The 63,767-nt window shown below is 39.3% G+C and overlaps 4 protein-coding genes across 5 annotated transcripts; 2 read left to right on the top strand and 2 right to left on the bottom strand.

The window, feature by feature from the left end:
* Nucleotides 1-4,307: 4,307 nt before the first annotated feature.
* On the bottom strand, nucleotides 4,308-9,851 carry MRPL30 (mitochondrial ribosomal protein L30). Its single transcript, XM_062601592.1, has 5 exons — nucleotides 9,700-9,851; nucleotides 9,133-9,213; nucleotides 8,427-8,573; nucleotides 7,503-7,576; nucleotides 4,308-7,415 (listed from the first exon to the last, which is right to left on the bottom strand). Exons 1-5 carry the CDS (start codon nucleotides 9,733-9,735, stop codon nucleotides 7,283-7,285), a joined length of 471 nt encoding a protein of 156 aa, XP_062457576.1. The 5' UTR covers nucleotides 9,736-9,851; the 3' UTR covers nucleotides 4,308-7,282.
* An 85-nt stretch (nucleotides 9,852-9,936) lies between these two features.
* Nucleotides 9,937-14,191, top strand: MITD1 (microtubule interacting and trafficking domain containing 1). 2 transcript variants are annotated; one of them, XR_009958342.1, is made up of 8 exons: nucleotides 9,937-10,114; nucleotides 10,238-10,339; nucleotides 10,468-10,604; nucleotides 10,694-10,780; nucleotides 11,465-11,580; nucleotides 11,963-12,023; nucleotides 12,111-12,257; nucleotides 13,223-14,191. XR_009958342.1 is itself a non-coding variant. In XM_062575075.1 (7 exons), the coding sequence occupies exons 1-7, from the start codon at nucleotides 9,961-9,963 to the stop codon at nucleotides 12,204-12,206; spliced, it is 753 nt and encodes a 250-aa protein (XP_062431059.1). In that variant the 5' UTR covers nucleotides 9,937-9,960; the 3' UTR covers nucleotides 12,207-14,191. The 2 variants fall into 2 exon arrangements, 1 of the variants encoding a protein (XP_062431059.1); XM_062575075.1 differs by having other exon boundaries at nucleotides 12,111-14,191.
* A 1,643-nt stretch (nucleotides 14,192-15,834) lies between these two features.
* Nucleotides 15,835-17,259, bottom strand: LIPT1 (lipoyltransferase 1). The gene has a single exon (XM_062575062.1). The coding sequence runs from the start codon at nucleotides 17,051-17,053 to the stop codon at nucleotides 15,920-15,922; it is 1,134 nt and encodes a 377-aa protein (XP_062431046.1). The 5' UTR covers nucleotides 17,054-17,259; the 3' UTR covers nucleotides 15,835-15,919.
* A 7,056-nt stretch (nucleotides 17,260-24,315) lies between these two features.
* On the top strand, nucleotides 24,316-58,097 carry TSGA10 (testis specific 10). Its single transcript, XM_062578312.1, is given in 19 exon segments — nucleotides 24,316-24,399; nucleotides 29,963-30,048; nucleotides 30,050-30,093; nucleotides 30,096-30,246; nucleotides 30,818-30,998; nucleotides 32,249-32,422; nucleotides 32,600-32,677; nucleotides 35,196-35,347; nucleotides 36,231-36,346; nucleotides 39,853-40,007; nucleotides 41,265-41,320; nucleotides 41,555-41,723; nucleotides 43,950-44,060; nucleotides 44,639-44,824; nucleotides 46,575-46,784; nucleotides 48,585-48,787; nucleotides 49,134-49,238; nucleotides 56,126-56,260; nucleotides 58,073-58,097. Coding segments are annotated over 19 exon segments (2,421 nt in total).
* The last annotated feature ends 5,670 nt before the right edge of the window (nucleotides 58,098-63,767 follow it).

The raw sequence follows: 63,767 nt of genomic DNA, 5'->3' as shown, positions 1-63,767 counted from the left end.
ATGCTGAAATGGTGCAATTTATGTAAGATTCCTGGATTGGTCCTGTTTGTAGTCTTCTGTGGGTCTCCATGTCTGCCGATATGAGAAGTAGAACTTCTGCAAAAAGTTCTGAGGAGGTTAAAAACAAAACCAGTAAAAAAACCTTTGCAGTGTATATTTCAACTTGTTCCCTCTCACAGCAATAGCCACTGCTTTCCTTCTTTCTGTGCTCTGTTGGATTGACAAAATAGGACTCTATGTATGTCTTTTGGATTGCTTAAGTGCTAAGCTATAAAATGGAGCTTTGCTACCTTGGTGTCATAAGTAAATTTCTTAAAGACGAACCCTTACTAGAGGAAATAAATAATTGCCAAAGTGAAAGATGAGATTCATGTATCATGAATAGCACAGTTTACTGATGAAGCTATACTACCTAGAAATTACATGGGAAAAAGAAAAGCAGTTCCACTTGGTCCTGGCCAATTTAATTCCATATCCAGTACTGAGAGGCCTAGGATTTTGCTATGTGTACTTTTAAAACAGGAGTGCAAGGGTAACCCGCTCAGAATATTTAGGAAGCACGATTAGGCTTCTGTGTCTGTGTGAGATACAGAAAGGGCCTAAAAGCACGTTTTACACTGCCTTATCATTGTTTTGTATCAGAATGGTCCTCTCTGACCTCCTTTACCTTTCAGGTCTCTCTCTTTTGCTGAGAGAATCTCTATTAAATTTGTTTCAAAACTCTGAAATACTGGCTTACTGGAGTGGAAAAGAGGCTTGCCTTTTAAAAGGAGGAATTCCTTAATTCAGAATGCTACTAGCTACTGAAGGTAAAGAAGAGCTAACAGTCATATTGATCACCACAGCCTCCACTCACTATTTAAACATTTCCAGGCAGAGTTGCTCAATTTTTACTCTCTGATTCAGGGAGAATCACCATTTCACTGTTTCTCTGGTACATCAAAAGCTCGGCGAAGCTGGAGAGGACATGCACTTCTGACAAAAACACAAGCAAATGGAAACCCAGCGGAAAGTCGAGCCCCAGCTCTAGGGTTAAAAAACAGCTAAACGCAGAGCAGTTTAAAAATAGCCCAATCCTTGCTCATCTTTGCAGCACAATGCTAAAAACAGTGTGTTATTCATTGCTGCTGCTTCCTCTGCTTTGACTTTAATTGAAAATACTTCAGCAGCTGTGTGATATAGCATTAACTTTCTTTCCAATGGGAAACAGGGCCAGGCCTTGGCACGGGCATGCTTTGATTGACGCTTCTGCAGATGAGCCTACACTCGCTCCCACGCTGAGAAGCTAATCTCCAAATTCCTGCCAATTAATACCAAATCTGCTTCTGGAAAATGTCAGCACCTGGCTCCATGGTTGTTATCTCAGTACTTGCATCAGACATTTGCAGCTTATAAGCAAGTCTCTGCCTGACAGATCTCTCACTCCTGGAAACCACACTTACCTGATTCAGCTTCTTCCCCCTTCTTCCCACTCTTTCTTTCAGTTTTTTCCACTCTTGATGATGATCAGCAAGACAAGCGAGTCCTCTGATAGGTGCGTGTTCCCATTACCTTCGAGCGATGCCCACAGTAACACCTGTGCCAGCCCTCGCCTTTCGCGCGCTTGCCCAGAGCAAGCGGCCCAAAGGCACCAGCGGCGATGGAAGGAGCATCGGTCTGCATGGTGGAGCACCAGAGGGCTGGCAGGAGCTAACGGCCCTCACTTCCCGGGCTCGGTGTGAAGGCAACACAAGAGACTGAGTCTCAGGAAGCATCTGTACATCACTTTCACTGCAGGACCACATCCTGACTGGTTTTCCATAACGTTCCTGAAAGACGAAGGGAAGAAAAAGGAAGACGAGATTTATCTAACATTGGAGGCTGCCGAACATCTCGTCTGACAGCAAGTAAATGGGGAATTTAGAACGTAAACTGTTATGTGGGCGCTTTCAAGTCCGCCCAAAGCCAACGCCTGCTCCATTCAGACACAGCGGCAGCGTAGCTTGGGGATCACCTCCTCAGTGACAAGCAAGAGCTTGGTGTCTTGGCTACAAAGAGCACCAAGAAAAGTTGTAGCTGGTTCTTCAGCCTCGGCAGCCAGCCTAGAGCCTTCAGCCTGCGGCAGCACAAAGCCCTCTCGGCCACATCTAAGCGGCAACCTACTTCGTGTCACACGCATCCTCTAGGCACCGTAATGCAGACCTGCCATTCCCTGCCAGCTGTCCGAATGTAGGCTTGGGAGGGGAAACGTTTTCCAGGTCCTGCGAGGCTCCATGCATACACACAGTGCCGGCTTCTGCAAAACGTATGTCATTCAAACTCTAACATCTGTGCAAGGCTCCAGAAAACATGGGAGGAAAGCTACCTGCCTGCCTCAATTCCTGGGGTGCAGCAAAAGCAAACTAGTATGCCCCTCAGCATTTTCTCTCAGCAGTAGTAGAGTAGTGGCACAGGTCATTTGGAGATTTTAGGCCTCATCTGGAGTACTGTGTCCAGTTCTGGGCTCCCCAGGACAAGAGAGACATGGAGCTACTGGAGAGAGTCCAGCGTAGGACTACAAATTTGATCAGAGGGCTGGAGCAGATGCCCTGTGAGGAACAGCTGCAAGAGCTGGGCCTGTTTAGCCTGGGGAAGAGAAGACTGAGGAGGAGATCTGATCAATGTTTACAAGTATCTCAAGGGAGGGTGTCAAGGGGGTGTCGCCAGACTTTTCAGTGGTGCAGGGACAAGAGGCAACAGGCACAAACTGAAGTACAAGAAGTTCTAGCTGAAAAGGAAAAACTTCTTTCCTGTAAGAGTGATGGAGCACTGGACCAGGTTGCCCAGAGAGGTTGTGGAGTCTCCATCCTTGGAGATATTCAAAACCCACCTGGATGCAACCCTGTCTAACATTCTCTAGGTGACCCTGCTTGAGCAGGGGTTGGACTAGGTGATCTCCAGAGGTGCCTTCCAACCTCACCAATTTTATGATTCTGTGTGAGATTACTGGTTTATGAATCATCTTCAGAGATAGTTTGAACTTTTGGTGCTTATTTATTTCGGTTCTATATGAGCCATTTCTGTTCCACATTACTTCCTCTCAGAGCGGACAACTGGGTTTCAGTTGCCCTTAAAACTTTTTTGCGATCTTGAACATCAAGCTCTATACTGGGGCTGCTGTAACTTTTTGCAGCTGGCTCTTCATGTGAGGTACCAGCCGCATCAGAGAAAATCGTAAATTGAATCATTCAATGACACGACACAGGATGAATTCCTCAGCTTAAGGGAAAGGGCTGCTCAAACAGAGAGAAATGGTATTTCACCCTCACAAAATTCACCATGGGGGGGATACATGTCAGCACGGACTAGCAGTGACAGGGAGCGTGTCCAGCGCTGTCCTTACTGACTGCTTGACAGGTGTGCTCCACACGCCATAATCATTTGGGTTTGCGCGTTCATCCGAGGTGTTGACTTTCAATACTCTCTGCAAATCCAAATCCTTAGCAGCTGCAGCTCTCTAGCACACTCCTGTTCCCGGGTCTTGGCCTTCACAGGCTTTATTATATCGCAAGCTCCCTCCTGGTCAGCACTGCTTTGCTTCCAGCAGTGACGGGGGCTGGTTATTTTTTGGTCAGGCTCTTCCTAGCTCTGAACTCATAGCAAACATTTTTTTAACTCCAATTCAAAGGGCTTTAATTTTTAAGAAAGTAGCAGTATTCATGCTGCAGAGTAGAAACCTTGTGGTGCTCGGGCAGACGCGTGGCAAGCTGGTTCCTAGCCCCACGTAGGAAGCGCACTGAGTCAGCTGCCCGCAGCCAAAAACCAAAAATCCTACCTGGGTACATCAAGTTACGAGTTGCCTTGGAGATGCTCTAAGAAATATTCAAGAAAATCAAAGAGAAAATGCAAGGTCGGAGAGCCAGAGGGATATGCAATGCCTCTCATCGAGCCTGTTCCTCTCTCCCGAGAGGATTTCCCTCATGATCTAACATGCATCATTATTTCCGTGAGCACTGATTACGGTTGGCGCCTTTGTTAGAGTAGGGTCCTTCAGCCCAACTGCAGTACAGATACGTGTGAGGTTCCTAGCGCAGTCAGATAGGAAGGAATATACACAAAAGGAAACAGTTGCACTACCTACCAAAGGTGCTACATTAGCCTAACACAAGCAAGGGGATGAGGATTGCCAAGTCTGGTATAAAGAACGAAATTACGATTTCATTGCAATGTTAAAACACAAAAGGAACACCTCAGGGAGGAAAAGAGCTGGAAATGCTAATATCATGGCCAAAAATAGCAAGGAAGAAAGAGAGGAGCTACAAAATAAAGGAATAAACTTAAGCTGTGAATTGTGTTTGGTCTTTTATTTACTGAAGAATTATCATCTTTATTTATGTGTTTCTTTCATTTTCATTTCAGGTGGGATTTCAGCCTATAATGCAGGAGTTAAGAATGTCCACAGCTATAACAGAATGGATATTGGCACAACAAAGAATGATTATGCCAATGATGTGGTCACAAGAGCCCAATTTTGTGAGAAAAATGGATACCAAGAAAGATACTCGAGTATTGATTCGATTTGAGTCACTGCTTGGATACTTTGCTTTCAAAAAAATACTCTGGATTCTCCCCCAAAAAAACATTGAGATGCGGGGAGGGAATGAAGCCAAAAACAAGCACAAGCTTTCAATGATTTTCTCAGCTGAGACTTAAAAAATCACTTTAAAAGATAGTATCACTAATAATCCAAACTCTAACTTATTGTTTGCCATTTATTTTTCATCTCACTTTGTGAGAAAATTCAAGCAGAGCTATCATTTGTGTTTTCAGTTTCTCAAGCAGGAGATTAATGCTGCAAGAAAGAGTCATAACATTGCTTAACAAGTCCTCTCTTAGATTCTATCTATAAATACATGTGTTTAGTAGTGGTACAAAATTTTTAATATATTCACTTATTAGGCCTGTATTTTGGTAATGCTGAAGTAGCTGATTATTTGCAATAAATATTTTACAAGTTTATTCTTCAAAGAGTGCCTTGTATTATATCATCATTTACTTTAATCACTATTAACTCTGGAAACGTGACCCTAAAGTAGCTGTTTCCCATGACAAGAGAGAAAATACTAAATTACTCTTTAAAAATAATTCAATTAATATACTTCATTTTAGCCTTTATGGTTGCAAACAACCTGTTCAAAATCAAGTTGTTGTAATGAATACTTTTACTGAAGGTATATATTCATGTAGATTCAAGATTTGGGATAGGAATATCTACAAATCCATCATGTTTTCAAAAATCACATGAAGTTTACAAAATCTGATGCAAGTTCATGCATAATAAACATTCTTTTAACATATCATATTTTAAAGCATTTTGGGAGACAGCCTCTGATCCCTTGGGCTGATTTAGCTATATAGTTTTCATTTTTCATGAAAACTGCCACCTTGTCAATGATAGACAGTAGTAGATGTCTCTTGTAGCTAAATTTTACCCAGAAATACAGACACCATCTAAAGCACTTTCCATTCTCTGTACTTAGGAGGCAACAATTAACTCTAACCAGATAGTTTAATCACATATTTTAAATTTTGCATAGTACCAAGCAAGCATCCTCCTAATTTTTTGTTCATTAATTACACTTTTCAGTTCACACTGCAGTACTTTGGTAGCTTGTGGCATCCATAGGGTTTAAGATCCTTTATTTGTACATGTACTGCCTATGACCAAACTGGCAGCGCTCCCTCTGTTGGAGATTCACCAGGCTGCAGCGACAGTGAAACAAACCCTAAAAAATCCTGGCTTGGGCATCGCATGCAGCCACTCCTGGTACAATTTTGCATTTGCTGTCCCTCAGCACCCACTTACATAATTTCCTTGGTCCTAGTACTTGTGCCATCTCCTTTAAACACGCCCAGTACCTTGGATGCACTCCACAGTTCCTTCAGAAGAGCTGAACCTTCAGATTTACTAAGCAACTCCCATTGAGAGCATGACACCACAAATGCCACACAACAGACAGTGCAGAGTTGTAACACACTGCAGTGCAAGATGCTATGCAAGTATCTGGGTAGTAGTGGAAAACAACATTCAACTGCCTCATTTTTATCTTGCAACTCTATATCCTTTCAGCTGGAGTCAGTATTTTCTATGTCCTTCCAAATACAGCCTGCAATACATTGAGAAATTGAGATTTTTCAGCTCAACTTTGCACTTCTGCCTTTGGCCTGTCTGTAGGACCCACTAAACTCTTCAATATCAGTACTCTTCTCTTCTCCTGCACAGAGTACCTCTAACATTTTATGTCCCTCTGCTGATATGTCTATTTCTGTGAACTCCTACTAGTGTTTACTCCCTGCGAGCAAGCAGACAGGATAAACTTGCATTTCCAGCCTGTATCCCTCTGATCTTCTCACAACATACAGTCATTAAGATCAACTCCTCTACAATTTGTCTAGTGTGGGAGAGGCTCACAGCTTGGTAAACTACAGACTTTACACTCACTGGAATGAAAACTACTTTATCATTTGATAACAGCAGCAGCTTTCTGATTTTGACCACAATTGTTAAATTGTAAATAGAGATATTCTCAAAATCACTGCACACTACTATTCAAGATCCTTCAGTGGAAAGCAGTACTTTCTAAGTTCAGGGCTCATAATTACTAACTTAAAACAAACAAACAATGCTTCAGGGTCTCCATATTTCTGAAGTCCACAATGTAAGCACAGAAAGAGCATTAACTTTCACATAGACTAAAGATCTTAGGCTATCATTACCTGTAGAACCAAGAAATATGTATACAGTAAGAGAACACATTTCCCAAAAGACAAATTATATAACCTACCAAGATTTGAATCTCAGCTTCTGTTGCTGCCAAATGGAGTTCAGATAGAGCCTCTTAGGCTATGAAGGAGACAAGATGACTGTTGACTCCATGACTGCCTCCATCGATGATCCTCTCAGTTGGATGGCCAGTCAATTCTTTTGGAATTGGTAAACAGAGTGCTCTTCAATCTTTTCTTAGAGCAGAAAAGGTGAAATCATGCACCTTCATTCTAAACCTTTACTGTTAACTGAGGAATGCACTAACCAGGAAAAAAAAGCCTATCATTCATTTAATTTTCCAGGAAAACATTAGCAACACTAAATTTTATATTTGTATGCAAGTAATTTTTCTACAATCTTTTTGAGCATCAGGGTCACCATTGCCATTTTTAACAGTCAGGCTAAGAATTAAGGTAACAGTTCATATATACAATTCAGGAGTTCTAATTTAGGAGTTAAATTATTTATTTTATAAAATATAAGTCCAGCCAGTAAACCTCATGACTTAATTTCTTTCTGTTCCACAGGTTTCAGACGCTGTTTAATTACAAGCTCTCCTTTGCTCGTGAGAAAGGTGTCTGACATTTCTTCTTCAGTTGGCAACCCATGAGGTAGCTTCAGTGGCTGTATTCTATAGGCAAAAAAAAGTTTGTTTAGTAAAGTTCTATGACAAAACAGTTATATTAAATGTTCTGAGTTAAACAGTCAGTCAACAAACCTTATCAAATGTTTAACAACTTTTAGTTTGGAATTCACAGAAGGGATGTTTTTGTGCAGTCTTGGCTGATGTGCCTATAAAAAAAAGATAGACTAGGTTTTCAAAAGGTATTTCCAAAAATCAAATGTCTGTTCACTGAACTTGTCACACTAGCAGTAAAAGAATAAACCATGTATGTAAATGTAAGATTTACAGAAGTAGCAGTAATGTATCAAGAACATACCTAACAATATGAAATCAAAACTTGATCAAACTCCCAATTCCAATAAAAGGCAAATTCAGCTCTATGTCCACTATGTTATGAATATACTCAGATTTCTTCCAAACATTAAAAATAGTTGTCAAAAGCATCTGTATAGTAGTAAATAATAAGTAGTAAATATAGTAGTTTAGGGATGAGACTGCTTACTTAGATTGAATAAGTGCACTATTTTTCTTCATAATACACTGATAAGAATCTTTGCACTAAGTGAATAATGGTTTGCACAAACTCTTACAGTTTGTCCTAAAATTCATCATACCTTTTGGATTTGTAAGCCCTTTCATTAATAAACAAGGCCTACTTGCCTACTTGCAATATATAACATGTCCCTCAGAGAAAACTGAACTTAAAATACTTGCAAATCTCTTATTATTTCAGCAGAATTCTCAAAGTAAAGTTCTCTTCATGCAGAAGCATCACACAGTGATATTCTGAATTCCTACTAAATGGTAATTTGCCATTAATGTTCCTTTCCACTCCTAAACCAATGATCAGTTTCTTAGTTATACTTAGAGCAGCACTAAAACAAACCAAGTTTTGTGCTTCCAAAACTGAAGTTAAAAAGATTTTACACACACACACACATATACATAAAGTTTTGCCCTATGTTTCTACTTTATTGATGTACGTAAGTAGTATGAACGAAAAAAAACAAACCATACTTTATCTAGTCCAAGATCATGTATTATCTTCTTTTCCCAGTATGGGCGGCCAACTACGCTTTTTATTCTAGTAACAATGTGGATTTTGTGTGGCTGCTCAGGGTCACCTCCGTACTTTTCATGATCTCCAGGTCGTGGCTGAAATACCTAGATTAAGAAGTTCACAAAACCACAGGTTTGTTCTTTAAATATCTGAATTGTTATTATATCTAACAAAATAACTCTCAAAAAAGTCTTTCGTAAAGATCTTATGTTTTAATTACTTTCTTTTCAGAAGACCAAAGCACTGAAAAGTGACCTCAAATTTAGCCTTTATAATATTAGGGTCACATATGTATTTTTAACAGTTTGCAGATGAATATCTTAACTCTTAGGTTAGGCGAAACAACCGCACAAGGTATGTAAATGATGCTCTATATCACTGCAGCATTTAATCCACATACACCTAGTACAAGCACCTCTGTTTAACCTGTGAATTATAATTTTTTTGCATGTGCTTTAAGAATAGTTTTAGAAAAACAGGCAATTAAAACTAAGCAATTTTTGCAGATAAGTAAGTTAAATTGTACAGGTAAGCAAAGTATTCAGTCTTCTTGGCTTTAGGAAGGTAATTATGGATGTTTGTAGAAAGCTGTCACACCAGAGAAAGCACGGAATTAAGAAGTCAAATACTGATTTTCAGTTTCTCAACTACTGTAGCACATACCGAGTCTGGAATTCTTGATCTGGTAAACAGAGGACGAAACCATACTGGGCAAGGTAGCCTGTCCACACTTTTCCTCAGTAGCTACAAAAAAAAAAAAAAAAGTCCAGAATGTACTCTAGAGTTCTTAGCATTTACAAAGAGATTAGACAAACACTCAAATCGAGGCCGGGGGAGTATAAATTCTGTGTTTATTGTACTTTGTGGTGGTTGAAGTGGGGGTGGGGGAAAGGGAGGGGGAGGGTTGTGGACCCCAGGCGCCCGCAGCTCCTCGGCCTTCCTAACGGCCGCACTCTCACGCCTCGCTGTCTCCTCAGCAGAGGCCCCGCCGCCCCGGGCGACGCCCCTGAAGTTTGACCCCTCACACGACCCGTAACCCCCCTCCCCCCCACGACGCCTGCAGGGAGACGGTTAGGGAGGGGCACCGGGGCCCCTCCCCTCCGCCGGTGCAGCTTCGTGGCGGCCTCCCGCAGCCGCAGGCGGAGCGCGTACGGCGAGACACACAGCCCCGAGCCACCTAACGCCCGAGCCGCAACCCCCAGCTCGAGCCATCGCCTCCCCAGCACCTACCCGGCCCAGGCCGCCTCGCCCCGACGCCACCGCCATCCTCGCGCGCGGGCTCCCGGCGGGGCGCAAGCACCGCAGCGCTTCAGTTCCGCGCCGGGGGAAGGAGAAAGGCGAGGCACCGCGCGGCGCTTCGGTTTCTATTTCCCCAGCGGCGGGTGAGGCGGCGCGCATGCGCAGGCGGGCGGCCGGCGCGCAGCGCCCCCGCGTGGCGCCGACGCTGCCGTTGGCGCTGCCGTTGGCGCTGCCGTTGGTGCCGCGGCGCCCATGTCGCGGGCCGGGGGCGATGCCGCCGCCGCGCTGGAGCGCGCCGGGGCGGAAACAGTGAGGCGGGCGGTGGAGCTGGACCTGGCCTCCCGCTTCCAGGAGTCGCTGGTGTGCTACCAGGAGGGCATCGACCTGCTGCTGCAGGTGGTGAAAGGTACCACGCGGGGCTGGGGGAAGGCAGAACGTGCGGGTTTCGCCTGGAGGGTGAACGCTGGGAAGAGCTCAGTTCTCTGCGTTTCTCCCCGGGAGAGTTTGCCTAAATGTTTGTGTCTCACAGCTACGAAAGATGAGGTGAAAAAGCATCATTACCGGCAGAAAATATCGGAGTACATGACCCGAGCTGAAGATATTAAAAAATATGTTGAAAAAGAGAAGCAAGGTATGCAGCTGTGATTTACCTGTTTGGATGTATATACCTGTGTGTACATAAATACTTTATGAGCAAGATGGTTGACATAGGAGTTACATGGTGATGTTTACTGAAAAAGAGACTTCTTTTTTTTTTAGATGGCAAATACCATAAGCAAATTAAGATAGATGAAAATGCAACAGGTTTCAGCTATGAAAAACTTTTCCAAGAGTACCTTAATGAGATTGTTACTGAAGTTTGGGTGGAAGACCCTTACATTAGGCATGTTCATCAGGTAAGTAGATACATGATGTAACTTACAGATAAATTTTGTTATTGCTAGCAAAATTCCAATATTTACTGCGTAAAATGTAACTTTTACAGTTGTATAACTTCCTACGGTTCTGTGAGATGCTAGTTAAAGGGCCCTGCAAAGTGAAAACAATTCACCTCCTCACTTCCTATGATGAAGTAAGTGTCTCATTTTGTTTTCTATTTCTCCAGGCCCAGGAGATACTGTGCACATATATGTATGTGTACAAGCATACACACACACACATATATATATAGACATTTTTGTATAATTTTAAATTCTTACATACTACTATTTGCTAGACTGAGGCGCTGATGTCTTCAGAAGGAAACAAAATTAAGAGAAAAAATAGATAACTGAACATAAATCATTTAATAAATCTAGGTGGTTTTGCTAACTCTAACAGATCCTTTTTAAGAAGGATGCTAAATGGAAAAATATTTTTGTGAAAGTGTTGTGAAAAATATCATCAAAACCATCACATCTATAGAGACATATTTATTCTCCCAGCACCTGTATATGGTTGTCATTTTAGAGGCTTTGATGAGCTAAAACCTTTCTAATGTCACTGCATTTCTTTTGACTCAAATAGTAACATGTATCTACTTCAGGGGAACTGGGAGTAAGCTCTTCCTCCACATCCCTTACTAAGTCTGCTTGTAATCTGCTGTTTATCCTATCCACAGAAACATCAATCTGCCCTTGTCCAAGTGAGTCTTTTGGGGTTTAAATTATTATTAAAACTGTTTCATTGGTGAGTTAAGAAAGAGGTGACCGCGTGTAGTATGTATGGTGAAAATAGTAGTTTTGGTGAAAAAAATTAATTATTTTTACTTTAACAGGGCAATGGAAAGGCTCAACAGATAAGTGGCTTGGAAGAAATAAAACAGTCATTGAGGAACCATGGAGTAACACTGAACATCTCTTTTTCATCTTCAATTCATGATCGAGAAATTAGGTGGGTGATAAATCAGTGAATGACAATTATTTAAAATCAAACAATATATTGTTTGATTAAAATCAAACAAAATATTGTTGACAATATTTTGTACTGGAGACAATTTGTAATCACAGTTGTAGTTTAAAAAGCGGAAGGCAATGACCCTCACTGAGTAAAGTCAGCTAGTCATCATGCTATGTGTTCTAACTGTGAACATAATATTGGGTGTCTATTTTAGAATAGTGTGTTGCATGTTTCATACAGATAACAGTTACAGGAGGAAGTAACTGTGATTAAAACAGGGAACTTGTTTGCCTTGTAGGTATAACTATTTTTTTATTAAACATATTTGTGATTTTCAGATTTGCAAAGGTGAGCTAATGTGCATTTTTTTAAATAGATTCGACAGTGGATGGATGATCAAGATTGGAAGGGGACTTGATTATTTTAAGAAACCACAGGTAAGAATACTTTGACCTCTTTAGATCACTTATTCTGTAAAATACCTCATTCTGTGTTATTTGTATTAATTCTGATAATCTCTATAGGGTCGTTTCAGCATTGGATACTGTGACTTTGATTTGCGGCCTTGTCATGAAACCACAGTGGACGTCTTTCATACAAAACATACAAAGAAAACATGATCACTGCTTTTAATGAGTGTTCTTAACAGTACAAAGATGTAAGACTGTAAGGTACTACTTGAATCCAGCTCTCCACCATCAGAAGCAACTCCATAATACCTACTTAGTCTAGCACTGGTATTTTTAAGAATATTTGAGCCTTTTCCAGTCTGAGGAATTACAGTTGTACAATTCCCAGTGTACATAGTTCTTCCATAATCGTAACAAATATAATCCATGTCTAAATTTGAGCTTACAGGGAAGCAGTTTTGTAACAGACCTTTAAAACAGTCTCTCAAAGGCCTTTTTTTAATTATGATTTCTATTTTTACTATTAATTTTGTTTCAATTATGCAAATTTAGGGGTTTATTTCTTCTTTTCTTTAATTGCCCACCTCATAAACATATGAGGCTGAGCTGTAACTTCACCTCCTCTCTCTTCAGCCGCCTTTTTCTTTAATTCCTGTATTCTAGTCATGACTATAGTTCTCCTGTGCTTTGGTTGATCCTGTAATATTGGATTTCACACACTACCGGGAATCCCAACTCTGACATTCTATTGTCAGAATTTTGCATACAGATATTGTAGTGTTCAGTATACAACCACTTTAGAATCTTTTTGTGCGTCTCCACATGACAGACTTTCAGCTGAAAAGAGTACAAACAATACACTGACTGTACTGTTTTTCCCTCTTGTTCCTGTATGTTTGTTCCATGCTGCACTGTCATCTACCTTATTTCCATCCTTCACTTCAGACATGGAGAGATTGTATCATCCTCTCCCAATCTTTTTTCCTGAGTTTCAAGTGTAAAGTTTGTCCTGCTAATCATGCCAATCTCAATTGCAATAAGCTATTTGCCTGCTACTAAGATAGTTTCCTTAAAAACAAAATTTTAATTAAAAATAAAATAAGAGGTTTTTTAAATTTTTTGAATCCAAAAGTCAGATACTCTGAAACTTCCTTGTCAATGAAGATCCTGAACAATATGCTAATTGAAAGACAAAAAACTTTTCTTATGTTCACTTCATCCTCTAGAAACAAGAAGGTGTCATCCAAGCTGCTACCTTTCTCACCTGATATGAAGTTTCTTCATCGTTGTTAGGAAGAATCCAGCAAAATGGCATATTTTGACATGGAAAACAGACAGTAACATCTTCCAGGTCTTTGCAGCCCCAGGTCTGACAGGTGCCTTATGCTTTCTCCATCTTGTAATCTATTCTAGTAGACAGCCCCTGTGATATGGTCCTGTACGAGTACAATGGAGAGGCAACCCTGGTGCTCCCTCTTTTGCCTGTTCATCACCAGAACTTTTAATATCTCTGTGCTTCCCTTTCCTGATGGCTGATGAATTCCTTTATCTGTTCCTTTTGAACTCGTTTCATTCTTCCTTCAGCTCCTGTAGGCGAATGCTGCTATTCTTTTAGTGCTACCTCTAACAACTAATCTATTCCTCAGCTATCAAGAAGCAGCAGAGCTGGCCTTTGCCTTGTTCTCTGGGGCACAGTTTGCCAGTGGTCTGCCATCCTTATCCTTTTGCATAATAATGTCTCAGCCTTACAGTGTTATGTCTTTTTTTCCTCCTCTATAATATTGTCAGACCTCTGTTTGAAGGCCATAATTGTTTTCATTTGCATTTCTAGTCTCTTGATCATTTGTAGAATTTGTATCAGGCAATATTTTATTAACCTTTTCTACCAGAAATAGTCTGTGCAGAACCACCTCTGTCTGGCTATTTTCTATGTTAGTGCCATGCTTGGAGTTTTCTCTATTGTTGCTGTATGTTCATTATCCTTACCAAGATGAGGAGGAGAGGGAATAAAAAAAAATACTGTATGTACCATGGAAGCTGTTTACTAGCAATCTGTCCCTCTAACCATCCCAGAGAAATTCTGCAGCTTGGTGCTGTGATACTAGTTTTCCAGTCACTGTCATGAGTTTCATTCAGTTGTGTATAATGTATACTTATTTTTTAATGTGAATAAAGGCTATTTTTTATTATTTGTAGTTTTGGTCATCTGTTTAAATACTTTTCTGTGCTACATAGGGCAGCACCTGGAAGCTGGATAATGCATCATAGATCAGCCATTTATGAGAGAAGGTTCATTGTGAATACAGATACAGTAGGCCTCCCAAATGTGAAGCTTTAAATGTTTTCATTTTCAAGCATACAGGTGCTAAATAAAAAGTCACCTTAAATATTTTAGATCAATTTTAAATTTTAGTACTTAAGTGGAAATAGTATACTGTAATTCAGTTATGTAGCTAAGGCTACTCATTTCCTTGCAGGTCTGGCGGAGATATAGTATCTGCATAGCTGGCACTGCACTGCGACTTTTATTTATAAGCACTTCATCCTTGAATGTTCCTTTCATTATCAGTAGGAGCACTGTGTATAAAGAGGAATAGACATCGATGAAAATAAAATCAATTACCATGGTCTGCATTTTATCAGAGCAATCTAAGGGCACAGTTTCATGGTTAGTTTACCAATTTCAGGCTATGTTCTTTTGTGCTGCCACTCGCACTCATGTGGTCAGGTTGTCACCTGGAATCTACAGCCAGGGCTGTGTCTCATGGCACCACCATGTGTGGAGCTCAGCTTAAACCACCTTCCCAACTGGAGTCAACTGAATGTCATTCATTGCCCCACTGACTGAGCTGCTTAGCTAAAGGTAAATTGCTTCTACCATACAATTTCCTGCTGCTGGGAGCTGGTCAGCCAGCCATCTTTTAAAGATGACTGTGAAATCAGTCTTGAACACTTCTTTCATGAATCACTTTATATTAAACATTTTTTTTTATTTAACAAAAAACTGTCACTTTCAGTTTACTGTTGCCTTCCAGTAGCAAATTATCTCCTAGGAGTAACACCAGGAACCTGTTTCTCCTAGGTCTCTAATGTGTATTTGCTAACATTTAAGCTGAACTTGTTCTGATAGCAATACCTATCGCGGCTGCTACTGCAGCTTTGAGCTAGGCATTGCAGGTACAAAGGAGGTGCCTACAGCCTGCATTCCAGTTGGCCTCTCCTGCCCTCATCATGTAACCCCCATGCTGAAACTCCTTATCTTTCCCTTCTTCTGCACATGCATGGACAAAGCCCTCACCCAAGAGAAACTTGGGCACTGATTCACTGCACAGCTGTGAGCATTACTTGTACAATAGGGCACTGGAGGGGGGGAGGGTGACAGGAGCAGTGCAAAAAAGATCTTTAAACCAGAAACTGAGGGAACCACCCTCTCCACACAGTGAATAAAGCCTCATGCCAGGAGCTGAGACACTTTGAGTAGCCTTTGAGCTATTTATCTGCAGGGAGGTGGGAATATAGGCTAAGAATCCAGCGCAGTACCACAATGGCAGTTTTCCCTCTGCTCTGTCTTGTCTCCATGAGTCATTTGTTACCTTCTTTGCTGTAGAGCCAACTGGGGGTCTCCTACCCCTTTGCCTGGCTTAAGCAGTGATGATTTGTCTGTTGGGATGGAGTGATACAAGGCTGCAGCCTGTAACAACAATTTACGCTCTACAGTTTGGGAACCTTGCATGCAGGCAGCCTGAGATCTAGTTTTTTACCCTGACTAGTAAGTAACAGTAAACAAAAGCACTAGATTAAACAACATTAGTGATAAATGGGAGAAAAGAAGTTCAGATTCCACAAATTAATGTTTTAATTTCATTTTCAATAAATTAACTGAAAAAGCAGCAGAGATTTGACTTGTATTTTCAAAGTAAAAGTCACATTAACATTCTCATGTTCTCACATAAGAGATTCCACTTGTTATGCAACTCATCTTCTTGTGGACATGTTCTTAGTAACGTGGTTGCTAGTGTAGTGATTTCATTTGGGCAAAACTTACTGCCAGTGAGGTTCTTCACTAGTTCATTGCACAATGCTGGTGGCAGCCACTGCTCTGGTACATCAATGTTACAGACTTCGATTCTTCCATGCTTTACATCCATATCTACTTTAACTGCAAGAACAGAATCTTTATAGACTACATTAAAATACGTGCTAATACTAAACTTTGGTGTCTTTCCATACACCCATTCCCAGGTTTGTAGTTCTTTAGTTTTATTATTAATTCCAGGAAGCACAGTCTCATCAGCTGGGTTTATTAAGGTGATGTGATGATCTATTTGATGTCGCATAGCGTATTCTTCAGCAATAGCCCCTAAAAGCATCTCACAAGTTAAAGTAGGATCCTCTTCAAAGAGATTTTTCACTGAGGAAGGCACACTAGGAGTGGCATTGCTTTTTAGCCCTTTATAAGGACTCTTTAGCACAGAAGATAAAACAAATTTATCTGCATTACAGAGTAAGGTACAGTGGTGATAAGCAGTTGTCCTTCCCAGCTTTGCAGCAGTACCTGAGATTTTGTAATGTCTATCTAGCAAGATGTCATATCTATCTGTGACATGTACATCTAACTGGGGGCGCAGGGCTTTCAGTGCCTTCACAACTAGTTTCAGATTTTCCATTCGTTCATATTTTTTTCTGGTTGTAAAGAAAGTCAGATTGATATTCCCTAAATCATGGTAAACTGTCCCTCCTCCGCTTCTTCTCCTGGCTAGTTTTATACTATTTTGCCTCATGAGCTGAAGGTTGCATTCCTGCCAGGGGTTCTGATGTCTCCCTATTACCACAGCAGGAGAGTTTCTCCAAATGAAAAGGACCTGCTGGTTCTCCAAGTTCATGTGGTCATGGATCCAGTCTTCCACAGCTAGATTTTGGTAAACATCATTAGAAACAGACTGGAGAATGAGCCCTCTGTTACTCGTGCCTTTGAAGCCAGCCTTTGGAGTCCTGAGAACGCAAGACAACTGAAAGCAGTTCTTCAGCGATGATTGCGCTACCATGTTTTTAATCATAGCACAGCAGATGTGAGGAACGCTGGGTCTGGTAATGCTGAATACGGCAAGTGCATGGTCTGCTTTTGTGCCAGAAATGAATCACTAGCGGCAGTCAGGACGGAGGCATGCTCCTCCCGAAGCAGCAACGCTCCTGAACTAAAGGGAGGTACAAGGCGAGCTTCTCCTTTTGAAGCCGATGCTGCTGTTCCAACCCAGACGCGTGCTCAACGTTAAAGCCGTGCTTGTCGGAGCAGCTTTCCCTTGCAGCCTATCCTTGGTGCCTACAAGGCCAAGAGAAGGCAGGGAATGAAGCTGTATTTTCCCCTCACGCAATATGTATTTGTTAATAGATTTTAATGTATGGGTACTGTATTGTTTTCATTAGTACAGCTTTAGTAACGCTTTTTTATCGACCTGATTAAAGCAGTAGAAGGGAGCACAAGCCTGCGGCATGCCCCGAGGCCGCCGGCCGCCGTCTCGGGGCCGGCACAGGCCTCCCGGCGGTCGGTGCCTCCGCGACTGGGCGCGGCGCGGCGCGCGCGTGGGGCGCGAACCGCTACTCACGCGGGGGAGGGGGCGGGAGCGACACGCGGGCGCCAGCGGGTCCCCTAGAGCCGGCGGCGGCCCCTCCGCGCCGGGCGCGCTCCCGAACGGCTTCCGGGTTGCCGCGGCCGCGCGCGCGGGGCCGGACGGCAGGAAAAGCGCGTGACGCGGTTGCGGCGGGGCGCGGAGCGGGGCGGGGGAGGAAGCGCCGCCTCTCCGCCGCCTCCCCTCGGGGCTAGAGGCGGTTTCCGCCGTAGCGAGGTCGGAAAGTAAGACCTGCGAGGAACGCAGGATGGGGAGAGGGAAACAAGACTGTTTCTGTTGCTCCTTTTTTTGTGGAAGTTCAGATTCGCCGGATGGCACACGGGTGAATGAACCACACCTGAACGTGTTGCATATGTACATCCTTGTTTTTGGCACGTGTTCCCTTCTGACCCAACATGGTGAGGCAGACTTACAGGGATGGTGGTCTAATAATTTTACCGGCGCTTTTAACAAAGTCACACAGTTAAACTGTAAGAAATTCGCTCTAGCCACATGAGGTCCAGGGTACTATTTATGAACTCAGATTAGATGGGATTTGGACTAGTTCATGCTAAAGTCCAAAGAGTGTGGGTATCTTATGGATAAAATCTATCAGATCCACAGTGGGCTTCCGTGCATTGATACCTCTTCTGGATACGTCTCTTAAATGTCAGAGATGGGTAAGTCCCCAAGTTACTCTTCTCCAAGTTACTCTTCTCCAATTAGAGTAAAATTAGGACACACAGCTCCAACCAAAACATGGAAGTAATAAGCATCATGATGTGAACTTTCTCTGTAGCAAGAGAATCATTAACACTAGAGTTGCTATCAGGAGCTTGAATCTGTGAATAGAGATGTCCAGTTCAATATCAGGATGGGTCTTCAGTGCCAGAAAACAACAGTTAAAAGGAAGGCGCCAGGGCAGCAAACAGGCCAAGAGGTGAACAGCTGCATGTCAGCCTACCGGCAGGATCGTGATGTCTTGGTGCGCGCGTGGTGGTTAGTGGGAGAAACAGGCACTGAAAAGTGGTTGATTGCATGTGGGCCCCAGCACTCGGCAGAGGGTATTACATTAAAGAAGAAAAAAAGTTGGTAACTATTTTAAGCACTTCACAATGGGCATAACTTGTCACTAAATTAGGCTGGTGACAACTTAACTTTACACTGGGGTAATAATGCATAGGATAAAATGCACTTGGACGTTGTTCATAATGCCTTCATTTTAGTGTTCCAAATAATTGGGAAATCAATATTTGATGCAGGTGGCAGAATCCAAAAATCTTTTCACACTGGATCTTTTCACACTATCAGAGGAAGTGAAATGCATCTTACTGGACTTCTGATGTAAGTGAAAAATAAAATGCTAGTGCATTTGTTTACATTTTGGCACTTAACTCTTCGAAATTTGCAATATGTTGTTTTCCATTTTGCCACAAGGTGTCACTAAAAAGCGTACTGTCAGCTGTCATATTCCTTGTTTCTCAATTTGAGAACTGTGGGCTTAACCCAGGGAATTCTTTCACTTAATTAGAATCAGAAATTGCTAAAAATGTAAAGTGTGCAGAATACTAGATGGACAGTTAAAAACGTTCTGGATCTGTTTCTCATATGCTGCAGGACAAAATACACATACATTAACAAATATTGTTCCTGAAAAGTGGCTATTGTTGAAGACAAACCTAGCAAACTGGTTAGCAATAAACAGAAAGTATATTTTTATGAACAGAAACAGAACGTGTATAATGAAAGAATAAATCTCCATGCTTGAGTTTTTAATCTTTAAGAAGAATATTTTAGATCAGAATATTATCCGAATACCTTAAAATAAACGATGAGAAGTTAACGTAGGATGCTGTAGGAATTTAATGTATGTGGTAATAACATGTTGCCAGAGAACTACATAATAGGAAACCTTTATCAATGTTAAAATGGCATTATAGATTACCAAATAATAGGTCTTGAAATAGTCTATTAGATTATATTATTAGACTTATTAGTTTGGTGCATAAAAAGCAACACAACTGTTTTGCTAATAGCATTAGCCAACGTTAATGTTTACAAGAGAATTCACCATACATCAAAGAACAATACCACAAAAATACCAAACAAAACTAACTAAACATCTACAATTTCACTCCTAAAATCATTTTTAATGTGGGAGAGTTCGGGAAAGGTTATGAAAACCTGAAATGCAATCCTTCTTTCAGAGATAAATATTAGATAATGCAGAGTCTTCTGCTGACGATTTCCACTGTACGAAGGTCAGAAAGTAAGATCTGTAAGGAACGCAGGATGGGGAGATGAAAAAACAACTGTTTCTGTTGCTCTTTTTCTGGAAGTTCAAAATCTTCCAATTTCTTCCCTTTCTTTGGTTGGAGGTCATATTTCAAAGGTATTACTAACCCTTAATCTCCAAAAATGTATGAGCTCTTTATATGAATACATCGTGATGGCAGCTTGCCAAAAAGTCATTTACCAGGCGCTGTTTCCAGAATGTAAAACCTGTGCTAATGCCTAATAAGGAAGTTCTAGCCTTGCAGCTCAACTTTGACACTAAGGTAGTCTCTTTCAAGGACTCTGATGTTTATATCCATGCCAGACAGGAGCCAGTAATAGGAGTTACAGGATTCAAGCAGCTTCCTTACCCTTGTTACTTCACTTTCTTTAAAGGCATCAGAGCCAACTCATTCCTGTCTGCACTATTTCAAGAAGAGATATGCTAGAGGTCTTGTAAAGTAGAACTTCAATCTTGGGGTATAAGAAAACATAAGAAATGATTTCTTTCATAAGATTTTGTTAATGGAATAAAGAAAAATATAATTAGTCCTGTAATGTCTCAACTTTTCAATGTTTGTAAACTAGTCTTAGCACCAAGTATCCTGAAAAACAGTAATGAGCTCAGTCTGAGATTTTATCATATATTCATTGCTAACGTTTGACATCATGAAATAGGTATAAAGTTAAAGATGACAATAGTTTATTCTACACCACACAACTTGTATATAAATCTTAAAACATATATGTGAATTAGATAGATTTTGGAGATAAGATTTATTTAAAGGAAGGCTGTTTTCACAAGATTAAAGTCTTTCTTATCTAACGCTCTTCTGTTCTTCCCAAATCCAAGTGATTGTACGTCCACTGCTAAGTTTTAATCTGTAAGATGTCTGCTTGGAAATTGCTAAGGAAAAATATTAAGCACATACCCTACTATGGTTTTATTGCACAAGTGTGCTATATATCAAAAAGTGATTTTACTTTCATGTAACTGCTTAAAAAGATAGACCTGATTACAGTAGAGGTATTCAGTTGACCTATCTGTGTTTGACAATCACTATCTTCCTTAGGTGATCACCTGGACAGTTTTAGGATGCCAGTCTTCCCTCAACAGGGCTGAACTGACAAGGCACGGCTGCTTGGTTTTCTCTTTGAAATCTTGTAATTTGTCAGCTTTGTTCATGCTGCCTTACAGTGTCTCTCTTTGAGACTTTTGGATTCAGCAGGAGTGAGGCCTATGCTGCAGCTGTGCAAATGTGTCCAGGCAAGTTCGATTAAAACTAGTTAAGGATGATTTAAAATGAAAGAATTCCTCTCAAACCAGCAGTGAGAAATAGTAGGTATTTGTATATGTCCGAGCATGCAAATCTGTGGTATTCACCCAAGTCTCCACCTCTGTTTACAAATAACTATGAAGAATGGGACTGTTTTTTTGAGTGAGTTCTTTTCTTGTCTGTGGAGGTCTGTAGAATAAAGGTTTGGCTTAGCTCCCCCTCTCAACAAAATAGCTATATGAAAAGATACAGTAGCAAGTAGTCACTCAACAATAATTCATCTGTAAAACTGAAAATAAATCTGAACACGTTTTCTTGAATTTATTAAGGTTTATTTAGGAAATATGTCATTAATCAGAAACCTGATTTCTTAAAGTTTACTTTTGATAGATAAGACTTACTCAAAAACCCTGTCAAGATAAAACATAGAAAGAAAAATCATTAATATTTATATGAAGTCCTTATTAATAAATATTCATAAATATTTATATTGGGCTTAATGGCAACAAGGTTTTACTCTGATAATTTCATACAGGATTTTACACTGCATGTGTTCTTACACTTTTTGGCCCCCGAGTTTTGTATGATTTTTTAAATTTCTTATCTCTCATTTAGTTTTGCCTCTAGCATTTCAGTCACATGGAACTGTAAGGACAACCAGTATGACCATCTTTGAAAGCAAGACTAAAGAGAATAAAAATACACAGGTTACATGCTTGCTACACAAAGCTATTTAGATATGCCACTGTGTTTACTTTGTCAGAAATTGAGATGTCCATCACAACCGTTTGCCTTCTCTCCTGCAGCAAACCTAGCTCAGGGAAACTGAACAGCCTTAGTGGGGAGGTTAGTGAGAATTTAATGTTATGGATAGCTCTTCCTGCAAGTGGCGAATGCCAAGTATAGAGAACTAACTCAGGGTTTCAAAACTCACCATATTAGTCTAGGCTTTTTCACTGTGCTATGGTGAGGAAAACTATGCACTTCTCTCCATAGCTGCGCTCTCTGCAGAGAACTTCCTCACTGCTGAGACTGTGGGGAGACAAGGAAACGTCTGCTTGTGCAAAGGGGCCCAGGTTCTTCACAGGGAGGAGAGGAGGATGGTCTTCAGAGACACACGGATGCTTCTCCTCCCTTCTCACCCAATGCATACAAGGTAGTGGGGCAAACCAGAAGACCCACAGATTGCTTCACGCTGCTTTCCCCTCTTCCGCACCCTTCCACTGTGTCTTGCCCTTTTTCTACACGCCCCTTCCCTCCTCCTCCCCACTCGGTCGAAGCGGTGCTCTCCCCGTTACTTTGGGAATGAGCCCGTAAGGCTTCCCTCGGGGCGGAGCAGGCGGCACCGGCTGCCGCTCCGGGGGGGTCCGTTAACGGAGCAGCGCGCGCGCTCGCGCGCAGGGCAGCGGGGGGGGGGGGGGGGGAGCAGGGTGACAGAACGCCGGCACGCGCGGCCGCTGGGGGCGGGCGGGCGAGCAGGAGCCGTTGGGCGAGCGCGCGGCAGCCCGCGCCGGGGGACGCGACCGTTGGGGAGCCACGCCCTTCCCTCCTCTCCCCCGCCCCCCGCCTCGCCCGTGGCCACGGGGACGGGCCCGCGCGGCGGGTGAGTGCTCGGGGCCGGCGGGGCGGGGCGGGGCGGAGCGGTGAGAACCGCGGGTGCCGCAGCCGCGGTCGGGCACCCCGAGGGGCTACAAAGTCGGGACGAAAGGCTCAGAGTGTAGTTTATATGGCAGCGAAGTGGAACCCGCCTCAGAGCCAAGGGATCTTAACTGCTGTGGTGATAGTTTGAACTGACAAGTAACAGGCAAGGGCTCTAGGAGGAGGGTTGGGGGGGGGTTGTTTGTTTTCTTAGAGATGCAGTTAGGTTGGTTTTCAGATAATCGCACTTCTTTTTTTTTTTAGTGTCTGTTTGATATTCAGTTGTAGGTATTTAATGTATACTGCCTGTGCGTACTCAGTGTCGTACTGGTAAAATGCATACTTTTCAATGAAAAATCAGAATTCACTGGTCTTGAGTAAAAATCACACACTTACCATATTGCTACATATATTATTTTTAAGTATATACATACACACATAGTTTGTTTTTAAAGGAAATAGTATGTTTTGCAATATAGAAGCAGCATTCTTTAAGGGCATTGTGAAAACTGTTGTTTTTACAAGATCATCCAGGTTCACTTTGACGTGTATACTAGTACTCTGAGGAGCAAACAGGAGAAGTTAGAGGTCAACATGCAGTTACAACACTATGATCTCACTGGGCTCACAGAGATGTAGTGGGATAGCTCACATAACTGAAGGGCTGCAATGGTTGGAAACAGGCTTGTTAGGAAGGATGGGCTGGGACAGCAAGGAGAAGGAGTTGTCCTTTATTGGAAACAGCAGCTGGATTGCATGGAGCTCTGCCTAGGGATGACTGATGAGCCAGTTGAGAGTTTACTGGTGAGGATTAGCAGACAGATGGGCGATGTTGTGGGTGTCTGCCACAGACCACCTGATCAGGAAGAAGTAGATGAGACTCTTCAGACACTGGAGAAGCCTCATGTTCACAGGCCATAGGGGACTTTAACCACCCTGCTGTCTGCTGGAGGGACTACACAGCAGGGCACAAGCGATTCAGGAGGTTTCTGGAGTGCATTGATGACAACTTCCTGACACGTTCCTCCTGATCGAGGAGTTGGTGAAGGGAGGTGCTTTGTTGGACCTGATATTTACAAACAAGGAAGAACCAGTTGGAGATGGAGGTTGGGGGCAGCTTTGGCTACAGTGACCATAAGATGAAGTTCAGCATCCTGAGAGGAGGGAGCAAGGCCAAAAGAATCACAACCCTAGACTTCAGGAAAGAAGACTTTGGCTTGTTTAGGGATCTGCTTGGAAGAATTCAATGACAGACTATCCTGGAGACAAGAGAAGTCCAGGAGAACTGGTTGATTTTCAGAGATCTCTTTCTCCAAACTCAAGAATCATCCATCCCAATGAAGAAGAAATCAAGCAAAAGTAGCAACAGGGCTGCATGGACGAATGAGGAGCTCCCAAAAAAACACAGAGATACAGGAGTTGGAAGCAGGATCAGAGAGCCCAGGAGGAATACAGGCACACTGAGCATGCAAGGATGCAGTTAGGAAAGCCAAAGTCCATTTGGAGTTGAGTCTGATGAGGGCCATGAAGGATAACAGGGAAGGCTTCTATGGGTATATCAGCAGCAAAAGGAAGACAAGGGAAAACGTGAGCCCACTGTTGAATGAGGTAGAAGACCTCGTGACAAAGGACAAAAAAGCCTGAGGTACTCAATGCCTTCTTTGCCTTAGTATTTACTGGTGGGATCTGCATTCAAGAATCCTTTGTCCTTGAGACCACTGGGAAATCCTGGAGCAAGGAGGACTTGCCCTTAGAGGAGGAGGATCAGGTTAGGGAACATTTAAACAATCTGAATGTTGGCAAGTGCAAGAGATGTGATAGGATGCACCTGCAAGTGCTGAGGGAGCTGGCCAATGTCATTGCAAGGCTGCTCTTGATTATCTTTGACAAATCACAGCAATTAGTGAGGTTCCTAAGAACCAGAAGAAAGCACATATCACTCTTGCCTGCAGGAAAGAGGATCTAGGGAACTAAAACTGGTCAGTCCCACTCTGATCCTTGGAAAGGTGATAGAGCAAATCTTCCTGGAAACCATTTTGAAACATATTAAGGACAAAAGGTGATTGGGAGAAATCAGCAGGGATTTATGAAGGGGAAATCATGTTTGACCAACCGGATAGTCTTCTAAAATTGTCTGGGTTGATGGATGAGGGGAGAGCAGTGGATGTTGTTTACCTTGACTTCAGTAGGGGTTTTAACACAGTCTCCTATAACATCCTCATAGACACTGATGAGGTACGAGCTTGGTAGATAGCTAGTGAGGTGGACTGAAAACTAGTTGATCTGCTGGGATTGGCTCTGAGGGTTGTGATCCAGTGAGGCCAGTCGCTAATTGTGTGCTACGGGGTCAATACTGGAGCCAGTACCGTTTAACATTTTCATTAATTACATGGATGACAGGATGAAGTGTGCACTCAGCTAAGTTGTCAGATTATACAAAACTGGGAGAAGGGTTGACATGCCGGGTGGGTGTGGAGACCCTGGCAGGTGTCTCATGTTGTTCAACAAAGGGAAAGGCCAAGTTTTGCATCTGGAGAGGAATAACCCCATGCACCAGTACGTGCTAGGGGCAACCAGCTGGAAAATGGCTTTGCAGAGAAGGATTGGGGAGTCCCAGTGGACAAGCTGAACGTGAGACAGCAATGTACTCTTGTGGCAAAGGCAGCCAACAGCACCTTGGGCTGTGTTGGGAAAAGTGTAGGCTGTAGGTTGAGGGACGTGGTCGTTTGCATCTATTCCGCACTGGTGAAACTACATCTGGAGTACTGTTGTCTGGGTCTCGGCTCCCCAGTACAAGAAGGACATGGACATACTGGAACAAGTTCATCAAAGGCCCATAAAGATAATTAAGGGACTAGAGTGTCTGTCATACAAAGAGAGGCTGAGAGTGGGACTGTTTGGCTTAGGGAAGAGAAGGCTCAGGGGGATCTCATCAATGCATATAAATATGTATGTGATGGGAGGGTGTAAAGGACACCCTTCTTAGTGGTGCCCAGTGACAGGATGAAAGGCAGTGGGCACAAACTGAAACACATGAAATTCCACTTGAACAGAAAAAAAACACCTCTTCACTGTGAGGGTGGTTGAACACTGAAACAGGTTTCCCAGAGAGGTTATGGAGTCCCCATCCCTGATAATATTCAAAACTCAATTTAATGTGGATTTGGGCAACCTGCTGTAGCTCACCCTTGCTTGAGCAGGGAGGTTGGATCAAATGATATCCAGATGTCACAGCCTTGCTTACTGCTTTGATTCTAAATTGATGTATATGTTCAGTCTCTGTTGTAAGTGATTTGAATTAAATAAATGAATGGTTCAGCTGTGGGTTTTTATTTAAGTACAAAATTGCCAAAACACTGAAAGTAATTACACTGTTTTTATACTTTCAAAGGTAACAATAAAAGAAGATAATTTGGGTTTAGGAGAGCTAGTTTCTGAAAGTGAAAAATCTTCTAAATTAGAATGCTGGATTAAGAATAAAGAAAACACAATCCATAAATGGAATTTGAAGCTTCTGTTTTACTTTTCTACAATCCATAAATGGAATTTGAAGCTTCTGTTTTACTTTTCTGCTTTAAAATTTTAGTCTGAATTCTGAAAATACTGTGCTTTTGAATACTGTAAAAGTCTGCACTCTACATGGTGCAGGGGATGCCAATTCCAAAATCAAAAATACCTCTTTATGAATTGCTTATTTATATTGGGGAAGCTACAGTTGAGATGCTATTGCTGTACTCACTGTGTCAGAATGGAAGGAGGAGGAAAGGAGTATCATAAATGATTAATTCCAGAAATACTTAGAGCCCCAAAACAACTGTGGGTACTATATCGGTCCAGAAAAGTTACTAACTTAATTCTTTCGGTCATGTTAAAAAGCCTGTTGTAAGGGTCATTTAGTGTTATGTGAAACTTAATGAAGTCTTAATATTAAGTTTCATCTTGTTGGGGTACCACAATTCAGAGGATGGTGGCTAAATGTGTTAAGTGTTTAGTTAAATTCACTTTATGGCAAGCATAAAAATAGTTTTAGAAAGTATAGATATTACCATGTCTTTCAAAGTTCTGTTGCTATGAATAAAAATAGTATTTTGAGGGAATGTTGTCTGTGAATCTGAGTCCTTAACGCTCAGTGAGATACTGAAGGTATTAAAAGCTTGCAATTTCTCTTCGATCTGTTCTGTTCCCTTTCTGGGTAGGTTAGATGTGTATAACTGCAGAAAGTTGTCAGCTCCTCTTTCAAGGATAGTAGGTTATTAGGATGGGGTTCACCTCATCTAATTTGATGCATCAGCAGTGATGATGTATATCCTAGAGATGTCTAATCTATCTTTACTGTCAGAAGAAAGAAATAGGTATTTCTATGGCATGATTCATTTTAGGATGTATGTCTGAAATGGATCATGTGAATCGCAAAGTTAAGCCAACTGAATCTTACTCCCAAAGAATGTTATCACATATGTTGGTGATTAAAAACTTGAGGCTGATAGGCAGATTTAGTGACTGAGATTTGCTTCAGATGAGATTGGATGTGGTAGTGATATGACTCAGCAAACCAGCTGCTATAGATTTCCTTGAAACTTTTGAATCTGAGTGTGGAGAAAAGCTGTTGTGATCATGCTGGTGATGATAAAAAAAACTTCTGTTGGTGGATAATTGAATGTTCATATTCTCTTGTTAGATCTGTTGGCTCCTTTTTATACTCTGATGTCCGTGGCAGACTGGCTAAAATAGCTCTTTGTAGTAAAAAGCAGTCAAGGCATTTGCACTTGTGTGTTTAATAGTGTAGCACTCATGTACTTAGCATTTGTCCTGTCTCACTTTGGCTCTTTCATTCATACTGTAGGATTCACTCCAATGACCTAATTTTATCATAGTTATTCTTAGAAAGTAGCCACAGAGCACTAAATTTTCTCTTCCTTTTCTGTTTCAAAGTGGTTGTGGAGTTGTGAGGAAGCATAGGCTGCAGTACTGGGAGTTGATGATAACTAGCTTCATATACCTATCCTAATTCGGCTACCACTGTTTAACTCCTACCTGGAGTTTGAATGGAATTTGCACATGCAAAAAGGTTTCTGGCTGTATCTTCTATTTAAGAGGATAGTGGTACCTGGAAATAATTTTGCAAGTTATGTCCATGTGTCTTACTGATACATATTTCCTCTATTTTTAAAAATAAATTACGTACTTTTGAGTCTTCTGCCGCTACTGAGTAAAATAGAAAAATAAAAAGGAATACTGGAAATGGTAGCATTCTCTTTCCAAGTTTATATTGCTAGAGCAGGCTATCATGAGCTAGAACAGAGTGCAAAGACATGGCAGGAGCAAAGGTTGTTTGTACTTCATGATTTTATTAGTTCTGAATCTTTTTGGATAGTATGGTGTTGGATTTTGAATCTATAAAGACTTAAGTGATTTGTCATTTTGTCTGCTTAGATACTGCTTTGATCATACAGCACAATGAGCATAATTGTAATTAGTCAGGGAGCTCAAATTAAAATTCCTGTTGGTATGTAGGAGAGGAAATTGCTAAGAGAGTTGCTAAACAGTTCTATGAAGAACCATCATTTTTTCAATAATCTAAATATGGTGACTCTGAGTATATGCCGGAACTTTTTTTGCTTATCTGAAAGTGAAGGGGGAAAATGATACAGGTTGCTTATATAGAGCAATTTTTTTTTTGTTATAGTCAGTTATTTTAGGTTTGAGGATGCAGACCTGACTCAGACTTTGATTTTGTCATTTTAAATATTGTTTGTGTTTTAAATATTCAGATGCAGATAAAGAGAGGGATTTAGCTTCCCTGCCCTTCATAGCACTCCTCTTCCCACATCATGTAGTGCAGGCACTGCTGTAAACTTCCTCCAGTAACAGCAGAGCTGCATTCTCCCCAGTTTAGTAACTTAATAAGGAGGGGAGTTAAAAACCCAAAACACAGGAATACAGATTATCACTACTGCTCTTTGTGAATAATTTCTCTGTTATATTAAAACTACTTAGATTATCCATTTAGCCACTTCATGTTTTCAAGTTTATAACTGCATTTGGTTAATAACTTCATAGCATTAGCGGGAACAAGTTTGATGGAAAAAAATTGCAATAAGAATTGATTCTTAATTTCTTTCACTGACTTAATTTGTTCGTGTACCTATTGAACAGAAGTGGCAAAATTTAATACTATGTCACATAATAGAGCCCACCCAGAAAGACTTTTTCATGAAGCATCTTTCAAGTCTTCATGAATAATTCAAAATTTATTTTTGTTCACTGCTAGTAATACCTGAAGAAACAGTGTGATTATTGGAATGAATGAATCTCATGGAAAGCAATATTCAAAGACACTAAATTGTCATATGTTGCAATATGCAACAATAATGTTCGAATAATACAGTTTTACAGAACACTATATCCAAATCTTGATTAAGCTGGGATCTTAGAAATCTGAGGACTCTGAAAACTGAAAAGTTGTATCAAGCAGTGATACTCCTATAAACTGAGATGTTCAAGATAAGTTAATAGTTGACAAAATAGTCAGCAACTTTTTGGTTTCTTAGAAAAGACCATATAATATTTTCAAAGACAAATTTGTTTCAAGGAAATTATTAATCTTACACTGATTAATTGGTGAATTAATATTAATTTGCATACTACACTTCTGCTGGCCTTTCTGCATATTTGAAGAATATGGACCCATGACATAGAGGATGATGAATGGCACTCCTAACATCTAAAAGAAATATAGTGAGTAAGGCCTTGAGAGATATTTCCTGTCCCAGTACTATCACAGAATAACTGTTCTGGCAGCCCAGCTTGAGAAAACAACTATCAGTCTGCAATATTTTAAATTACCTCATACCTGAGTCCAAAAAGGAGCATGTATTGTGTGTAGAGAGGACACCCAGGAAAGCTGCTAATCAAAGGCTAAAAAAATTATGTTACTTAATTTTTTAGCATGAACATTAAGGATCTGATTCTTCAGTGTCTGGATCCCTTTGAAGTTAATCTATTAAAAATGATGCTAGCAGTGTACATATTTTTGATTTGTTAATACTGTATAGTGATTTTTTGCAGTGGGTAGAAAAAAAGTTAAGTGTACATTGTTTTTTATTATGAAATAGTGCCTACAAATCCCTGAAGATGAAGTAAAATACTTTATTCCTTCTGGTCCCAGTAGATTGAAGATCCAAAGAAGAAAAACCAGGATGTAAGGTAATACGTCATGCAACTGCATGATAAGAAGGAGGTGGCTGAAAACTGGATAGTTTGACCTAAAAAATGACTGTCTATGTAAGGAACTTGATGTAATGACAAACTGTTTGAGCAGCTGGAAAAAGAAAAAGAACTGTTGTTGAATACTGCTGATAAGGAGCTTGAAGAAGCAAAGGTATCTATCATTAGAATTAATATTATGCCGTAGACCTTTTGGGCTGAATTTCTAATACTCATCTCTACTTTCAGGTATATTTTCTGGGATAAAGGAAAACTAGGTTCTGACCACTTTTTTCAAGTATAGAATGGTTGGAAAGAATGTAATTTCAGTGCTACTTACTTCTGGTTTCATGGGATAATGGAAAACTGCATTTTATGCACGTGCAATTACATGATTTAGTAGTAATATTCAGATGGAAGAAAGGATGTTCTTTTTTTTGCCATTAATGTAACTACATACTTACTTCTTTATCCCCTAGGCGTAGTTAAACTGTCTCCATTTTCAAGTTTCTTGGTAATACAGATCTGGGAAAGGGTATCCAATACTTCCTTTTTCATTCACTCACCTGAGAGTAACTCACCTGTTACTCTTTTTCCTGGACCTGGACTGTATCTAAAGACAAAAAAACTGATTCCCCTCTTGATTAAGTTTACTATTGCTAAGTAGCATATTTTCAGGCTAGCCAAACTAAAAAATACATCAAAATTTTTTCTTCAGAATAGAATAAATAAGCCAAAATGCTGGATTTGTGATAATGTTTATAAAAAATTAATGCATCTCTCTCAAATTTTTGCTAGATTCAGGTTATTTTAAAAACAGAAGCTGAAAGCAAGGGAAGTCACCTTCAAGGCTTGATACCTTTATTAAGACATTGCAAAAGGACAGAGACTACTATAAAAGTGAGGCTGAGAATTCGCAGAAGGCAGTTAGAAACAAATCTGCAAGTCCTAAGCAGAAGCCTGCTTGTGGCAGTATGTCAAAAAGATTTTCAGCCGTCCAGGTGAGCTTGGAAAACACTGTGGGACAGGAGTGTGTTTGTTTTAAATGCTTTGCTTGTTTCAGTGGTGCTACACTACCATAGCCACAATTACCAATAAGAAAAACTGACTGATTACGAGCAGAAGGTTGCATATGATCAGAAACATGTAGTTAACTCCTGGTTTACTCTGAATGTACATATATCACTTTAAACAATTACTGGCAACTGGTTACATTTTAAATATTGATTGATAGTACAATTCTGTGATAGCCTTTTGCTGCTCAGTATAAACATATTTTAGAAAATGATATGTATATCTGGTGTCTAGTAGTAAGAGAGATGCATGTACAGCTTTTAAGTTTTTAGGTTGTAGGCTTATTAAATTTTCTATAGAAATTTCCAAACCAGAAATATTAAGAAAGCATATCACTTTTTGTTTCTCTACTTTAACCTTGTGTAATATTATTCTTTGAGGGAGCAAGTTCTGATCCAGAAGTTTTGAAAATATTGAGAGAGCGTGAAGAACATAAGTCAGTGCTGGAAAAATATGAGCGTCATGTGGCAGAAATTCAGGGTAACATCAAGGTTTTAACAGCTGAAAGAGACAAAATTGTCATTCTTTATGAAAGGGTAATTTTATTTATATTAGTGTGATTAATGAAATAAGGTGATGTACAAGAAAAAAATTCTATTCTGTTTCCTTTTTTTAAAAAAAAATAAGACTGCAAAGCATTTATTAAAAAATAAAAGTTTTGAAAATTCTGTGATTTGAATCTGTCACTTAAATACAATTTTATAAATCTTGAATAAGAATTGTTTTCTGAATCAAAGAATGTATACATTTATTTTGTTTTTGGTATTGCGCATATCTCATTATTAATTCCAGTTATAATTTTTCCCCAACAGCAGAAGATTTTACAATTTTGAAGTATAAAACAAAAATATTTCTACCAAGTAGCTGAAATGGCTTGATTTGAGAATATTACTAAAGAGTCTCATGAATACTATAGGTTAAGTTTTTTGCTCTTATTCTCTTCTATAAATGCATTTCATTGCTAAAAACTAAATCTGCCATGATGTGAATTAAAAAGATAATGAACATTTTCTTCACTGATGATTGCTTTTCACAAGATTTTTAGAATGAAAATCCACTTTTTAATGAGTAGTTCTGATGGAAATTCTTTAAACAATCCTATTTGTGGTTTATGTATAAAGTAATACCTTACATTTTCTACTGCATGTTTCCAGTATACTGTTGTTTTTAATAACAGGCACAGGAAGAGATATCCCGACTTCGTCGGGAAGTTATCAAATGCCCCAAGACTACTAAAACTACTGTGACAGCTCAAGCCATCCTAAGGCGTGTGGAGACAGAAAGGGATACAGCACTCTCTGATTTCCGAAGAATGGCTACAGAACGCGATAGCCTCAGGGAGCAGTTGAAGGTTTTTTTTTTTTTTTTTTTTTTTTTAACTCAAGCTTATTTTAACAGGAAAATTATTTAGCAGTATAATTAGAATTGCTGAAGATTTCTATTCTAATATTGAGAGTTAATTGCATTACATGTCTGTAGTGAGTTCTGAGTTGTTCTTTATGTGATTTTTTGTTGTTATTTGTTGCAGATTTCCCAAGAGACTGCATTTAATGAGAAGGCTCACTTGGAACAAAGAATTGAAGAGCTGGAAACAACAGTTCAGAATGTAAGATAAAGTAATTATTTATGAAATCGTAAATGTAATACAGGTAATATATATGGTTAATCCTGCAGGACCAACCTGAGTGCTTTCTATGATGAAATGACTGGACAAGGGGAGAGCAGTGGCTTTAGCAAGGCTTTTCAGCACCATTATCCACAATATTCTTGTATCCAAGTTAGGATGTTATGGTCTGGATGAGTGGACAGCTAGATGGGGAAAAAACTTGGTTGGATGGTCAGACTGTGGTCTGGTTAGTGGTATGGATCACATTCTACCCTAAGGCTGCTAATGTAAAGTACACAGGGGTCTATTCTGAGGCCTCTCCTGTTTAACATCATTATCAGTGCCCTGAAGGAGGCAACAGAGTGCATGCTTGTAAAGCTTGCAGATGACAGCAAATTAGGGAAATCAGTCAGTGCATTCAAGAGCAGAACTGCCATCCAGAGGTACCCAGACAGGTGGGCGGAGTGGGCTAACAGGAACCTTATGAAATTCAACAGGAACAGATGTCAAATCATGCATCTGGGAAGGAAGAGCCTCTGGCACCATTAGAGGCTGGGGAGAAGCTCTTCCAAGAAGGCCGTGGTAGCAGTGTGCCCTGGTAGCGAAGAAGGCCAAGAGTATACCAGGCTGTATCAGTAAGGCACAGCCAGTGGGTTGGAAGACGTGATTATCCCCCTTTCCTCACTACTCAGTAGACCACATCTAGAATACTGCATTCAGTTTTGCCACCTCCAGTACAAAAAAGACATTACCAAATTGGAGTGAATTCAGTAAAGGGCCACCATCATGGTAGGAGCTGGAGCACTTGCCCTGTGAGAAGAAGCTGGGAGAAATGGGCTTGTACTACCTAGAGAAGAGGTGGTTACAGGGTTGTCTGAGAGACACCTGCCAGTACCAGTCTGTCAAGAAGACAGAACCAAGGTTTTCACAGTGGTGCGTGGTGGAAGGTTGAGCAACAAGTGGCATAAATTGAAATAAGAAGGGTTCAGACTGGATGCAAGGAAACTCTTTTTCCTCATACAGCAGACAAGCGATGGAGCAGATTGCGAAGGAAGGCTGAACAGCCTGTCCTTGCAGCTTTTCAAGACCCAACAGAATTAAGCTATGAGCAACCTGGTCAGACCTCAGAGCTGGCCCTGGTTTGATCAGGAGGTTGAACTAGAGACCTTCTGAGATGCCTTCCAACCTAAATTATTTTATGATCCTGTATTGTTAAGACCAGATCTGAAATTGTAGTGCTCTGACAAGTCCTTTTTATGTTAATTTGGTTTAAGTTACTTATAGGTGCAATTTTTGGCTAATACAAGGCCCTCAAGTAGGAAAAAAAAATTAATAAAACTCATATAAATCTTAAGTGTATATACAGTCTCTAGAACTTGATTTTAAATAGATAAACAGTGATTTCTGTAGTACCTCTTTCTCCAAGATCCTGTGGTTATAAATGTTGATTAACTTTGTCTTTCATTCTCAACTTGTTAAATACTACCAAGCTTAAAAATGTAGTTCCAAGGATTGTAATATTAAACTGTCTGCGTCCGTAATGAAGAATGCTTTGTGCACTTAAATACTTCTGAGCCGCTCTGATCAGTAAACTAGCTTTAATCACGTGCTTCACATATAATGTGTAGTGTATTTTGGGAATAATCCTGTTTTAACTACATTATTTTCCATCTTCAGTTCATTTGGTATCCTTTGAGGCCAATACCTCGGTATTCAATTTATTGCACTTAATACTGAGAAAGTTACTGCGTACCCGAGGCTTATTGGTTTGCTCTTCAGTGGTCTGACTTTTGATTATAGTAACAGAATTTACTATAGTAAGAATTGGTAAATAAGGAGAGAAATTAGGTGATTTTTTTTTTCAACCTTGGAAAAGCTGATTTGAAAGAGTTATCAAATCAAAAGCCACTTTTCTTTTTCTTTTTTTTTTTTTTTTTTTAATCAAGATTTTAATGTAGCTTTTCCTGGGTACAAACAAGAGTTTCTGGAGCAGTTCTTTTTTTTAGCAGTCTGGGTACAGAATTACAGGCTTTATGGTGATAATTTGATCATATGGTGCTTTATGTAATTGTTTTACAATAATTTCTCTATCCAGTTACCAACATAGTTGTATGATTTAGTAGAGGCCTCAATCTGTCATTTGCAGTGCTGTATCCTGAACTGTGATTTCTCCCTTCTTACAATCATAATAGTGTCTTTTGTCCTCACTGAAAGCTTTTAATATTGATGAATGTCAAACCTTTTTGTACTTGGGCATAATTGCAATTTTACATTAATAAACCAAAATATTCCTAGAGATCTGAAAGATAAATGATTGTACTTGAAGGGAAAGTGAGAATCACATTGCAGTTCTTTGTCAGCTACCTTCATTAGGGTTTGAATCAGGTCCTGAGTAAGGGAGATACCTGGAGATTTCTGCTTTAGTAAAACATTTGTCTATAAGTAGAGTAGAAGTTGAATTAATAGCAGAAATATTTTATAAAAATCAGCTTTTTGCAACTTTTAATTATATTTATAGCTAGATAGTGAACGATTAGAACAAATCTCCAAACTGGCACTAATGAAAGAGACTGTGGAGTCTCTGGAAACAGAAATGAAAACATTGGCAAGAAGAGCATTGGACTCTGAAACTGAATTGAACCGACAGAAAGTTGAATATGTTTCACTTGGGTAAGTAAAGGTATATAATTACTTTAGTTTAATGAATAACGTGAATTTCATAACTGTTACTTAGGTAAAAGCAAGAGGGATTTATGATGGCTGTTCTTATGAGCCATCCTACTTTTTGAAATGAACTTGTTTCCTTGTTCTTTATTTGCATGTAAAATGTTCTTGGCTTGTTGATATTTAAGGCATGCTGAAAACCACCTTCAGTGAAAAATTAAAATTTGCTCCAAAATAGGTTTAAGAGTTTCCTGTTACAGGCTGTGAAGCTTGATGTTTTTTGATATAATTCAGTAGACATTGAACAAGTGTGATATTGTTAATCCTAATGGTGCTGGTTCACACTATTTCATTAAGGATGCTATGATTTCTAAAATAGCATGAACTCCTTTGAGAAATCCAGTTCTAAGCTATTGCTGCTTTCTAACAACTTCTTATCTTTATGAACGCTGTAAAAACGGTTTTCTTGAGGATTAATTGCTGCTAGTAAAATAACCTTTTCTTCTCCTTCAACACCATGTTAATATTTCTCTTCATTTTTCTTAAACATTGCTACATGGTTTGAATACACACCTCAGGCATAACTTTAGACAGGTCAAGCGTTCCAATGTATGTCCCAAGTAAAGATTTGTATTTTAATTATTTTTTGACAAGTTTAGAATAGGTGGACCAAAAACCCCCCAAATCTTACCTCTTTGTGATTCTTTGAAGGAATATTCAGAGTTTAATATGGAGAGGTTAAGGTTAAACACTAATGAAATAGTCCAAATAGTATAAAATATACCAAAGAATCTTGCTTTTTCTTAACTTTTGTAGTTTTAGTGATATGCCAAAAAGGAAAGTCATATGTAAATGGCTGAATTCTGTTTAATACTTTTTGCTTTTCCAGTTTATTGAAAGATAAGACAGAACAGAGTCTTTCAGAGACTCAGCAAAGCCTTGCTAAGAAAAAATATGAATTACAACTTACTCAAGAGAAAATTATGCTTTTGGATGAAAAAATTGGTGAGTGACAGATACAACTGTTTTAATAAAATTCGTTAAACTAATTGGTATATTATTGCTTTTTTTCTTTCATTTCTTGTGGACTGAATAAGAACATGTTTAATGCAAATATACATTTTTTTGACATTTTTTTAACTGTCCAAGGGCAAAACATCTATTTTCTTTCAGTATTGGAAGGCTTTTGCATTTTAAAATGATGTAGTCTCTTATAAATAAATTCTAGTGACCACTCATACTGTCAGTTGGACAATATCTTTTGATACCTATGTGCAGTGTTTGAGCATATCAGTTACATTTATGGTCCACTAAGGTTCTGGTAACACTTCTCAGAATTCAAAAATGATGAGGTTGCAATCAAGAAAACATCCTTTTGAGTATATAACTTATGTCATGTGCTGCAGCTTTTTTACATTAGAAGAATAAAGGAGGTAGACATGGGAATTATTTGTAATGTGCTAAGGAATATCTTCCCCTTTTCAAAAATACAGCTTTTCTGTATGCAGTAAGCATAGTCTGTTCCCAAATTGAAATGCAGATGTGAATTTGTGAAGGAAAAATAAAGCTAACTAGCTAACTAGTGACAACTAATGCTAGAGTTGACTTATACTGTGAAAATACTTTGTTTTCCATTGCTTGTAACTTTGAAATGTCAGTGATTTGGACTGAAACATTTCATTCAAATGAATAAACACTTAATTCAAAGTGAACTTAAACATTTCATTCAAATGAATAAACACTTAATTCAAAGTGAACTTAATGTTTAAAATGTTTTAGCTAAGATATTTAAGCCACTCCTGAGAATACTACAGAAAAAGATGTTTTGTCCACGTTAAAATGCACATATTTTGTTAAGAAGTCCTAGAGCCCCTGTATGGTGAAGTAGGGACTTAATGTTTGATATGGCATGGTATTCTCTATGTTATTGTATGCTTTTAATCATTCCCAGGAAATGTGTTCAAATTAAGTGCCTTTTAAGCCTCAGAAAAATTACAATTTGTGAATGCTGAATTTGGCACCTGAGGTCTCATATCATCTGATTGAAGCATGTTGCAATCCAGAATTCGTAGGACTTTTTTATAGTTAGGGGCAAGTTCAAGCAAAGAACCTTTCAATTAATGGAGACTCTCATTCTTGTGCTCTTCATTGTGCTATCATCACAGTGATAACAGAGGAAGATTTGAAGGATGACTACAATTTAGGTGTGGAGGGAGAGTGTACTGAGATAAGAAATTTGGGAGATTTTAACTGCAGGAAAGGATACTGAGATTACAATTTGTATGTGGCAGCCTCATCCTGGTGGAGTAGGCAGGAGAAGTGAAGTTAATGAAGAGCCAAAGGCCAAGTGAAGAATAGGCATGCTATCTGGAAAAGAAATTGCAACAAGGAAGATTGTTTGTCCAAGAAAACTGTAAATATGAAACAGTGAGATTGGGAGCCAGAGAGCAGAGAAACAGAATGAGGAGCCAGGGAAGGCTGAGGCTATGCAAGAAACCAGAGATTGAAGATTATTAAAGTGAGGGGAGGGAATGAAGAAGGACTGACAACATCTACTGAGGAGAGCTAGTGGTTAAAAGGACTAGAAAGATCCTTGATATTGGATGACTAGTCCAGAGATGGTGGGTAGCACTTAGAGCCATTGGGAGCACACAGTGACTAGAATCTGGGAGCAGTTTATATACACAAAGGATTTAGGACTTGGACAGAAAAGCTGGAAGTAGGACCTGTAGTAGAAAGATTGTAAGTAAAAGGAGAAACTGAAACAGAAAAATCTGGATTAGGAATTTAAGACTAGTAGGGAAAGGGACTAGGATGAGAAACTAAGATTTGAGGATGAGCAAGTCGAAAGAAAGGATGAGCAGCTATCCATGCTCTTTAGAGAGGCAGAGTTGGAAAAGATGGAAAAAAAAGTGTTCGTGCCTGCTAGAGAGCCTTTTGCCTTTTGGAGTATGAATTGGAACTCAGGATTCCCATGTCTCGTCTTATCTTGTCAGCAGAAAAATTTAAACTTAGCAAGGTGGCTGTTTCCAGGGCTTGTCCACAGAGAGAATGGCAATTTAGCCCTGATAACAGTTTTGTCTTCTAGGTCAAAGGTGAATGATGGGAAATCAAATCCTATTTTTTGCTTTTCCTGCGAATTAAGTAATTTACCACAAAGACAAACACTAAGAAGTAGGGAATTGCCAGACTTCAAGTTGTCTGTACTACTTAATAAATAAAGAAACCCATGTTTTTTAACTTACTGTCTTTAATTGCACTGTCATAGCGTTTTTCTGTTGCTACAGCTTTTACATAATCTTATAAGGAGTAAACCAGTCTTGTCTAGTGAAGCAAGCCTGTTTTGTAAGATTTTCTCCTTTGCTGAAAGTACAGGTAGTTGAGGAAAGAGAAAGCACACTCACTATTAAAGCTATTAAATATTACTATGCAATATTTTACACTATTGCTATATATACTATTGCACTATAGAATTTTTGGGTGATGCTCAACCAGACTTCTAGGAATTGGTTGCTAACTATACATATGACCTATTTTCAGAGTGCCTGATATAAAAGTTTGACTTTTTAGAAATGTCAATCACTTGCAGCAATAAATTGTTTTTTTTTTTTTTTTTTTTTTTTTGATCACGTGCAATATTTCGAAAACTTAGGTTCTTGATTTGGGCATCTAAAATTATCAGATAGTGTTTTGCACTGGTCTTTGTTCTTCTGTTCCTTCTCTGTAAAATTGTGATAACACACCCTTGCTTCTTAGAATTTTCTTTAGAGCAAAGTTTGAACACTGTATTAGCAGATTCTAGAGCCATACATCCAAAAATATGAGGAAGTTTAAGCATCTTTCATCTTGTGCTTTGAAACAGGGAGAAATTCTGTGGAAAAAATAGAATTTGCCTATGTGCTATATATTATGTCCCTGAATGACAGAGCTATAGGTGATTTTACTTTGGATGTTTTATCTCCTGGAAGTGGTTAATAAGTGTCATACGATAAGCCTAATTACACTAATGTCTTTACAAATTACACTGAAGTCTTTAAAATTTGTAGACAATCACATTTATTTACTTTTGCATGAAGTTCAGTTGAATCAAGGACAGTCTCAGGAAAAACAGGCGAACGTCGGGATCTCCATCTCTAGTTCTTCATGTCAGTCATTAGAGGCTGTAATCTATATGTTGCTTCTGACTATTGTAAATCTGTTTATTAAGTTTTTTATTACTATAACACCCGAAAAAGTTATTTTTAGTGGTCTAAACATTTGCTGTTTGAATAAAGATAGATTGCTTGAGTCCAGTCATTTAAGGCATTGATGAAACAAATAATGCTGTTCTGTAAATATCAGTAGGATTACTTACATGTTTATGAAGAAGTGCATACTTCAGTGTTTTCTTGAAGGGGAGCTTTTGTCATGTTTTTTGTCATCTTCTTTGCATCAGAAGTATATCAAATAACTTTTATTTCAAATGGGTTGAATTGAATTAATAAAAATGAGACCTTTCCGATTGTGTCCAGATAACTTTTCAAAACAAAGTTTTATACAAGAAGAGGAAATCTGTGCTTTGAAAGAAACAATTACACGACTTGATAAAGAAAAGGAAACTTTGCAAGACTTCATCAAAGAAGGAAAGAAGAAGATTGCCACTCTTGAAGAAGGCCTGACAAATAAAGTATGTTCTAACACGTAAATAACATGTAAACAAGTTATGTAATCATAAAGATAATTAACAAAAGGATCTGTTTGCTTATCACACCTGTATTGCATTGGTTATCTACAGTAGGGCTCAATGCTGACCTGGTTCTGCTCCAATTTGAAGGCAACAATAAAACTCATTTCAACTTTAACAGCATTAAATTTGAGCAATGTTGAACATCTCATGTTTGGTGTTCTGCATGGTCCAAGTTCAAATATTTTTCAAGAGGGCAGATTTCATTATTTTCCTGAAGTGGGGAAGAGTGAAGTAGCCAATAAAATCTTTTCCCTTAAAATTCAGCCTAAATTCTTTTTTGGGATCCATTTATGTTAAAGATAAGGAATGCCAAATCATACTGCCTTTGTTATTGAAGATGCATTTGTATGATATCCTTTTCACCTTAAGGACTAGTTTACTTAAGAAAATTGTATCAGTTTATTAAACAGCGTGAATTCAAACTATATAGTGAAGCTGCTTAGTTCTTAGTTCTGAGACATTACCTTTCACTTCAGCTCAAGTCCTCTGAGTTAGGATCAACTAAATATGAAACTTTTTAGGTGGTATAATTGTTAAGGATTTGCACTGATTATAACAAAATTGCATAAAGAAAGCATCTTGCAGGTTGGGCCATAATCATCTTGGTACTGTTGAGTTTGCATTTTAAAATTGTAAAATGATGCCCATTTTAGGGAAGAGATAGCTATCTCTTATGTTTCTTTTGTTGCCAGTGAAAGACATCTCCTTAGCTTGTCTACACTTTTAATATTTTTTCCAACAGCAGTGAAGTAAAGTGATACACTTTGTGTTAACTTCTTTATGAAAATAAAACAATGGAATTCTTGTTTTATCAGTTAAAAACTGCCAGACTCTGGTATTTTATTCATTGTAGAAAAGCCATAATGACTTATCTAATAGAAGATATTACTTAGTTTTGGGAGTATTGGCCAAATACTACATTTAGAACTAAAAAGGATAAAGGAATTTAATTTAAAAAGGTGTATTTTGCAGAAGTTAATACTTGTTCCAATAATACTTGTTCCTTTATTTGCCAAAGTAGATTATCAGAATTTTCAACTCTGAACATAAGGAAACTTGGAAAAGTGGAATCCTTTTTGCATTAAATAATTAAATCAAGCTGAAACAGTTAACTGAACAGAAGGGAAATGTATTTAAATGTTTCTATTTATTAACTTTGGAAAAATGAGGGTTTTTTATTATATATTTCTTTTTAAGGAGAAAAACATTTCAGATTTCAAGCTTCTGATTTCTGAGTTGGAGCGTTCTGCAAAGTAAGGCTATGATTTCAAGTATATTTTAAAATGTTAATTTATGACAACTGTAAAAGTACTAACTCAAAAACTGAATCATTGAATGTGCTATTGAATAGTTTTTTTAAAATTCTAAAAATATTAAAATGTTTAACTTTGTTTCATTTTTTGAGAACTTAACTGCTGGAAAAGCTATTATTTGTACTAGGTTGGGCAATATTGTCGTACCTGAAATATTTATTATTTGCTGCATAGAAAATCTGCTGAAGCTCTCTGTATCTGTGAGAAAGATATCGCCAGTTTGCATCAACAGCTAGAAGAAACCAATGATGAACTTGCACAGACTAATAAGAACAGAGAATCATTAGCTCAGGAGAATGGCAGGTTACAAGAAGATCTTTCTAATATTAAGCAAGAAAATCAGGTATAAAGAATCCTTGTGTAAAAAGGAAAATTGTGTATTGTTCAAATGATGCATTGAAATTTTGGGCTATCATGTGAAAAATAAACCTGCAAACTAGTTTTAATCTCATTTTTCATACTCTGATTTACTCTTATTGGTCAGTTCACTTGTATAAAGAGGATTGACTATTTTTATATCATGGTACAGATATTTATCTTGAGGATCAGCAAATTAATCTTTACATAAAAATCACTATGGCAGTTATAACCATTGCTTATATGGAAAAGTACTAGAAGGAGGGAGTGTGTGTTTTTTATATTGTACTGTGCCTGGCCCAGAGCGTTTACCAGCTTACAAGTTTGACTTGCTAGTAATTTTAACACAGTATGTATTTATGAAGGCTCAAAAATTTATTAACGTTGTATTTACTTTCCTTTGAAGTGGCTTTTGCATAAAAGAAAAGAAATATAATGGGATATTGTATTATAATTAAATATAATATATATCTAATATGTTATTTATCTATATGCAATTACTAATGATAGCGGTTAAAATGCTTAAACTAAAATGTCACCTCGTACACACAGATTGTTCATGCATCAGGGTGTTTTTCAAGCAGCTAGAATTTAAGCTTTGGACCTGCTGTAGATCATCACTCTGTGATACTGCTTTTTTTTTTCTTTTCATTCAGCCTCTTCCTTTATGATTTTCTGATGCCTACTCTTTCTCCTCTACACTTGTTTTACTGTTTTCTCTTTGATCATACACTCCTCTCTCCTGATTTTTCTCATCTTCTGAAATACTACCCACTTTTGAAGGAGCAGTTTCACCTGATTTTAGCTGTATAAAATTCTTAAGTAATTAAGGCTCTGTTTTTAAGTGAAGAAAAGTTCTCCAAAAGGAGATTCATCTCATCCAAGTATTTGAAGTGGTTCATCCTACCTCTCTCTGGAGAGATTTGTTATAGAGGAAGCGTAATTAATTTGTTTAGATCAGGTGCCTAATTCTACATTGCAAAAATTAGATGAGACAACTCCTGCTCTAAGTATCTATCTTCTCAAACATGTTAGGTTTTTTTTCTCTAAAGCCCCTCTTTAGCATGCTAGGAAGTTCCAGGTCCCTAGTAACTTCAGTTACTGAAGGTAGGTAGTATCTTTACAGACATGTTTGCTGAAGGAGATTATTCCAGTGAATGATTCTTCTGAACCTTCTCTCAGGATCCCAGTTGTTATTGATGTGGTCGGCTGGTTACAAAACAAAATATGCTGTTTCTTTGTGCTTCTAGTTACTTTCAGAAGCACCCGTGTTTTCCTTTGCGGTGTGCCTCAGTGCTTGTAGAAAAATCTCAGCATCACGAGAAGATCAACTAATTTTTTATGGGTTTGCCTATACAACGTTTATCAGTTCCTCTAGATTTGGCTCCATTAATTCAGGTGAAATACAAAATATTAAAGTAACATTCTCATTTCTTCAGTACAGCTCATGAAAAATTTCACAGAATTCCAGAATTCTAATCCTCAGCAACTCACAGCCTTTCCACACAGGGACAGAGGTTTTTCTGTATTCTCCATTAGTAGGGGTTTCCTGCATAATTTTTCCTGCATATCACTTCTTGCAGCTGAGTGTTCTCTTAGTAATTTTGTGAGGGAGAGTTTTTGAAAAGCGCAGTTAAAGACAGCCTTTCTGCCTTTTTCTTCTCCATCCCCTGCCCCAGCTTCTTGTTCTGTCTCTAAAGCAGTAACTGCCAGAACTTCTATGTGCTTTCTCCAAATACTTGTGGCTTTGTTTATCCTGATTTGCACATAACCACTTGATTAGTTGAGTTTTCTAGTTGTCTTCTGCTTTCTCGAGTGTGAGTTTTTAAGAGGTTGCTGCTTGTAATAAAGAGGGAGCTGATTCTGAGCCATGCTTCTTGAACGGGGCAGGCTATCCTCTTACAACCACCTAGCTACTAAATAGATGATCCTTCCTTTGGGTGAGTTAACTGTTATATTTTCCAACTTACTTTTTTCTTTTTTTCAAGGAGACTTAATGTTACTTGTAAGTTCTAAAAGGTAAATGTTTTTGATAAATGCAAACTTTTGTTTGTAGAAATACACATGATTTAGATTTCATGTAACCTTTAAAAATCTAGTTAATAAAGCTAGAAGCTATGTGCTAGAAGTTACGCACAAGTTATACACTAATTCTGTTTTTTATAAAGATACAATCTATGCTTTAACCTTTGAAACAAATCTTTATTTGCAGGTACTACATAAAAAACTAGCAAAGTACCAGAACGAGCTTGATGATGTGAAGTTGAAAGCCCAGGATTCAAACAAAGATGTTGCCAGGCTGAAGGGTCTGCTAAAGTCTAAAGTGAGTGTGTAGATTTGACCTGTTAATAAAAGCTATTGCTTTAACAAAAATTGAAATTTAAACTATATTTTCATGGAAGATTTTGCTTCTTAGCAAAACTTATTTGAGTTCTACAAATACACTTGTAGTTGTTCGAACACATTTTCTTGGCTGTTTTTGCAATGCATGGATAAGGAAGTATATTTCACTGAGATTTTTTCTTTTTCTGTGCCTGTGTGTGTATACATACTAAACTTAAATGTTGAGTGAGTGAATAATACAGGAATTTGAGAATCTTTCATCTTTATTGCCATATGGAATTAATAGCAAATAAAGTATTTCTGCAATGTATTGCTACACCTCACATCTTTTCATGTTAATTTAGCCACTTTTAACAGATGTCTCTTTTAAGCATCAAAGTGTGGCCATCTTGAATAAAACACTGATTTCTGAGAAGTCTCTCAATATTTTGGCTAAATGGCAAAGTTTTCAATAGAGAGAGATAAAATCCAATACCATGTGATACTTGTAGACCTGTGAATGTTACTGCTTAGTGAAGCTTACTGGAAATCATTAAACAAACAAGCTTTATGTTTTAGGAGAGAGAGAACTGTGAGCTTTTGGAGAATTACCACAAAGCCTGTGAAGGAGGAGAAAGCTGGGAAACAAAATGCCATCAAGCAGAAACAGATTGTAGCTCTGTTAGACTGGCGCTAATCAATGCAGAGTCTGAGAATCGAAGGTTTAAAGAAAGAATTCAATCCCTTGAAATAGAGATGGAGCAAGTATGTTGAGATCATTGTTTCCATAGGTCACGCTAGAAATGGTCTGGTATATTTTAAGACTGCAACTGTTTATAATTAGGTAGGCTTAATACCACTTCTACTCATCCTTTAGAGATAATTGCTGAAATGAACTCTATGTAGTTTATATTGATAATATAACTAGAATTCCACTAGCCATGCTTGGAGGAAAATAAAACTTAAAAATAATACCATACTTCAAGAAAAAAATAATAAACTTCTCACGTGTTTGGAATGAGCAAAGATATAACTGCATAGAACTTCACAGCATACCTAAGCATACCTACTGTTTGTCCCATATTGTGTTCCCGCCCCTGCCTTAATTGCTTCCAGTTTGTCAGCCTTCTTTCCAGTGCTCTAGGTGTCCCCAGATCCTTCTCCTACTTGAAAATCTGAAGAAAGACAAGTGAAATGCACAGCATGGCTTTGAAAATAAATTACAGATGTAAAACTATATTCTCATTCAAGGTTGTTACAGATTATGCTACAGATCATATCGGCTTCCTGAATATCATATATACTGAGAACTATCCATGCACATCAGATACTCAAGAACTGAACTACCACTGTTCAGAAAAGGGATGGAAACAGCAGTAGCAAAGCAGTGCAGGAAGATTTTATTGCAGATTTTGACAGTTTTTGAATTTAATAGAACTGGTGACTTTGTCCAGCCAGCCTCAAATGGAAAGAGGTTTTATCTTGCTAACTCCTACCCACATGCCTAATATTGGGTACAGGAACAGAGAGGCCTCTTCACACAGTGAAAACTGTGTCAGTAAATTGAGTCAGAAGTCTAGGTGGATAGTATCTTTGGGTTCATAGGAGTCACGTCAGACATATCTTGGATGCAAAAGTTTTTATTATATATTTTTGTTTTATATGAAAGTTTTATCTTGATGTGGAATTGTACATGCTTAGTGCTGCCCACTGTTCTTTGTGCTTTTTTTATGGTATGAGTTTAGTTTCTAAAACTTATCAAAACACTGGCAGCACAGAAAGCTGGAATTAATGAGATGCTCTCCACGCAATCATCCTTTTTTGATCTCGCTCCTAAGAAATTCTTTAAGGAAGTCACAGTGCTTTATCTCTCTCTCAGCTTTTGTCAGTCTTCCAGATTCAATCTGCCACCAATAGAAAATTAAGAGATTAGAAGTGAGCAGAAATGTAAGTCAGGTGTTGCTGAAAGAGTACAGGTGCTTTTTGAAAAGTTTTTTTTTGTTTGTAAAATACAGAAAAATCTAAATTCTTCTAATCAGAACTACTACTGCTAGCTTGTGAGTTTCTTTAGTGTGACTTCTGTCATCTCTTAATCCTGCCTGATTTTATGCATGACAGCAGTACAAGTATTACTGACAGTATCTTGAGATTCATTGTTCTTCTACATGCAAGAATTAATTTTATTGTTAGAATAAGAGGGTCTGTTCTGAAACTAGAAAGGGATACAAAGGTGAAAATTTAGAACCTTATTAGCTCTGCAGAGAGAGCAGAATGCTAGAAGGGAAATGAAAGTGCCAGAAGCTGATTTTGCTGTCAGAAGTAAGAATTCTTGTTTTCTAGTTATTTTATATGTAGAAATTTATTTAAAGAAATAATTTTAAAGTTTAGTTCAGAATAATTACTGCTGTCTTTTCAAATTCACCACAGCTATATAGAGATTTTTTTAGGATATTGGAAACAATTTTATATTTTCTTTGCAATACAATTTTAATTATCTGACAATGCTTTATTATAGAATTTAACAACAGAAAAAGCATACAAGTCTCAGATTTCTACCTTAAACAAATCTCTTCTGAAAATGGAAGGAGAACTGCAGAATTTACAGCGGGAGAAAGTCTCTATACTTGCAGATCTTACATCTACACAAGAACTTTGTATTAAATTGGATGCAGGCAAAGAGCTATTAAACCGGCAGTTAACTTCCAGAGCAGAGGAAGTAGAAAGGGTATGTAAAATATATTCTAAAAACAATTTTTTATTAAAGTTGTACTTAAGGAATCTAAAACTACTTCATGATCTAAAGTCATCAAAGAAACCCCTATTGATCTATAGTGTTTTTTTTTTTTTTTTTTTTTTTTTTTTTTTTAAGTACTTATTCCCCAGAGGGTAGATACTGTATACTATCTGAAGAGCTGACTGCTTTTTAAGGTTTCACTTTGAACGCTCAGCATTCAGGACTTAAAATTACTGATTGTTTTAAACAGGTCATAGTTTTTAGATCCAGTCACTTATATCAGTAAGCAGAAGAACTGGAATAGTTCATTAGCAAAGCACCTTGACATGCTTGACTGCTGTCAGAAGTAAGTAACAATATGTTCTTGATAGTCTCTCCTTAAATTTACTTGAAAATCAGTTTCTATTGACCTAGATACTTATAAAAATTAATATTTGATAGGCAAATTTTTTAAAATCGAGGTAGATCTTTTCAGTATAATTCTATCACTACACTGTTTCTTTGCTCTAGCTCAGATGAGATAATTTCTTATTCCTTTACAAGCTTCTAGTATTCCATTATGCTTTTTTTGTGTGTTACAGATAAATTTGCTGTTTGGCAGTTTGTTGGTTGTTCCCACCAAATGCACTGTGTGATGTCTTTTGTGTATTGTGGAAGGCTCTGTGGTTGTTTTGATAGGGAAGATGTCCGGGATATGGCATTTGCCTGAAGCTGTCATGAGATCTGATTTGACTGTGAGACTTCCTGGGTGTCAGGAGGTCATCAGGGAAGGGGCTGTAAGATCATCAGGGAAGGGGCTTCCTGAGGACAATGGAGAAAAACAACAGCTTCAGTAGAGAAAAATGCAGAAAATGCAAAGGGAAAGTATGGAGAAAGTTCTGAAGTTGGGAAATTTTAGACTTATGAATGGTTATTCCTTGAATATTCTGAGGAGTGTGCTGGAGATGTGGAATGTTTGTTAAGGTGTCTCAGTTTATAGATTTATCACAGTCTTTGTGTAAGCAGTATCATGCTTAATACAAGTAGCTTTAGGTAAAATACAAATGAAAGTGTTTACAATATCCAAAATGACTCAGATGCATTAGAATGCGTAGGTGAAAAAATGAAGGAAAAAAGGTATTTGGTTTGCTTACACTAAGATTAAGTCAGACAGGTTCTAATCCTTTGTCCTGAGTTGATACAGGCTTTCTTGACACGCTGTCTCAGAGATTTTTTTTTCTTTGTTTCTGTACGTTATCTGCATCCAGAAGAAAGAACCCTTTTTTTCAGTGGAACATACTAGGTTTTCTTTTTTAGGTCCCCCAAGAAATATGGTTGTTTAATCTTTCTTTTCTTTTTTTTGAATATATTTACTTTTCCTTCTCACTAGATTTTTTTTGATGCTTCTTTAAGTAAAATAAATGTAGTATTACCCTGTTGGAGATGTAGGTGTTGATTTGTTAGATTAAGTGTCATCTCCTTTAAGCAACTGGTTAATCAATAATTTCTTGCACCAACAAAAAGTAAAACTTCCCTCTTCCTGTCTGATAATTCTGTCTGTGCTTTTCACATAAAGAGTCTGTGTCTATTGATTCTTGTATTTCATGGCAGTTTCTGGCTACTTGTATCAAGTATGTTTATGGTCAGATATATATACATTAATAAAGCTGACAGCAGATTTTGATTGAGGTCAAATATAACAATTGGAGAGAGAGCAAGTTTGGGTCATTGATCACAGCTTTTTTTTTTTAAGGTTACCATGACTGGGAGACTTAATAGGTGTACCTCTGAAAGTTTAAAATTTTTGTTTAGCTGCAGGATGATTGTGAGTCATCCCATTCTGAAATCGAGCTCCTCAGGAAACAACTGACAAATGAAAGAGCATCTATAAAAAATCTGGAATCTTTGCTTGTGTCCAGTCGGGAGAAAGAATTGCAATCACAGATAGCAGAGCAAGAAAGAGACTCTGAAATTCAGCTTCTCAAGGATCAGCTTGCTTTAGCAGAAAATAAGCTGTGAGTAAATGACCAATAGACTATTGAACTTCTTTGAGCTGCAGAGTTTTTTTTTTTTCCCTTTCTTCCAGTATATGTATACACATAGATTGCTTGTATCTAGTTGCTACAGCTGCCCAGAGTATTTTGGTTGCCTTGGTGGCAGAAGATGCTAAAAATTGGCTTCTAATTCCTCAGCTATACCCTGAAAGGCTTTTCCATGTAGAGTTATATTTTACCCCATAAGATATTCTTAACATTATTTGCATGCGTGGTATAACTGCCCTTTTAATTTTGGATAATTTTGTTTGGCAACATAGTTGGAAGTTTATAATTGCTATCTAATTAAATTATATGGACTTTACAGTGCTGTGCAAAGTCGAGATTTTACTCAGCTCAGAAATACAACAGTTCAGCTGGAGTCAGAACTAGATATCACCAAAAGACAGTTGGGAACTGAGCGCTTTGAAAGGCAAGTATATGCTTTTCTATTACACTTCCTTCATTTAATTTGAATGAAATGCAATATTAGTGCTTAAGTCTTAGACTATTTAAAAGGATAAACAGCAAAATTTGGTTTTGCTGTGCTGCACATCCTTTGTGTGTTTGAATGATACTCATTTCACTGAACTTCGGCTGTGTAATCATTATGCATGTTGTCAAAACTAGTTGTCTAGGTTCCCTTTATACAAGGGTGAGATAAACTGCCTTCTGGAAGTGCCTAATATAGTATGAATTACTTTCCAGAAGATGCCTGTCTGGTCTTCATTGATTTATAGTGAGAGTCTAGGTGACTAGCTGGTTAAACAAGTAATGTATAGATTACTGTTTCAGCAATATGAATATTACCCTTCAGCTATATGTGTAGTAGTGAACTAGCCCAGGTAGAGCACTGGTCTGAGGGATATACACTTGTCCATACAGTTAGTATTGTTAGTATAAACTCTGGAACAGTTTTAGCTTGTATCAACCAGCATTCTCACAGGCACTATTTGTGGCACAGTGGTGCTAAGAAAGGATTCCAGATGGCAATATGAACAAAGTCACTGTTTTTTTTTTTTTTTTTTTTTTTTTTTTGGGGGGGGGGGGGGTGCAAGGAGAGTTTAACAGTATATACAAACTGTTTTCATATGATTTGGCCATAGGGCCAGAAAACAGTCCCTGGCCTGCTTTATTAATTAGTTTATCTGTGTAGTCTGTGTCTTAAATAGTTGCTTTTCTGTGAAATGGGAATAACAGGATTTCTCTACCTCCCAGATGTAACAAGGTAAAAATATTAAAGTAACCAGCATTATATTGGGTATATAAAAGAGATGGCTAAAAGGAGCAGACCAAAGATGAAGGTTTTGAAGGGGGACCTCTACACCTGAGGTCAAACCTTTTAAAGATTAATTCCTTAAATATTATGGTATGTTTCAATTTTAAATGGTGTCCTACTTTACTTTGAAGTAATGGCAAAGCTTGCTAAACTTTTGAGTTAGATTTGCAAGTCAGTTTAAATTTGACATGAATTGTGCTTCTTCAGCTGCATAAAGTAGGCCAGAATGTATGCTAATACAAGAGCACCTTTGTTTTTAAAAAATGTGATCTTCAAACTGTTGTTTCTCTACTCCTCCTTTGTGAGTACCTCCATCTCATGGTGTATGGGTGCTCCTGGTAGAGACTATAAATATTTCTTCTTCAAATGTTCAGTGGCAAAATGTTGAAACAGCCTGCATGCTTAATCTCTTCTAGTTAGGGATATTTTGTTACTAGTTTGGCTGTTTACAGTTGCAGTAATGTTAATATTTAGCTTACAATTTATTGGCAAATCAAATCTTAGAGTAAGGCTGTACTGGCACCCAGCCTCATTCTGAGACTAGATCCTCGTTTTTTGTTCCTGAAGAGAATTACTCCTCTCCTTCAAGAAAATTACATGCATAAGTACCTGAATTGTTTTGGAAAGAACAATGTTAGGCTCCTTTATGCAGTCTCTGGAGATCATCCAATCCAACCTCCCTGCTCGAGCAGAGTGAGCTAGAGCAGGTTGTCCAAGTCCACGTCAAATTGAGTTTTGAATATTTCCAAGGATGGAGACTCCACAGCCTCTCCAGGAAACCTGTTCCAATGTTGAACCACCCTCACAGTGAAGAAGTGTTTTCTTCTGTTCAAGTGGAACTTCCCATGTTTCATTTTGTGCCCATTGTCTCTCATCCTGTCACTGGATCAAGTCTCCTTGATGCCCTCCCATCACATATTTATATGCGTTGATGAGATCCCCCTGAGCCTTCTCTTCTCCAGGCTGAGCAGTCCCAATTCTCTCAGCCTCTCCGTGTGTGATAGATGTTTCAATCTCTTAATCATCTTTGTGCCGCTTCACACTCACTGCAGTATGTCCATGTCTTTTTTTTCTACTGGGGAGCTCAGAAATTAACTCAGCACTCCAGCTGTGGCCTCACCAGGACTGAGTAGAGGGAAAGGGTCACTTTCCTTAATCTGCTGGCAGCAGTCTTCCTAGTGCAGCCCAAGAAACCTTTGGCCTTTGTCATGAGGGTGCATTTTGGCTCATGATCCATTTGTCCACCAGGAGCCCCAGTCCCTTTCTGCAAAGCTGCTTTCCAGGTGGTTGGCCTCTAGCATGTACTTGTGCAAGGGGTTCTTCTTCCGTAGGTGCAGCATTTTTCCCTTCCCTTCCCATGTTGAACCTCAGGAGGTTTCTCTCTGCCCAGTTCCGCAGCTTGTCGAGGTCCCTCTGCATGGCAGCACAGCCCTCTCAGCCACTCCTCCCCGTTTTGAAATGTCTGTGATACAGTTGCACAAGCAGCGTGCAGAAATCTTGGATACTGCAGACTGAAATGTTACTTCAGGTAAAAAATCTGGCATTAGTTTTAGCCGTCTCTGAAAGCCTAAAGGTTTGGTTTTGACTTTTTCATAAAATCAAAACAGTGTCCCCTCAGTATCCCACAAAAATTACAAAACTTCTTTGTTGTTGTTGTTGTTGTTCTTGCTTTAAAAGAGCCAGTATATCTTTTGCTATCTCTTTTGCTATCATGGAGAGGGAGCAAAGCTCCAGATTGGCTTCTTACAGCCTATCTTTCTTTCTAGTACTGGTAAGAGAAAAACAGAAAATTAGCCAGAGAGCAGAAAAGTAGTATCATTACAGTTGGTATTGTGATAGTATACAATGAAGTGGCAGACAGGACTGCTTTTTTGTCTTCAGTTTAAAGAAGTGTGTAAATGATATCACTATCTTAACACTGACTCCTTTCTCTGTATTGATTGACTACTACTGTCCTGGTGCCAAATGGAGTAATACCTGAAATCAGAAAGTGGTGGGTAGCTGCTGGTGCTGTTAGGCCTGGAATGAGTACCAACATGGTGATATGAGGATGATTGAGCCTTCTGTCCTGCTGTTTCTTGCCAGTTAGGAAAAGCACCTTCCCATCCCTCCTTGCAAGTGGGAAATGTTATATAGTCATTTGAAAGGTGCAGCAAAGGGGGCTGGAGACCTGCATGGGTAGCAAGGAGCTCTTGGCCAAAGTCAGACAGAAGAAGAAAGTACACAGAATGTGGAAGAGGTTCACTCTAAATGAATGGGTGTGTTGAGAGGGTAGCAATCTGAGCTGGAAAAATCAGGCTTCCAGTTGCCCAACACCTTTCAAATGATAATATAACATGGACTGAGGTTATGGTATTGAACTGCAATGGACTCTGGTGTGACTTAGCCATTATCATAGCCCTATCCATGGGATCAGCAATGGAAATGGACCACCAAAACCTACAGGAGAGGGATCAGATCCAGCAGCACCTCAGAGATCTGAATCTACAAGCACCAGTAGCAAGTACCAGTCAGAGCATAACAGTCTTCCACCTAGCTTCCAACATCCCACAACCTCGTGCCCAGGAAAGTGTCATATGCCCCATAAAAACTAAAGAACTTGACTTGTCTACATTGACTATTAGTCCCATGGGCCACTGTTGCTCTTAAGAGCTTTACTGTGCACATGCTGTATCATCTTTAATGGTTAAGATGGTGCTGGCAATGGCAGGAAGTCAAACTGCACCTATTTGCACCCCTCACAAGAAACACTCAGGAAAGTCAGGCTTCCATCCCTATACATGCAGCCCAAGTGGGGGATGTGCAATATGGGAGGCCTTTACAAGATCTATTGGACACAGACAAAGTAGTGCATCTACTTTGCAGATACCATCTTTAAGGGGGGAATTATAGGGATGCAACTGAATGATTAGAGCCTCGACTAGGCCTCAGTATGAGGTTAAACTAACTGAATAGGACCTGGAGAACTACTGGACATGACACAAGAAATTGTTGGATATGAGAGGTAACAATGTGAGAAGCTGACAAAAGTCACTGGCAGCACCATGAGAGATGGCTGGGTTTCACGTGTGGTTAAGGGAATCTGTCACCTACTGGATCTTGTCCTTACCAGCAGAGGGGGGCTGGTTAGAGATGTGAGGGTTGGGCGCAGCCTTGGCTGCAGTGACCATGAGATGGTGGAGTTCAGGATCCTGCAGGAAAGAACTAAGGCAACAAGCAGGATTGCAACCCTGGACTGAGGAGAGCGGACTTTGGGCTCCTCAGAGACCTACTTGGAGGAATCTCATGGGTTAAGGCCCTAGAAGGAAGGGGGGTCCAGGAGAGCAGGCTAGTGTTCAAACATCACTTCCTCCAAGCTCAAGAGCGGTGCGTCCCTGTGAGTAAGAAGTGCAGCAAAGGGGGCAGGAGACCTGCATGGTGAGCAAGGAGCTCTTGGCCAAATTCAGACAGAAGAAGAAAGTACACAGAATGTGGAAGAGGGGACAGGCTACTTGGGCGAATTATCGGAATGCAGCCAGAGTATGTAGGGATGCGGCGAGGAAGGCTAAGGCCCAGCTGGAGTTGAGTCTGGCAAGGGAAAATGTGGGCCCGCTACTGAATGGGGCAGGGGCCCTGGTGACAGGGTATACAGAGAAGGCAGAATTACTGAATGCCTTCTTTCCTTCAGTCTTCACTGCTAAGGACAGCCCCCAGGAATCCTGCAGCCTGGATATGAGAGAGAAAGTCTGGAGAAGGGAAGACTTTCCTTTGGTTGAGGAGGATAGGATTAGAGACCTTCTGGGCAGGCTAGACATCCACAAATCCATTGGCCCGGATGGGATGCACCCACAGGTACTGAGGGAGCTGGTGGATGTTGTTGCCAGGCCATTCTCCATCATCTTTGAAAGGTCCTGGAGAACTGGAGAGGTGCCTGAGGACTGGAAGAAAGCCAAGGTCACTCCAGTCTTCAAGAAGGGCAAGAAGGAGGACCCAGGCAACTCTAGGCCAGTCAGCCTCACCTCCATCCCTGGAAAGGTGATGGAACAGCTCATCATGGATGTCGTCTCCAGACATATGAAAGAAAAGAAGGTGATCAGGAGTAGCCAGTATGGCTTCACCAAGGGGAAATCCTGCTAAACCAATCTGATATCCTTCTGTGATGGAATGACTGGCTGGGTAGATGAGGGGAGAGCAGTGGACATTGTGTACCTTGACTTGAGCAAGGCTTTTGACACCGTCTCCCATAACATCCTCCTGGATAAGCTCAGGAAGTGTGGGTTAGACGAGTGGAGAGTGAGGTGGATTGAGAACTGGCTGAAAGGCAGAGCTCAGAGGGTCGTCATCAGTGGCGCAGAGTCCAGTTGGAGGCCTGTGGCTAGTGGCGTTCCCCAGAGCTCAGTCCTGCATCCCATCCTGTTCAACTTCTTCATCAATGACCTTGATGAGGGGACAGAGTGCCTCCTCAGCAAGTTTGCTGATGCTACCAAGCAGGGAGGAGTGGCTGATACCCCTGAGGGCTGTGCTGCCGCTCAGAGAGACCTGGACAGGCTGGAGAGTTGGGCGGAGAGGAATCTCGTGAGGTTCAACAAGGGCAAGTGCAGAGTCCTGCACCTCGGGAAAAATATCCCTGGGCACCAGTCCAAGGAGTCCAAGGCTGACCTTGTGGAGAGCATCTCTGCAGAGAAGGAACTGGGAGTGCTGGTGGATGACAAGTTGCCCATGAGCCAGCAATGCGGCCTTTGGCCAAGAAGGCCAATGGTCTGCTGGGGTGCATTGGGAAGAGTGTTGCCAGCAGGTGGAGGGAGGTGATCCTGCCCCTCTCCTCAGCCCTGGTGAGGCCTCATCTGGAGTACTGTGTGCAGTTGTGGGCTCCCCATTCCAAGAGAGACATGGAAGTACTGGAGAGAGTCCAGCGTAGGGCTACAAAGATGATGAGAGGGCTGGAGCACCGGCCCTATGAGGACCGGCTGTGAGAGCTGGGCCTGTTTAGCCTGGGGAAGAGAAGACTGAGGGGGGATCTTATCAATGTGTAAAAGCACCTGAAGGGAGGGTGTCAAGGGGATGGGGCCAAACTCTTTTCAGTTGTCCCATGTGACAGGACCAGAGTCAACGGGCAGAAATTGAAGCAGAGGAAGTTCTGCCTGACCGTGAGGGGGAATTTCTTCCCTGGGAGAGTGACAGAGCACTGGCACAGGTTGCCGAGAGAGATTGTGGAGTCTCCTTCTCTGGAGATCTTCAAGGCCTGCCTGGATGCAACCCTGTCTCCCATGCTCTAGGTGACCCTGCTGAGCAGGGAGGTTGGACTAGATGATTTCCAGAGGTCCCTTCCAACCTTACTGATTCTGTGATTCTAACCATTGCCAAGGTTTTACTGGAATCATACACTGAAATTCAAGGGTTGTTGCAGACAGTCTTCCTAGTAATTTCCCACTCCAATCAAAGCTACCTTTTCATTTAAACCTTTGGCAGCCAGAAACCAGGATCCAGCATCAGTGTGTGCCTCCCAAATTTCCCAGTATATTACCCAGTCCTGCATGCTTCTTGTGCTTGCACATAGATGCAGGAGTTATGTGTGAGCCAATATTCACCCCACCTCTTACAGTCAAAATGAGCACAATCTTGTTTTACGACACTCCCACTGGAGATTCCAGGAGCCCTGGAACAGCCGTCTGCCTCAGGGCACCTTAAGTAGGCTTTGCTGCTGGCCTTGCTAGCCCAAACTACAGCAGAGTACCACTAACAACAACATCTTTACATTAATGTCATTGCTGATTTCAGGGATTTCTATTGCAAATGTATGAATAACCTTATATATAGGGTCTTTATCCCTGGATATGTTTGCAATTTCTAGAGCTTGATCTGCAGCAAGCGTGGCTTGCTTTCTGTCTTATAGGTAAAATAGAGATAATGGATATGTAGAGGAAAATCTGGATAGGAGTAATACAGAAAGAGTCACGATAAGCATCTCATCTCTTAAAAAAAAGTGACAGAAAAAGAGAATAGTGATTATGAGATCATTTTTGAGAAGTGTTTAGCCTCACTATAATATAATTTTGATTTAGGGAACGTGCTGTACAGGAGCTTCGACTCCAGAATCTTACAACCTCGTATCAGTTAAGTTCCACATTAAGAACATCATCACCTGAACGTTGCCACTATCAGTCTCCTGATTGGTCTCTGGATCGGTCCCTAGAAGGGTAAGTAGTTCAACAATTCAGTTCTTAATGTAGAAGAAAAATAGAAGGATGAACTCTGATACATCCTGTTGAAATATTGGATGAATTTCATGAAATTGCACTGCTTCAAAAAAGTTAAAAGATTCAGAACCATAATCTTTTCATGATACTCCTTGCATTTTATTTTATTCAGCTGTATCAGAATTATGTAGTTAATGGCAACTACATACACTGGAACTGCTGTAGCCATAACACCTTCTAACAATAACTATTTAATGCCGCATAAAATTCCAGCTTTATTTACTACCTTTTTGTCCAATTTTAGGTATAAATATTTAGATTGCTACTGCAGAAAAACTCATAGCTATCCAATCTTTCTTCTTGTAGTAATATTCAAAATATTTTTTACTCCAAATATGTATGCACCTATCAGCATGTTTTTTCTGGAAACGTAAATATATTCTATATATATCATCAAACACATGTAACTCTGAGGATGAACAAGACCAACAGTTTTCTTTTTCACAAACAGTGAGATGAAGCCTCCACTGTATGCAGCTACTCCCCTGGCAGTATCAAACTTACCTGGGTTTCATATTAGTTATCTGCTGCTTATAGATATAATGTAAGCATATTATAATATATATAATGTGCTTATTATATATTATATTATACACACTACACACATACACACACACACACACATTTTGTAAATTGATGGCAAAACGCACTAAAAATAATTGCAAGTTGAAAGGAGGAAAAAATCTCAATTCATGATTTCCAGGAAATCTTTTCTGCTTGTGAGATGATGATGTCTTCCAAGATGAATTTCATTAATACTCTGCTAACTGAGGTTTTTACTTTTGGGACTTTGTTCATCTTTGTTATCAAAGGCTTTACTAAGTACATAGATCCTATGAGTGCAGTGCAAGTCTCCTTGGGTCAGTAACTGAGAGCAGAATGAGATAAATAAACCAGTGTAAAATAAGTGGCCTGGTAGAATGAGTAAGTGAGGAGATACTAAATGCAAATATTTGATGAGTGTAATCATGAGCAGAACAGCATAATTACTTAAGGGGGTTCAGAGAGATGTTAGGAGGTAACGAAATACATTCTAGCCGTAAGTTCTATTGGATTTAAAATGGTATCAGAAATAGATCTCTAGGAGGTGAAATTCCATGTATCGGTTGATTGATGATAACTTGTCAAGAATAACTTGGTTGAAGGTAACTTAAGGAAAGATACTATAAAAATAAATATGTATTCATAGAGAGGCTTCTCCAACAGCTAACATCTGATTCTGCAGTACGTACAGTACACCAAGATAGCAGTGCTGGTGTCACCATTGATGCTCTGGTTCCTGTACAGCTTTTGGTGCTGCTTTACCAGATGGACTGTGATGGGAGATGATTCAAGAGTTACCTTTTTGTTTTATCAAGGTTGTGATAATCAGAAAAAAATTGACAGTAACTTTTTCTTATTCTCCCAGCTTTCTTTTTGTCTTTCCTGCACAAGACTCCATGTTTCGCTATAATGGAAATCATATGCCTTGTGCTTTGTCTTGCAGACCTGATAGGAAAGACCTTTTCTATCAGATTTTAGTAAGAAATAGTAATCCAGAGGTTGCTGTCCACTTCAAAGAGTATTATAACATTTCTGTGCAATAAAATCTAATCCTACAAAGCATCTGGATTCACTGTTAAAGTGTCTAGGAAGACTGCTCAGAGTGCTTTCAGAATCAAAACCTTGAATTTTTTGCATATAGAAATATCAGAATGTATTTCTGTATTCACTGAATGTGAAACAAATTGAATTTCCTATTTTTTTTCCTAGGGATTCTTCATTCAAAGACTTTTAATGTTATATTCATGATGGCCTGTGAAGTTTCTACACATCATCTGGAGAGTTAGAGTTGAAATATAATTCTGGGCTTATAATTTTTCCCTTTTGAATGCTACATTTCATTAAATATATTTCACGACTTCTTGAACAATTTTTCAAACACTCCTAATGTTGTTCAGTGGAAAGAAATCTCTCTGGATAATTTCCTCTTCTGCCCAGCCCTGCTTGATCTTGTATTATTGTGGGATATGGCCCATCTCAGTTAACAGAAAAAAATGCAAGTTCCATCAACTGTACTGATAGTGTGTGACTGTTCCATTATTAAAAATGTATGGACATAATTGGAATAAAGGAACGGATATAACAATATCAGGGAAAAGAAGTGTCTATATCCAAATGTATTTTTACTGGACTATGTGAGGATTATGCTTGAGAGAGGGTGCTGTGCTGTCTTAAGGTAGTCAGGGATTTTTTTTCTTCAAACCTCTCATAATTCTTAATTTGGCAAAAATAGGATACTAAAGCCAGGAGATACCACAGTGTTTTGAGATCTATCATATATTATGATATGGTATTTTTTTTTGTGCATTTCCAGTATACATATGTTTGAGAGGTATTCAACTTCTAAGGATTTTATCACAAGTTTTTAACAACAATTTATTTACAGCAATTTTAATACAACTACACTAACTTTCTGCTTAAAGGGTTTTTTAATATGAAAGAGTAGTATTTATATGGTGATGAATATTGACATTTTAACTTGCTGAGAATTTCTGCTGTTTAGATCATAATATTTGTCAATGTTATACATTTTTGCACTTTAAATGCAGGAGAGGATGTAGCATTCTCTCCTACTGTAAATCATCTGGGAAGTCTCTTCTTCTGTATTTGGAAATAAAACTTTTCCAAAAGATCTCTTAAGTTTAACTTTGAAGGCAAGGGCAAGTTGGTCATGATAATGGTTTGGACCAACATCCTGCATATGTTGCATACGCAGTCTGTGATAACCTGACTACTAAACATTCAGATTCCTATCTCAAAGAATGACTGAAGACAGCATATCCTATATGAATGCTCCTTACCTCCTTTTAAAACCCATTGGTGTGAGCTATAGATATGATTCTATGTTGCTTTTAGGAACAGGTTGCTTTAGAAAGCCCTTTTAAGTATTTTGATAAATAAAGCCCTCTCCAAAATTATAGCATATAAATATACACTTGTAGCAAATTCTAGGACTGGTTTTCCACAAAACAATATCACTGCAATATCACTGTAGTAGCAACCTCATATCTGACCTAATGTGAAGTTCAGAAAATGAAGAAAAGATGGAAGAAGAATTAATTGAGTTTTCTTCAGTTTGTAAGTAATATATTTCAGTTTAAGAAAAAAATACTTGTTCATATCTTGCCAATGTAGTAATAGGCCAGGAGGATTTGAATGGTGTTTCTTCACTGGGAATTGTACATGTTACTCTCTTAAGAGTGTGCTCTAAAAACCTTAAGACCATTGCTGAATATGAAACTTTTCTTCCTGCTTTAAGCAGAAAATAGATAATGAACATAAGCAGCATATTTATAGTTCTCTATTTCTGATTGGAAATCTAATTTTTAATAATACACCTTTTTTTCCCTCCTAAAACAGGAAGTACTGTTGAATATGTCCAAATTGAAAGGTATTATAGTATTTTGTGGTGGTATCTATTTCCTCATAATGTGGGTTACTGGTGGTAGGGTACTTTTGTTGTTATTGCTTTATTATAGTATTTTGTGTGGAAATAAACGTATATAATCTCCCCCATCATTCATGTTTGCATTTGTGATGCTTACGGACAACTCTAAATAATACTATACTTATAAATTTAGTTTTTATACATTTTAAAATTAACTCGTATTTATTCACAGTAATATTTGTTTTGTGTCCAAACGTAAAAATATGACTTACAATTTTCTTGTAAAATAACAGCATATTAAACTCATTTTCAGCTATTTTGTGATGACCTAAAATGTTCTGTTTTGCTTAACAAAGAATGCTATAATATTTTAAAAAGCATTCATGCTTTTCTGAAGCAACATTTTTATAACTTCTAGCTGGTTATGGATTTGTTTCAACTGATTCTGCTCACCCAAAACGGTGGGGACTCTATCACCATTAACCAATAGAAATATTTTACTTGAGCATAACTAGTTTACAGGATTTGTAGAAGAAAGAACACAGTGCCTCTGGTATCCTCCCTTCTTCTTCATTCTAGAAGAAATAGGAGCTACTGTTTATATAGAACAGTATCTCTACTACTGGTGGAGATATAGTTCTACCAATGAGGAAGAATTCATTATGTATTTCTGGGTAAAACAGTTTCCATGCTTTTCTAACAATCTGTGCAAGCAACTTTTGAACAGCATTTGGAACTGTGTATACATGCAATTTATCCTGCTGTTTCCACTCAAAAAGCCATTTCTTTTTTCATTTCAGACACTAATAAAGCTTGATCCCTAGAAACATGTAATTAGTTAAAATTCTGCTGCCAGTGTTAAGGCAAGCATTTTTAGCCTTTGACCAGAAAAAGTATGCATGCTGTGGGGTGGCTTTGGTAGTGCTAGAGCTGAGATTTTATTTGTTCCTCTTTATTCTGAGACTGACTAAACCAGTCTAGCTATTAATGCAGCAGTAGCTAATCACTGTAGAGTTTAGAGTATTAGAAAACCACATGGCTGTCAGCATCAGAGTTGGTTTAGCAGCTCTCTTTACTCTTCTGTTTTTGTATATTTTATCTGACTTTCAGATAAAATCTCTGAAGTTCAATATATAATATGTATAATATATATATATATAAAAAACATCTAAAGTTAATATATAAGGAATGATTAACCTATCAGTTTGCACTAGTACCTCTTTCCATATGTCTTAGTGACTTCAGTATGACTGAAGTATATGAATAGTTTTGCATAAGGAATATATGTTGTTTTGCTGATACAAACTGGAATGTTAGTGAAGTATAATCTCTTAATAAAAGTAGCAGGAGTTTGTTCAATACATCTTGCACACTTTTTCCAAATAATCTTTCCTCTAATCCACTGGACCTTCACATTCATTTCCAGTAGAGGGAGTATATGAAATGAAAATGAATGAATTATAGCTGCTGTGGTATTAACACACATAGTTACCTGAACATGTGGAAAGATAGATATTTCACAATTGGTTTTAAGTTTTGGACACTTTCCAAACCAAAGAAAAATACTTCGATAAGATGGACAAAATATTTCTGTAACTTGGCTTGGCTTGATTAGAGTGAAACGTATTATTTTCATTTCATGACAGGAATCAGGTTTTTTATTAAGTTTTGAAGCAAAAGCTTGTTTGTAACTAAAACATTATGTATAAAACACAGCCTGAAATAATATTTCCTTCCAATGGACTTTTTGGCCTGATTTCTAGTGATTTTTCCCAAGGTTCTCCCACACTTCCTCCTCAATTTTACTCTCATTAAAGTCCATGAGGCATAGATCCATGAGGCAGTTTCATCATTTGTTTCAGTAGATACTGAAGTCCATGCTTACTTCTAAGTTTTGTAACATGTATGTCTCATCTATATTATTTTCAGAGTTTTTTTTTCCTGAGGTGGGGAAAAAACAAACGTTTTTTTTTTATCTTGAATGCAGCCTACACCCAACCAATTATGTAGAGTACACAAAGCAAAAAACTTTGTTGCCAGAGCTGCAGTGCAACTTAGCAGCTTCTCAGATTTGCTTTCTGTCTGTTCCTTTGCTGCCATAAGTGACAATTGAAATCCACAGAAGGCAGCAAAATGAACAGAATACAAAATGAACAGATGCAGGTAGAGTTTTTGGCATCACGCTTCCCGAGTGTCTAGTATTTCATTATGCCGTTTATGATACTGTCCTTTAATTTTACATTTCCAACAGGCATACTAACTAGGACAAAAGTGTAGCTTTCCTACACATACATCTTTTTAAAAATTCATCTTTGTCAGAAGAGCATTCAGATTTTAAAGACAATGCTACTTAGAAATAAACACTATAATTTAATTTCTTTTCTGACCTGTAGTGACTGCTCTAGAAATAATGTTGAAATGATCGTCTTATTTTAAGACTGAATGTGCACCTGTTTCTTATTTCTGCTCCCCTTATTGCTGCCATAAGAAATATAAAGCAAGCTCTATGGTATTTTTCCTTCAAAAACTTTATCTGGTGACTTTTTATACTTCTTTCCCTAATTTGGTAAAATTCAGATCCTTTAATTGCTGGGAGTTCCTTCCTGTCAACTTTCACCTGGCAAGTTTAGCAATTTTTCCTAAGTATAAACCAGATTGTGAGGGCCAGACAGAAAAATTCTGGCCTTCACTAATACCCCGATGCCCTTTCTTCACTAGCAGGTTGAAACCAGGCAATGGCAGACTATAGGCTTATACTGCATCTAAGCTTCCCCTTGGCAGAAGCACTATTTAACACATTTTTGTGTTTTTTAAAATATCAAATGGCAGCCAAGTATTTTCTAAAACTTTTCTGACACAATGCCTGTATTGCTTTATACTGCCATGTCAGATTTGTAGTTTGAGATGCTTCATCAAAGCAATTCTTAAGGATTCTGGTTGCTGCCAGAATGGGGAATGAAAGGACATAAATACATGTTGACCTGAGTTGTAGTCTAGATTAAACTTTGCATAGCTTAGAGTTAAGGGGAACATACTCTGTTTACCTGGGACCCTTTGAGTTTGATAGGGAAGGCACCGAGGGGGAATGTTGTGTGACACTTTCTTTTTTTCAGGCAACGCTATGCAGAACTGCTGTGCATGGAGTCACTGACTGACTTTACACCAGGGAGCCCTTTCATGGGCACATGCAGCCCCATCCACTGAAATGAGAACTTACAGCTTTGAGAGAGTTTTATGGCTATAGAAACGACTCATTTATGCCATTAAAGGACACCTTTTCTGCCAGTTCTTCCAGCCAGGTGCCCCAGTCTTGCTTCTCGCATGGTAGCTAAGCTTCGACTACGTTATGTGACTGCCCAGACACACTACTATTGACAGCAGCCAGCAGCCCCACCTAGGGCCTTCTGCTTTGAAAGGTTCTGTACCGATCTGGACCGATTTTTAACTCGCGCTTGAGCTGCTTGTGGCAGAGTCACCTCTCGACCGCAGCTTCCAGCTCTGCCCTTAGCCCGCCCGCGCCTCCGGCAGCGCCGCCGGCCCCGCCTCGCCTTCGGCCCCGCGGGGGCGGGCGGCTCCCGCGCTGCAGGTGGCGGCCGCGCCGGGCGGGGAGGGGCGAGGCGAGGCCGGGCGAGGCCGAGGAGGCTGCGAGCAGGTGGCTGCGGTGCGCTCGGATGGGCCGTCGCCTCACGGGCGCTGCGAGCCGCGGGCTGCCGGGGCCGCAGGTGAGTGCAGGCAGCGCGGCTTGCCGCGGCGGGACGGCCCCGCAGGAGGGGAGCGGGCCGGGGCCGGGGGGCAGCGCACCGCTCCTCCCCGGCACCGGCGGGGCGCCTCGCTACCTGCGGCGCTGCGCGGAGGGAGGCGGGGAAAGTTGCCGCAAAGTGGCGGCCGGTGCCCGAAGAGGGACGCGGCTGGGGCAGAGCCGCCCTGACAGAAGCTTTCCTTCAAGGGCCGGTCCACACTCAGCCCGCCGGGATCCCCCCTGCCGTCTCACCCCCCTCCCCGCCCCGCCACCTCCGC

Source organism: Rhea pennata, chromosome 1 (assembly GCF_028389875.1).
Source record: "Rhea pennata isolate bPtePen1 chromosome 1, bPtePen1.pri, whole genome shotgun sequence".
Lineage (NCBI taxonomy): Eukaryota > Metazoa > Chordata > Aves > Rheiformes > Rheidae > Rhea > Rhea pennata.
The sequence above is the reverse complement of the archived record's forward strand: the minus strand, read 5'-3'. Positions and strand labels throughout refer to the sequence as shown.

What these genes read in the sequence shown, in the direction of transcription:
- LIPT1 (XM_062575062.1), bottom strand. Translation starts at nt 17,053, where the DNA reads ATGATTAAAAACATGGTAGCGCAATCATCGCTGAAGAACTGCTTTCAG.
- MITD1 (XM_062575075.1), top strand. Translation starts at nt 9,961, where the DNA reads ATGTCGCGGGCCGGGGGCGATGCCGCCGCCGCGCTGGAGCGCGCCGGG. An exon ending in TGTTGAAAAAGAGAAGCAAG is followed by an intron (nt 10,340 to 10,467) that starts GTATGCAGCTGT and finishes TTTTTTTTTTAG; the next exon opens with ATGGCAAATACCATAAGCAA. An exon ending in ACATTAGGCATGTTCATCAG is followed by an intron (nt 10,605 to 10,693) that starts GTAAGTAGATAC and finishes TAACTTTTACAG; the next exon opens with TTGTATAACTTCCTACGGTT.
- MRPL30 (XM_062601592.1), bottom strand. Translation starts at nt 9,735, where the DNA reads ATGGCGGTGGCGTCGGGGCGAGGCGGCCTGGGCCGG. An exon ending in GATCAAGAATTCCAGACTCG is followed by an intron (nt 8,574 to 9,132) that starts GTATGTGCTACA and finishes TTCTTAATCTAG; the next exon opens with GTATTTCAGCCACGACCTGG. An exon ending in ATGATCTTGGACTAGATAAA is followed by an intron (nt 7,577 to 8,426) that starts GTATGGTTTGTT and finishes TTTTTTTTATAG; the next exon opens with GCACATCAGCCAAGACTGCA.